Source organism: Staurois parvus, unplaced genomic scaffold, assembly GCF_062004578.1.
Source record: "Staurois parvus isolate SC_StPar_1 unplaced genomic scaffold, SC_StPar_1.0 ptg000639l, whole genome shotgun sequence".
Taxonomy (NCBI): Eukaryota; Metazoa; Chordata; class Amphibia; order Anura; family Ranidae; genus Staurois; species Staurois parvus.
The window spans coordinates 2,696,134-2,757,081 of NW_028318435.1; the positions used below are offsets into that span (position 1 = coordinate 2,696,134).

Genomic DNA, 60,948 nt, shown 5'->3' on the forward strand with positions numbered 1-60,948 from the left:
AGTAAAACACTTCTCTCCTGAACGCAGAAAAATCGCTTTCAGGAGAGGAACGTTTTGGAAAAAAGCCACCAAACGTGGCAAAAATGAGTGCAAACGTGCTAGCCTTGTTTAGCGCCTTGGCAGTTATTCATTTCAGTTGCAAATACTCTGGCCAATGAAATGAATAAATATCCCAGCACTAAACGCAGAAAAAACGTTCTGCTTTTAGGGGTGTTCCAGTGTACAGTACATGTAGCCTAATACTGCTTTCAATGTGTCACTGGTCATATTCTTATTACTGGTGGTATGCTATAATAAATGTACAGAATATATGTGCTGCAATAGCAGTGGTGTTAAGGAAATGTACCGGTAGTGCAGAAAACAAGGTGTTTTCCTTGCTGCTATCAGTCATTACAGGTTTAAAGAAGTGATCTCTGTACCGGGCAGGTTACTGATTAAGAAAGTTGTTTTTTTGGCCTGGGCGCCCATCGCGTCACACACCCCTGTACTGTCTCATCAGAAAGACTTTAGGGTCATCCCAGGGAGATTGTCAATGACTGATTGGAGCAAACGCACAAGCCTCTTCTTTCATTGGCTGACACAGACGAGCCTCTACTGAGAGATAGAAGCTGGTTTTCTGAATGTCTAGGTGGCAGGAGACCATGGACTGTGAGCTAAGAGAAAACTAGATGGAAAAGATGACTAATGTATATAGGACATCACATACCGGAGTATGTAAAATAACGTGACCTTTTCTTTTATATTTTGTGATCAGCCAAGATTATAGGATACAGACCTATAACATGAGTGTTAATCATAAGGATGTTAGTCAATGCAGTATCCAGAATCTTTAAGACATGTATGTATTTTATTTTCTTTAACATTTTCTGCCTTGGAATTCATTCTTCTTATAGTGTACAGTAGTTTGAATTGATAGAGCATAAATGATTTGTGATGTATATATTATGTGTGCTAAGATAGACAGATAGATAGAAAGTTACAGCATACACACACACACACACACACACACATATATATATATATATATATATATATATATATATATCAAAGATGAAGATACTGTGAACTGCTAAAGTTTTTAACCACCTTTTATTAAAAGAGAATTTGTCAATGTGGGATTAAAAAAAGGGCCAGTCCATTAAAGTATACACTGCTCAAAAAAGTTACAGGCACACTTTGAAAACACATCACATCTCAATGGGGAAAAATATCATGCTGGATATCTATACTGATATGGACTGGGTAATGCGTTAGGAACGTAAGGATGCCCCATTGTTTGATGGATATGAAAATTATCAACCTACAGAGGACTGAATTCAAAGAGAAAAAATGATGCAGCAGGCTAGTCCATTTTTCTGAAATCTTATTGTAGCAACTCAAAATGGTACTCAGTAGTTTGTATTTCCCCCACGTGTTTGTATGCATGTCTGAAAATATTGGGGTATGCTCCTAATGAGATGACAGATGGTGTCCTGGGGTATTTCCTCCCAGATGTGGACCAGGGCATCATTGAGCTCCTGGACAGTCTGAGGGGCAACCTGGCAGTATCGACTGGACCAAAACATGATATCCCAGAGGTGTTCTATTGGATTTAGGTCAGGCGAGCGTGGGGGCAATACAATTGTATCTATTCCTTCATCTTCCAAGAACTGCCTGCATACTCTCACCACATGAGGCCGGGCATTGTCGTGCACCAGGAGGAACCCAGGACTGCACCAGCGTAGGGTCTGACAATAGGTCCAACGATTTCATCCCGATACCTAATGGCAGTCAGGGTGCCATTGTCTAGCCTGTAGAGGTTTGTGTGTCCCTCCATGGATATGCCTCCCAAGACCATCACTGACCCACCATCAAAACGGTCATGCTGAATGATGTAACAAGCAGCATAACGTTACTCCATAGCTTTTCCAGACACTTTCATGTCTGTCATGTGCTCAGGATGAACCTGCTCTCATCTGTGAAAAGCACAGGGTGCCAGTGGCGGACCTGCCAATTCTGGTGTTCAATGGCAAATGCCAATTGAGCTCTATGGTGCCGGACAGTGAGCGCAGGGCCCACTAGAGGACGTCAGACTCTCAGGCCACCCTCATGAAGTCTGTTTCTGATTGCTTGGTCAGAGACATTCACACCAGTGGCCTGCTGAAGGTCAATTTGTAGGGCTCTGGCAGTGCTCATCCTGTTCCTCCTTGCACAAAGGAGCAGATACCGGTCCCACTGATGGGTTAAGGACCTTTTACGGCCCTGTCCAGCTCTCCTAGAGTAACTGCTTGTCTCCTGGAATCTCCTCCATGCTCTTGGGACTATGCTTGGAGACACAGCAAACCTTCTGGCAATGGCACGTATTGCTGTGCCATCCTGGAGGAGTTGGACTGCCTGTCCAACCTCTGTAGAGTCCAGGTATCTCCTCATGCTACCAGTAGTGATACTGACCCTAGCCAAATGCAAAACTAGTGAAAAACAGTCAGAAAAGATGAGTAGGAAAACATGTCATTGGGCTCCACCTGTAAAACCATTTCTGTTTTGTGGATCATCTCATTGTTGTCCATCTAGTGCACCTGTTGTTAATTTCATTAACACCAAAGCAGCTGAAGCTGATTAACAACCCCCTTGGCTACTCAACTGACCAAATCAATATCCCAGGAGTTTCATTGACTTGATGCTATACTCTGATTAAAATGTGTTCCTTTAGTTTTTTTGAGCAGTGTATATACAGTGTCAGTTACAGCTGGAGCTTGACCTCTCATATAACTTGGATATTTCCAATAGCCATATCTCCTTGCCATAATTCCTGTCCATCTGGGAATCCCTAAGAGTCTATCTTCCTAATGCAATCTTAAAGTGGTTCTAGAGCCTCAAGTTTTTTGAATGCATTAAGGTAAAAAAAACCCTCTGTGGAAAAGACCCCCCTTATACCTAACTGAGCCCCATTGCGATCCAGTGCTATGCATGAGAGCTCCTGCTCTCCTGGCTTTGTCCCTCCTCACTGAGCAGATTGATAGCAGCAGGAGCCATTGGCTGATGAGGGATAGCACAGTCTCACGGTCTATGTCAATGGATGCATAGCAGTCGGCTTCCTATTCGGGGCACCAGCAAGAGCTGAGGAGCGCTGGTGGGAAACCTGAGAAGAGGAGGATTGGGGTCGCTCTGTTGCAATTCTATTGCACAGAGCAGTTAGGTACATGTTTGTTATTTTATTTATTTTTTTGTTTTTCCTTTACAACCACATTAATAATATATATTGCTTAAAGATCAAGCAGAGAGAGCATAATTCCTTCATAATGACCATATATTGTGCACAGACCCCAAAATTCAGCAGGGGTAGATAAACCTCTGTACAACCAGCCTGCCCGTACATGGATCGAAGTTCAGCCAGTCCCTGGTGAACCAGCCGAATTTCGATCGATGTATAGCCGACTTTAGGCAAAATTAGCTTGAAATAAAAACCAATCTACTCTCTATTTTTTAAAACTTTTTTTATGGTTGAAGATGTTTCTGTATCCCGTTTAGGAGCTATTGTAAACCCACTGCACCCTTGAAGGCCAATTCCAGGAAATATGAAAATCCTCCTTTGCAGTCAGGCTGCTTAGTAAAAGCATTTTACTTACCTGATCCTCCACTCCCCGAGAGATGAAGGTTTCTACGCTCTGTCAATGGAATGACTTAGCATCATCACGTCCAATGCAGGGCTATGGACTCTGATTAGGTCTTGACATCAGGGCCTTAAACCGGCAGAGCATGGGGCAGAAGACACTGCGGGGACCGATCTAGTATCCCAGAGGATCAGTTAAGTAGACCTTCTTTTCTATATCTTCTAGACTTAAACAAGCAATTAACCCTTGCAGTATGGGCACTGCCCCACTGCAAATCTTTAGAATAAAATGTATCAACACTAAAGAGTTTAACAGAATAACTTTTTTTTGTGGACTTTAAAACAATGACCTTCACCTTAATTAATGGGGTTTGTTTGTGCCTTATTATATCCTATGTGGTACATAACATGTAACTGGAATTGTTGGGTCAAAGGAATGTTGCTTTCTTGAGGGCTGAGCCCAGTAGAGGGGTGTGTACACCTGTCACAGGTAATGCCTCCTCCTGAGCTGCTCCCATTGGATGACATCACAGCTGGCTGCCAGGATATAAGGAGCCCTCTTCTATGGATAGTCCCAGGGAAGCCCAGAAGCAGCTGGAAGACCAAGCAGACATTCTTCCCAGTTTGAAAAGTAAGTAGCAGCATTATACTGCTAAATCCTCTATGAATATAACCTGCATGTAATCCATTACCTCTTCTAAACCTGCTTAGAAGAAACCTCATTATGCAAAGTAAATGTCTGACTTTTCGTCTGTAATTTTTGTTTCTGACTTCAAGTGGTGATTGCAACTGGTGAATCAAGGGCTGCATGCTACCTAAGAAATCATAAATATAGTTATTGCTAAGTAATGGCAGTCTAAATACTCAAAATGAGCTCTGCAGGAGTATTGATTATTATTTCATATTCTGTTCCTGTGCAGCTTTGAATAAATAAATCCAAAATGGTTGGACTGAGACCCTCTGACATCCCCCCAACACCAGCTGTCAAATTCATTGGTGCAGGCACAGCTGCATGTATAGCTGATCTCTTTACCTTCCCATTGGACACAGCCAAAGTCAGACTGCAGGTAAGAGCGGTTCAGGTGTATTCAATGGCTTTTGGTGAACTATGTAAAGAACATAATGGGGGAGATTTACTAAAACTGGAAAGTGCAAAATTTGGTGCAGCTGTGCATAGAAACCAATCAGCTTCCAGGTCTTATTGCCGAAGGTTAAATGAAAAAGCTGAATTTAAAATCTGAATGGGTACCATGCACAGCTGCAACAGATTCTTAGTGCGTCAGTTATAGTAAATCCACCCCAATGCATGTCTGTATTGAGCTACCTGTATGAAGTATGGGCTTATTAGTCCAGCTCTAACCAGACATGTGTATTTTTTTTTATTACATGTATGATGAATTTTAGAGTAAAGCAAATGGTCATGTCTTTATTACATTCCTATTTAAGATCCAAGGAGAGTCAGCAATGACTGGAGTAATGAATGGCATCCGCTACAAAGGAGTATTTGGAACCATCAGCACCATCATCAAGACAGAAGGTCCAAAGAGCCTATACAATGGGTTAGTGGCTGGACTGCAGAGACAAATGAGCTTCGCCTCCATTCGAATTGGTCTTTATGATACAGTGAAACTCTTCTACACCAACGGGAAAGAGAGTAAGTCTATAACTAGTAACAAAAGCCATGTATTATGAATGTATCACTCCTGCTTTTCTCATAATAATTTATTGTAGGGCCATTTGTAAGCACTGTGTATTTCTCTATTTGCAGAAGCAAGCATCATCCACAGGATAATGGCTGGATGTACAACAGGGGCACTGGCAGTTACCATTGCCCAACCAACAGATGTGGTGAAAGTCAGATTTCAAGCGCAGGTCAACCTTCATGGAGTGAAGAAGAGATACAGCGGTACTCTGAATGCCTACAAAACCATTGCCAGGGGAGAAGGAATGAGAGGTCTTTGGAAAGGTACATATGCAAAATGTATACATAAAAAGCTATACAAAAATATCCTATCTCTTTCATATAGAATTTCATTAAAGAGGTCAGAGGTGTAATCATTTCCAAGACATATTTAGGTAATAACATCAGGGATAGCTGATCCAGGGATTATCTGATTGCTTCCTGGGGGGTGTCAGAAAGGAATTTTTTCACCTGCTAGAGCAAATTGGATCATGTTTTATGAGGGTTTTGCTTTCCTCTGGATCAACTGTGCGTATGATTTTTATTTGTTTGCTTTATTGTATTGGTTTAACTAAATGGACATTTTTGGTGTAGTTATTGCAACCTATTTATGTAACTATTTTTAGAAAATAAATCTGGCATTACTAGAAAAGGGCTCAGTTTATAATCAGATTAAAATAATGGATACACAGAAGTGTCGTGAAAGAGAGATGGGTAGAGCTATAATTATTTTGTTAGAAAATGTGATCGAAGGCTGACTAAATTTAAAGAGACCACTGGAGCAGTGGGCTGCCCAGTCATATGTCAGATCCTTTTCCTCTAATAGCATAATATGATATACAATGTACTTCAGGCAAATCTAAAATGAATCAATCAATTTGTGTCTTGCAGGAACTCTTCCAAATGTGACAAGGAACGCAATCGTCAACTGCACCGAGCTTGTGACCTATGACCTGATAAAGGAAGCTTTACTGAACCACAAATTAATGACAGGTAATAATAGTTCCACATGTATATATATTTTCCCAAAAAGTGAGTTATTGATTTTAATATGGCATTCATATGTTTTTTATTTATTTAGATAACCTTCCTTGCCATTTTGTGTCTGCATTTGGAGCTGGCTTCTGCACAACTGTCATCGCTTCCCCAGTGGATGTGGTAAAAACCCGATACATGAACTCTCCACCTGGACAGTACAAGTCAGCCCTGAACTGTTCATGGACCATGCTCACCAAAGAGGGACCAACAGCCTTTTATAAAGGGTAATTTCTTCATAACTGTTAAAACCATGTTGGTTATTATGGATAGCAGAAAAACTTTCCACCTAGAATTCTGACCTGTAGTCAGTGCCAGCAATTGTCAATCATTGTAACTGGGGTTATCTGTGAGTGGGCTGTCATGAGATATTAAGATGGAGCGGCACAAAGGTGTGTCTGGTTGCATAGGAAGAGACAATATGACTGCTACTGAGACATCATTTTAGAACAAATTAGAATTTGAGAATGGTCGCAGCATCAGATGGTATTTATCTGAACCCTAAGTGGATGTGCCATGGTCTATCACAGTGGTCTCCAGAGGCCCACAGGCCAGATGTGGTCCTTTGCTTACCTTTATCCATCCCTTGGAACACCATTCCTTCCACTGACAAGAGTGGGGCCCTATTCCTGAAACTTGACAATGGGGCACTATTCCTCCCACTTACATAGACGATGAGGCATAATTCCTCCCAATAATACCAATGATGGGTCACTATTCTTCCCACTGATATAGACGACATGGCATAATTTCTCATACTGATATTAATGATGGGGCACATTCCTCCCACTGATACCATTGATGGGGCACTATTCCTCCTTCTACTGACCACAGGTGCCTTGTAGTTTTTTACTCCGACTGACCGCCCAGCCTGAGACAATGTGTATACCCACTGGTGCTGGGGCATTTTCTACTGGCCACAGTCCAGCCTCACATGAAGTCTGAAGGACAATAAACTGGCCCTTTGTTTTGAAAGTTTGGACACCCCTGGTCCATCATATGTGCAGCCTGAAAAGTTCATCCTGAGAATTGAAAATAGTAACCTAGCTTCAGTATAATGACTGCAATATTTGCATATTGATGTCTGTTTTAATGTTCACTAAAGGCTCAGCTGATATTATGGTAGTTGTATTTTACCCTATTAAAATCCAATACATACTATTTGGATAACAGTATAGAATTAACACTATAAAAAAGAACAATGATTGATTTTGCATTGTCTCTCTACAGGTTCGTTCCCTCTTTCTTACGACTGGGCTCATGGAACATCGTAATGTTTGTATCTTATGAACAGATAAAAAGAGCAATGATGATGTCCAGACAAAGAGTAGAGTACGCAGTGTGACATTCACGAATGAAGAACTGCAAAACAGTAGAAAATCCAGATCATATCCTGAGATCTGCCATTCACTGACAGGGAAATACATATATAGATGATGTATGAAGGTCCCTTTCCTGTACGTCATATATGTATGTTCTAGGAGTTGAAGGAAGTGGCTGCAAACAAAAGCTTACAGCTCCATATGTACTACAAACATACTTGTTTTAAATGCATATCCATCTTCTGTTGACTTTGTCTACTTGCATGTGAAATGTATTGTGATGTTAGTACTCAAAGCAGGTGTACCATGAGCAGAACTGAGTGTTAGTAAGCTATAATTGTCTAAAAGACAGGACATAGATATTTATTAGTGAAGAGCAGCTGGTTTATCATTCTAAAATATCTCCAAGAGCACTTGGACATTCACTAAATGGACAAGTAGCATAGTTTTGTAGTGTCCAGATGAGTGATACAAAGTAACAAAAAATTCAATCTGAGCATCACCACGTTTAAAGCACTCAGAGGTCATGCTCCTTTGCAGCTTCTATGTGTTCTTATGATAATGAGGCTAAAAAGCACAGATTTTTCCACAGCTGGGTACTAGACAATGGCAGCAGGAACTTCATATAAGTTTTACAGTATATTGGCTGTCCTACAACTTTGTAATCTTGCCTCACCTATGACAGATTCACTATATCTTAAAGTGAAACCGTCAGGAGAGAAACCTAGGGGGCAATTTTGCTTACCTGCTAGAAAATGTTGTTGCCTGGATGTCTCTAGTTTCAGTACATTTTAGATTACTGATGGGGAAGAAATATGCATATCAGATAATTCAGAGAAAAGTCCTTTTCAGTATTTTTTTTTTTACCATAGTCAGTGACTTAAACTAATAAAGTTAGAGGGTCAACATGACAGCCAGGCATCTGGTATATTGAGAAGAGGATGGCAGAAACAGCAGCCTTCATGTTTCTCATGCCAGATTTCCTTTTAAATGGGAATTGTGATAACTTAAAATCATTGATGCAATGGCGTATTAATACATTTCTGTATGTAGAGTGTATTGGCCTTTGGCTGCATTGTAAGAGGCTGAAAATAATAAAATACATTCTATGTACTTCTGGATTATTTCCATGGAAAAATGACTGCATGAATGTTTATTTTTCTAATAAAATATCAAAAACTTTACATACCTGTATGTATATTGAGCTGTTTCATGTGTCAATAGCCAGAAAATCACTTTAAGAAGATTTCTCTGACAGCCTTTTCTTTGTGACATTTCATTCTTTAAAGTGTTACTAAACCCCGGACCCTGCATTCACTATATCTGGTTTCCCACAGTACACAGAACATGGAAGTGCAATTATTTTAGTAAATATAAACTGCTAAATACCTTTTCTCATCAGCATTTAGAACAGTCTTGTGACTTCTATCAGTGTCCAGCCGAGCACATTTTAAAGCTTGTAAGAGTTTTCATTCTGCCACAGGAAGATGCAGGACCACTCACCTCGGTCTGGATAGTGCTGATAACATGCACTATCCCAAGAAAAAAACCTCTCTAGCAATGCACACCAAACTGAGCATGTGCAGAGTGACTCCACATGATATGTCTTATCAGGAAATAAGAGGGGGACACTGGAAGAAGAAGGGGGGGGGGAAATCAGAGTAGTCAGGATCAAACAATGTTTTTATATAATGCAGAGGATTAACCCCTTAGGTTCCACAGTGAGTATAACAAGCATGCTTTACTGCATATACAGACTGATTTTTACTGTTGTGGGTTTAGTAACACTTTAAGTATATTTGAAGCGAAAAATCTTTTTTTTTTTCATGTTGGATAGAGGGTGGAAGGGTAAGAATTGGTGTTAGGGTTTTTATTGCTGTCCATGTCCCTGTTGGGGAAATAAACTCTCACCCCATGTGCTGATGACCACCGTCATCAGGACAGAAAGTGAAATTAAATCCAGCATCTTTAGTTGTAACGGAAACAGGAATGGAAATGTCAGTGGGGAACTTGGTTGGTGAAAACTGAGATAATTTCCCTTACTTTGGAGAGGTTTCTTTTTTTCTTTTATAAGGAACTTTATTGTAGAATAGATAATATCAGAGAAACAGTCAGAAACAGAAGCACTGACCAACAGAAATAAACCGTACAAGTTTTCTGATGAATAATACAGTGAATGCACTGATATATAGACAAGGAAACAAACTTAGTACACAAGCACAATATATGAAGAGGGAAAATAAAACAATAAGTTGCAAAAATGGTAGACAATTAGAGACCAATGAGTTAATAAACTAAGAGCAAAGATTATCACAAAATCTGCATACAGAAGGCAGGAAAGAGAACACAGAGCCTCGCTGGATGCACATTGGTACTCTATACTCAGGACTCCCAAGGAAGTCCAACAGGTAGATATAGTATTGCTGCTACGGTACTTAAAACAAAAATTACAATCAGCGCAAATATCATGAAAACAGACTGAGCAGAAAAGAGAGAGAGGAACGAAGTAAAAAAGAGACAAAAGACAAAGAAGAAAGGGCTCCAGGGGATTGCGATGGAAGAAGAAAAAAAAAAAAAAAAATCTAATAAAATCGACAAAAGGTCTGATCAAATCTCGACGGTTGGGCTATATCAAGCCAGGGATGACAGGTCTGCAGAAACTTTGTGTTGGTGTCTAACAGTATAGCCGTCAGTTTCACATTAACCATTATAAAATTCATCCGATTTTTGACTGCTTCAAAGCTGAGGAGGGGGGGGTCTTCCAAGCCCTCGCGATCGTCAGTTTGGTGGCCATAAATAGATGCGATGCCAGCTGCTGCTCAGGACGAAGTAGGCCCACTAATGGTTTCAATAATAGCGCCTCATTCGGGGTGTGCTTAATGTTTGTGTGAAACATAGTGCAGAGAAGAGCATAAACCCTGATCTACAGTCCACAAACCGTGGGGCAAGTACACCAAATATGGGCCATGGTGCCTAATTGTTGACAACGCCGAAAGCAAGTGGGGGAGTATGCGGGGATAAAACGAGGCAGATGGGCAGGTGTGTAATACCATCTATAAAGAACCTTATAGGCATTTTCTAAAAGAGTAACATTCCTTAAACATTTAGACAATGCTTGGGTCATGATAAGCCAGTCTTGCTGATCCAGAGTTCCCCCAAGTTCCGACTGCCAATGCTGACGATAAGAACGAACCATGGGCGTTCTATACAAAATAATAGCAGGGTAGACAAGAGAGATTAAGCCCGGAGCATGGGGTCTATGTCTGCACTGACTTTCAAAGGGGGTCAACCTGTAGGGTCCCAAATGCACCTGCATTAATGTATTGATAAAGTGGCGGAGTTGAAGGTAGCCAAAGTGCTCCTGCACTGAGATATCATAAGAGAAACGCAGAGTCTCAAAGGTGAGTATCCGAGTGGGAGAGAGCAAAGAATGTACATCGTGGAAGCCTTGGGCTAGCCACCATGCAAACTGTCCAGGATTGTCACAACCCGGGGGAAATAATGGATTATGGAGCAAACGTAGCAAAGGCAGATGGGCGGAAATTAGACCAGCGGAATATTTAATAGAATCCCAAAGTCGAAGCGTATGCGTCAACGTCAGATTAAGAAATGAGGGGTGATGAATAGGGGGAAGCTACGGCAAAGAAGAGAGTGGTATCAAGTGGGAGTCCATCAGGTCTACAGTAGCCCACAAGGGAATATAGCGAGATGCATGAAGATGGGCTAAGGGAGCAATATTAGCCGCTAAATAGTAAGCCTGAAGATTCGGGACAGACAACCGTCCTTCAGTCTTGCGGGCAAATAAAATCTGTTTGTTAATTCTGGGTCGAGTGGAGCCCCAGATAGGAGAGGTTTCCTTTTTTCTGTTGTGTCTCCAAGAGAAGTGAAGGAAAATCTCCCCAGAGAGTCAACTAAAAATGGAAAAAACCTTACAGGGGCTTTAAGCATTACCTTTTTTATTATTCTGAGTGCTCAGTTTGGCTTCCATAGCTGGGTAGTGTAGTGAAAAAATATACTAGATAGAAATTGTTTTAAAAGCTGAATTGACTTGACCATCAGTAAACAGATAGGGCACAATCTGTAATTTTATGGTGTATCATCACAGAGTAGTTGAATTGCCTTGCAGCTTCTCCACCAGCCCCAGCATGCCCTGTGCAGGTATGATCTATAAAACTGTTATTGTGATAAAAAGGCTACCAGCTGATGCTGTATGGGTAGCAGAAGGTACAAATTTGCCCCTGAGGAAAGTAATACACTGCTCAAAAATATTAAAGGAACACTTTTCAATCAGAGTATAGCATCAAGTAAACTCCTGGGATATTGATCTGGTCAGTTAAGTAGCAGAGGGGGTTGTTAATCAGTTTCAGCTGCTTTGGTGTGAATAAAATTAACAACAGGTGCACTAGATTGGCAACAATGCGTTGACCCCCAAAACAGGAATGGTTTTGCAGGTGGAGGCCACTGACATTTTTTTTCCTTACTCATCTTTTCTGTTTTTCACTAGTTTTGCATTTGGCTAGGGTCAGTATCACTACTGGTAGCATGAGGCAATACCTGGACCCTACAGAGGTTGCACAGACAGTCCAACTCCTCCAGGATGGAACATCAATATATGCTATTGCCAGAAGGTTTGCGGTGTCTCCTAGCAGAGGCTCAAGAGCATGGAGGAGATTTCAGGAGAAAGCCAGTTATTCTAGGAGAGCTGGACAGGGCCGTGGAATGTCCTTAACCCATCACAGGACTGGTATCTGCTCCTTTGTGCAAGGAGCAACAGGATTAGCACTGCCAGAGTCCTACAAAATGACCTCTAGCAGGCCACTGGTGTGAATGTCTCTGACCAAACAATCAGAAACAGACTTCATGAGGGTTGTCTGAGGGCCCAACATCCTCTAGTGGGCCCTGTGCTCACTGCCTGGCACCATAGAGCTTAATTGGCATTTTGCCATTGAACACCAGAATTGGCAGGTGTGCCACTGGCGCCCTGTGTTTTTCCCAGATGAGAATGTTATGCTGCCTGTAACATCGTTCAGCATGACTGTTTTGATAGTGGGTCAGTGATGGTCTGGAGAGGCATATCCATGGAGGGACACACAAACCTCTACAGGCTAGACAATGACACCCTGACTGCCATTAGATATCGTAATTAAATAATTGGACCTATTGTCAGACCCTACACTGGTGCAGTGGGTCCTGGGTTCCTCCTAGTGCATGACAATGCCCAGCCTCATGTGGCGAGAGTACGCATGCAGTTCCTGGAGGATGAAGGAATTGATAACATTGAATGGCCCCCACATTCGCCTGACCTAAATCCAATAGAACACCTCTGGGATATCATGTTTCGGTCCATTCGCTGGCGGCCGCCGCCAGGTTGCACCTCAGACTGTCCAGGAGCTCAGTGATGCCCTGGCACAGAGCTAGAAGGAAATACCCCAGGACACCATCTGTCGTCTTAATAGGAGCATGCCTCGACATTTATTTTAAAAAAAAAAAGAAAAGAAAATCTGAACCTTTACAAATGCTTTAAGATTAACTACCTTCATCCTTAGTGTTGTTGCAAGGGGCAGAAATAAGTGAGGATATGAGGACAGAAATATGGGAGCAATCAAAGAGGTTCATGGAAGTCTACCACTCTATCAGTGAATGCCTGTTTACCAGGGTTTCTGAATGCAGCACTTCCTGGCAATCTGACCCAAGCTATGCTTTGTGGATGATGTTCTGTTATTCCTCTCTTTGGTCTTTCTTGCACTAACTGCTCCTGGGCATCTGGCTATCCATTATTGACCTTGGCTTACCTCTCTAATTCTGTTTTCAATTTGGTACCATGCTCCCTGTCTGATGAAAACACCTGACCTGTTCCATGACTCTGCTTCTGTCTTCAATTTGATACAATACATTGCTGTCCACCTGCTGACTACGGTCAGCTCTGCGTCACTCCTCTGCGCTTAATGAGTACTTGAAGTAAGTCTAAAGGTTTGATTTTTTTTTTTTTATAGCAAACATGTCATACTTACCTGCTCTGTGCAATAGTTTTGAACAGAACAGCCCCGATCCTCTTCTTTTCGGTTCCCCTACCGGCGCTCCTTCCCCTTGATCAGTGCCCCCAATAGCAAGCCACTTGCTATGAGGGCACTGGTGCATACTCACGCTCAAGCCCCGCTCTCTGCGTCCATGAGACACATAGAGCTGCAGCTGGGCCCCACCTCCTGCTCTCTCCTCATTGGTTCACTGGCTGTGACTGACATTGGCTCCTTGCTGCTGTCTCAACCAATGAGGAGAGATATCCAGCACAGCCAAGGGGGCTCATCTATAAAAGGTAGAGGCTGGGGGTCTGCAGCAAACAGAAGATTTTTTACCTTCATGCAGAGAATGTATGAAGGTAATGAACCTTTTGCCTTTACAACCATTTTAAAAGTGTTACTAAACCCACAACAGTAAAATCAGTCTGTGTGTGATATATATATATATATATAAATATATATATATAAAGCATGCTTGTTATATTCACTGTGGAACCTAGGGGGTTAATCCTCCGCATTGTGTAAAAAGGCCATTTGATCCTGACTTCTCTGCCCCCCCCCCCCCCTTCAGATGTCCACCTGATAAGACAGACTGAACCTGTAGCCATATGCACATGCTCAGTTTAATGTGTATTGCTTGAGAGGGTTTTTTTTTTTTCTTGGGAGAGTGCATGTGATAAGCACTGTCCAGAGAGAGGTCAGGGGTTTTACATCCTCCTAGAGCAGAAAGAACACTCCTCCTACAAACTTTAACCAGTGCTCTGCTAAAGTCACAAGACTGCTCTAACTGCTGATGAGAAAAAGGTATTTAGCAGTTTATATTTACTAAAATAATTGCATTTCCATGTTCTGTGTACTGTGGGAGACCAGATGTAGTGAATGCAGGATTCTGGGTTTAGTAACACTTTAAGTTGCCCAAGTGCACTCATTATCACGTGCTTGTTAATTTTTTTATTGTCCAACCTTTTCTCTTTCTAAACGTCAATCTGTACATGCCCAGTGTAATCCTTTCAAATGGCCAAATAGCTGAAATTAACTGTTCTGGATTAATTGGAAGAAAAGAAGGAAAAATAGGATTCAAATAAAAAAAAACAAAAACAAAACAAAAACACAACAATTTGTGAAGATTGTTTACTAGAAGTATAAAAGTATTTGAGGTGAATTTTAAGCATAACAGTCTTAGGTGTTTCAAGTGAGCAACAAGAAGTACATACTGCACAAACAGAATGAAGCAACATTGAAACTAATTTAAACACAAACACAGTTACTTTGTATAAAGGTTATTTAACAGGGAAGTATCTTAAACCTGAACATGAGCTGGGGCCAAGGGTAAGGAACAAATCCATCCAAATTTTAAATATATAGTATTGACCAGAGCAGATAACCGATGCTTAACTTATACATACAAAAAACATGCAGTGCTAGAGTAAAAAGATCTGTCTCACGATCAAGTGTGACCACCTAATTAGGTATAAACGCAGCTAGCATAAAGGTAATGGTCTAAGCAACCAATACTACAACATTCTCATGGTTAAAAAGGTGTAAATGGTGATATAGGTGTCAAAGTCAATATCTCATAGGAGTGACGTAAATAAATCTGTGACATCTGTGGTAGGAAGTGTGGCTGTAGAATGCACTAACCAGATAGCGCAGATAGTAGCGCATTGGAGTAAAATGACCTACTCCTGGTCAATGGATCAGGGAACCTGCCGGAGTGGTGGTCGTCTCTGCTGTGGTCACCAGAATCATCTGCATCCTCTCCAATTATGGAATTACCAGGTGTCCAGTGGTATAAACGCTCATCCGGTATGTAGTGGAATCCTTATGTCAGCGACCTCCAGGGGTGCGGTGTGCGCTCAAGGAACAGGAATCACCTTCAGGGCTCAGAAATAAACCCAAAAGAGAGGCTTCCGATAGTGTGATAACTTTTATTAAGGAGTAATAGACAAATAAAGCACTTACATGGTGCAATACACAATTCCAAAGATGGCCGCCCGTATCAAGGTGTGGACCATGTGGGTAGTAGTGGTAGGTAAAGTAGCAACTCCCTAACGCGTTTCGTGGCAATTGCACATTGTCAAAGGGCCCTTTGCAATTTCCACGAAACGCGTTAGGGAGATGCTACTTTACCTACCACTACTACCCACATGGTCCACACCTTGATACGGGCGGCCATCTTTGGAATTGTGTATTGCACCATGTAAGTGCTTTATTTGTCTATTACTCCTTAATAAAAGTTATCACACTATCGGAAGCCTCTCTTTTGTGTTTATTTCTGAGCCCTGAAGGTGATTCCTGTTCCTTGAGCGCACACCGCACCCCTGGAGGTCGCTGACATAAGGATTCCACTACATACCGGATGAGCGTTTATTCCACTGGACACCTGGTAATTCCATAATTGGAGAGGATGCAGATGATTCTGGTGACCACAGCAGAGACGACCACCACTCCGGCAGGTTCCCTGATCCATTGACCAGGAGTAGGTCATTTTACTCCAATGCGCTACTATCTGCACTATCCGGTTAGTGCATTCTACAGCCACACTTCCTACCACAGATGTCACAGATTTATTTACGTCACTCCTATGAGATATTGACTTTGACACCTATATCACCATTTACACCTTCTTAACCATGAGAATGTTGTAGTATTGGTTGCTTAGACCATTACCTTTATGCTAGCTGCGTTTATACCTAATTAGGTGGTCACACTTTATCGTGAGACAGATCTTTTTACTCTAGCGCTGCATGTTTTTTGTATGTGTCTGTTATACGAGGCGTTTTGGAGGCTTGCCTTTCATGCCAGCTGCTTTTATATTTTGCTCTAAAACTATCCAGCGCTCGTTACACCCCTTTTTTATCTATTTAAATGATGCTTAACTTATGCCCACCAATTATGCAGTTCCCTAGGCTGCAAATTAGTTAATAGAACATCTGCAAGAACAATGCCCTATAGGGCCTCTCAGGCCAAAACTGGGCAAAAACCTGGATGACAAATCCAATAAGAGATTCTGAATATCACAGGGGCATGAATAACATTTCTAATAATGCCTCAAGTACTGCCCAGTACTATATTTCCAGTTGTCAATGAAGCTCCTGCAACGATGCATACATACTGTAAATTCAGAGTTCTGTAGAATTTTAAAGCCAGTCAAATCAGTCTAGGAAGCAAAAGACTCTTTAAAGGAGCCAGTGGACATGTTCTTCTGATAACAACAGCTTGGCAGTTTAGTTCTCTACATCCTAGGCATTCGTTATCACCTTCGTTAATGAGTAACTCCAATTCCTAGGTTCGTGCCTTAAGCCTATATATAGGAACTGACAAAGCATCAGTACAGGAATACACAAATGTTTTGATCTCATCCCTACTTTGCCATGTGGCTGCATAACATGAAGATAATATTTCAGCCTACAGTCCAGCAGTTATGTGACTTTCCCGTGTCTTATCTGCTGTTTGATGGCCACCCAAAAATCTCTTTTGCCTAAAATAAATCACCTAAGAAACTCTCCCTCCTCCCTGCAATTCAGCTTACAGAGCAGGCTCTTTTACTACAAGCCTGATTCAGCTTTCAGCTGGTATTGTGTACAACTCCGTATAAAAAAATAATTTTAGGTAATTACATCAACTGAACTTTGATTTCATGGCTTTTTAATGTAAGCAGAATCCCAACTTGTTCTCAATGTGTACATATGGCTCATGGTCCTCCAGCAGGGCTCTTAAATACACTTAAATTATAATACACATAATAAACACGTACAAAAGAAAAAACATAACATACAAAAACACTATACAGTTTCTGGATGTGGTATGGCCAAGATAGAACTCCCCTCCTTTCCCTAGAACTACAGTGCCTTGAAAAAGTATTTATACCCCTTGATATTTTCCACATTTTCTCATGTTACAACCAAAAATGTAAATCTATTTTATTGGAATTTTAAGAGATAGACCAAACACAAAGTAGGACATAATTGTGAAGTGGAAGGAAAATGATAAATGGTTTTCAAAATTTTTTCCAAATAAATATCTGAAAAGTGTGGTGTACATTTGTATTTAGCCCCCTTTACTCTGATACCCCTAACTAAAATCTAGTGGAACCTATTGCCTTCAGAAGCCACCTAATTTAGAAATAGAGTCCACCTGTGTGTAATTTAATCTCAGTCTAAAATACAGCTGTTCTGTGAAGCCCGCAGAGGTTTGTTAGAGAACATTAGTGAACAAACAGCACCATGAAGGCCATAGAAAACACACCAGACAGGTCAGGGCTACAGTTGTGGAGACGTTTAAAGCATGGTTAGGTTATAAAAAAATATCCCAAGCTCTGAACATCTCACAGACCACTGTTCAATCCATCATCTGAAAATGGAAAGAATATGGTACAACTGCAAGCCTACCAAGACATGGTCATCCACCTAAACTGACAGGCAGGGAAAGGAGAGCATTAATAAGAGAAGCAGCCAAAAAGTCCATGGTAACTCTGGAGGAGCAGAAGAGATCCACATCTCAGGTGGGAGAATCTGTCCACAGGATAACTATTAGTCGTGCACTCCCCAAATCTGGCCTTTATGGAAGAGTGGCAAGAAGAAAGCCATTGTTGAAAGAAAGCTATAAGAAATCCCATCTGCAGTTTGCGAGAAGCCATGTGGGGGGACACAGCAAACATGTGGAAGAAGGTGCTTTTGTCCGATGAGACCAAAATTGAACTTTTTGGCCAAAAAGCAAAACGCTATATATGGCAGAAAATGAACACTACATATGACCCTGAACACACCATCCCCACCATGAAACATGCTGGTGGCAGCATCATGTTGTGGGATTGCTGTTCTTCAGCAGGGACAGGGAAGCTGGTCAGAGTTGATGGGAAGATGGATGGAGCCAAATACTGGGCAATCTTACAAGAAAACCTGTTAAGAGTCTTCAAAAGACTTGAGACTGGGACAGAAGTTCACCTTCCAGCAGGACAACAACACGAAACATACAGCCAGAGCTACAATGGAATGGTTTAGATCAAAGCATATTCATGTGTTAGAATGGCCCAGTCAAAGTCCAGACCTAAATCCAATTAAGAATCTGTGGCAAGATTTGAAAATTGCTGTTCACAGATGCCTTCCATCCAATCTGGCAGAGCTTGAGCTATTTTGCAAAGAAGAATGGGCAAAAATGTCACTCTCTGGCTGTGCAAAACTGGTAGAGACATACCTAAAAAGACTTGCAGCTGTAATTGCAGCAAAAGGTGGTTCTACAAAGTATTGACTCAGGGGGGCTGACACAAATGCACGCCACACTTTTCAGATATTTATTTGTAAAAAAGTTTGAAAACCATTTATCATTTTCCTTCCGCTTCATAATTATGTGCAACTTTGTGTTGGTCTATCACATAAAATACATTTATGTTTTTGGTTGCAACATGACAAAATGTGGAAAATTTCAAGGGGTATGAATACTTTTTCAAAGGCACTGTATAAATGCCTTCACGCCAACAATGTACAATTTAATATAGGTATGATAAAAGGGAATTTTCAAAGATATGGTTTAGCTCATAAAACATTTTCTTTCGTCTGTGTTTGATAGCTTTTAAAAAGGGTTTTCTGCTTTCAGAGAAAATAGGAAAAAACATTTTAGTGTGTTAGTGACTCTCAGAAGTGATCAGCCAAACCAACCCCACCATTGACGTAAAGAATGCCCTGTTGGCCCAAACTTAGCTCTGGTCAGCTTTTTCACAGTGGCACAACAGCTGCAAAGGGCACAAATGACTTCTCAGAATGGTGGGGTGAGGACTAATTGTTCCCACAAAATGAATATCACCACACCCCCTCCAGAAGCAAGCCAACTAGTCATGTAAATAAGCAATCAGATATTTAAAGGAAATGAAGTAGAACGCCTAAAGTCTTACATTAAAGTAAAAAAAAAAAAAAAGTCTAAAAATTAATACAAACCGTTTTCTCTTCCATGGTCTCCTTAAATGCTGTAGGAACGTAAGACGTATGAACATACATTGAGAACATGCTAAACGCTAAATCAAATATTTATCCTGAAATCTGTTTTGGTTACCACAAAAATACACAAATTTATAAAACACATCAATGGTAAGCATGAAGTGCAATACAGTAAACATTGGATCTGTCCCCAGTATATACAGTCCCAAAGCTGAAGTATGGATAGTACCAATATGCTAAACATTAGAATCCACTGCCAGCAATGGATGTGTACCAAATAATAGAATTTGATTTGAGCTAGAGATCTAAATCAATATTTTCTCTTAAACACTTTAAAATATATATATATACTTTTTAAATATAAGTGTAGTATTTTCATTACAATTGTATGTGAAGGATGGTCTCTGCTTTTGTTAGTTCCAGTAAAAGTGAAATGTTTCTCAGAATTTTGTGAACCCAGTCACACATAAGAAGTAATGCAGAACAATATACTATGCTTTGATTGATAGGACAGTGACACTTTCAGTATTAGATGTAGGGTGCTGAAACACACACTGCAGATTCCCTATAATGCATGAGCTGTATAGAGATGAAGTGCGAAACAGTAAGAGTAAGAAGTGCGGAATAGTAGGTGTAAATAGTGCATTACTAGCAAGCCTTCCAGCTCTAAAAACCTAAGGCTTGCCATATATCTTATGAACAATAACATCATTACATGAATTGCTTCCAGGTGTGATATGAAGTGACTGACTGCACAAATTATTCAGTTCTAGTAAATAACAAACAGCAAGATTATCAAAAGCGGTGCTCAAAATTAGTATTATATGGCTTGTTGTTTGATTGGTCCGCTTACAGCCATCCCTATGCAGAATTCTCTAGTAGGCCAGAATTAAATAATATCGCCTGGAAGTATGATTAGAAAGGACAGTGAGTGGCAAGTGTAAAAGGGTTAATCACACTCAATTCCATGCCGTCTTCTACATCTCCAATAACTATGCAGAGAGCATATCGAGATTGCTAGATCAATGCTTCAGTTCCCATGTGTTCTATAAAGAAATTAGTTGCTGCAAATAGTGATTTCTTACAGGGAGTAATTCATTCATAAAACACCAGTGAGAAGGTAGAGTGCACAAACCAACAGTATAGCTGAACTGTCCGCACAGTTTTCAACGTTCCCATTGAAAAGACAGCACAGAGGTAAGTGTAATGAACACTTTACATCTACCTCTCACTGTCCTTTCTAGTTATGCTTCCTATAGATATCCTTTAACAGTGTCTCTAGACCACTTTTGGATTCTCTGTAAGCATAGACAGAAAGCAGTCCAGCTTATCACTAGTTTTTGGCACCATAATGTTTCTACTTGGTGCGATTGGTATGTTTCAGCTGCTGATAGTTCTGCCATCCAAAAGGGAAGTCTAACCATCAGTGGGTAACCAGTGTTGGAGTCAAGTTTAGGGTTTAGGGAGTATATTAATACTAAGTGATAGGTTATGATTTAGAGTTCAGATTAAGTGTTAAATTGAGCGTTAGGGTGGTGACTATATCAAATTGTTAGGGTCAGGTTATGGATAAGGGACATCCTAGGACACATTTTAGCACTTGTTTTCAATGAAAGAACTGAGCTCTTGCTCTGAAAACGAATGTGCCAGCACTGTTCATGGTCTATGCCAGTAAATTCTAGACAAGAGATCACTGGGTTGCAAATCACTTTAAATTTTTTTTTTTTTTACTTCAAAAACTAATTAAAAAAGGAATAAAAAGGTATTTGCCAATGTACAGGGTAAAGCCCCAGTGACTCACATACATATACATACATGGCCTTGTGGAAAGCAGCTGCATATGTTAGAGCATATCCCCTGATTGAAATACACAAAGAAAAGACATCTGGGTAAAGGGTGCCCTTAGTCTCTTGGAAAAACAGAAAACATTATGTGGCACCTTCAATTAAGCTTAAAAGGCAAACCTCACTTTTATGAAAAAAGAAAATAAATGTACATATTTTTGCAGATTAAAAAAATGTGCATTTGTTATTTTTTTCACAGGAACCTGGAGAGCAGTGCAGCCGTGATCAGTGGATTCTGGGTGCAATGTCAGGCTCCTGCAGACACTGCCTACAGCTCTGTGCTTATACCTCTGTACAGGCTAGGCTGTCAGTTTCAGAGCTGTAGGAAGTGTCAATTGAACACGAGCATGCTAATCGGCACATCTGCTGTGGTGGCATACGGGACTTAAAGTTTCTTCATTCATAGATCGCATTCACAGATACCTGTGAATGAATGATGCAGCTATGCAGGAGGAGTCAATTTCAAATGTGACAGCAGCTGTGGGGGAGAGAAATCCATACCTGCAGTCATAGAGAGGGGGAGGCCAAGTAGGAGAGAGGAGTCTGCTTGAACAGCTTACCTGTAACCCTCTAAATATGGGTGTAACATGTAACATGTTCAAAAGGTGAACCAATCCTCTAAAGTAAATACCACCAAACAGACCCACTGTAGCAATGCCACATGACAACATGAAACATTAGCAGAACTTTTCTATTCATTTTTAGTTTGGGACTGTTCAGTGCAGTAAAAGAAAAGATTCATTTTCTGTAACGTATAGATTTTCTTGGGACAAAAAAAATTGCAATTACAGCTTTAACTTGCAGCACTATCTGCTGGTATAATCTGGTACTGCAGCATAACCAAAAATACAGAGACACTTTATAAAATCCACTCTATACCACTAGATGGATTTCAGCCTGCCAAGTACTTTAAACAGCAAGGATTAACCTTCAGCTGTAGACTATAAACATGCAGAGGGAATCCCTCTACTTTACTGCACGAGCCCTAAAAAAGTAGTCGAATTCCATTTTTAAATCATCTATGACTGATAAATTCAGAAGGTGCCCAACTTAAACAGAAAATCAAGTTAAAAGCCAGATGCCTCTCCAATTAACAGTGTAAAAGTGTCTACAGATGTTGGAGAATGTTCAACTGATCCAGCTGTTTGCAGTTAGATCAGGGAACTTTCATATTTTGGTAGGTAGGCTTATATTCTATCTAATGCTCCCTGGCCAAGCTTGCTCTAAAGAAAAGAGAATCAACCAGAAATGATTTTCCTGGTAAATCACTACCATTTCCCCACCAAAAACTAGTGTTGGGAGCATCTTCCTCCTTCCTTCCCCATTTATAAGCACAAACACACAAGTTTGCCCTTTGTAATACTGGCATACTACTAGAGTGAACTTCCATTGGACAGGTAATTGGGTGGCCAAGTCATGCATACACAGCCAGCTGAGATCTAAAGTTTATAGAAGGCTTTGCTATGGGATTGCATTGTTGTTATAAGTGTGGGTTTTGATAATGCCACTGAACAGCGCTCCAGTTGAAGAACACAACTACTGTGAATGAATTGACTTCAGCTGGAGTATAAACACTTAGATTATTTTCATTTATGAACAAAAATAATCTATCAGATCTCCCCATCCATGCTGCTATGCAGTTCAGATGGAGGAATCTCCTGCTGTGGGCTACCGTATTCTGACAGTCACAGTCAGCACCTGTCAGAATACCGGAACATCAGACTGAATGTATCTGCTTTTTGGATGACAAATTTCTGCCCAACTCCTAAGGTTTTTCAATCAAAGGGTGTCAGGCGGAAGGCAGCCGACAAGGCCACCCACTTAGCGAATTTGTTCCGTTTGCTCAGGAACCAAAATTCATATAGTGTGTACGCAGCCATAGATGGCTATAATATAGATTTTGTTTTCTCTGTATGAACCTATGAAAATATTGATTGTCCATTAGCTTTAGTAAAACAAAAAAGACAAAATGACAAAACTACATACATGAAATATGCTTGTGGATTCTTTTTAAATAAGACAGTAACAAGTGCCTAGAATTCATAACTTATGGACAGTCTGATTCTGTTAAAGTGTGAGAATGATTTCAGGATTGCTGAGGAGATGCTTGACCTGGTCGTGAAACTTTTCTCTGTATTGGTTGAAATGCATTATGCTCTCAGGCTCTTCGTTAAACCAAAACTTGTCAAATTCATACAAAAGATAACCTGGAATAAAAGTACACAGTGATTCAAATAGAATAAATGTACACATTATATGGGAAGTTAGTTTTCTCGTAAATAGCACTGTGTAAATTGAAAGTGCTATATAATAATAATAATAATTATTATTATAATAATGTCACAGTGCTCTAAAAATCAAAATCAGAAGCCAAGAAGTCAATATATGACTTGCACATTTTCCCAGAGATATTATGATGTAATTCAGAAATACTTACAGAAAAACTGATGGAAGCACTTAATCTCAGGAAAGCCAGGAACCATATTATAGAAGTGAGACTTCAGGGCCCCACTCTTGAGTAAACTGTAAGCCATTTCTGTTAGGTTGATCCCAACTATTGCATACGAGTACCTGAAACAGATGCAAAGTGATGAGGCACTATAGCTTTTGAAATATGTGTCTTTGGACGAATGGTTACGAGAGAAAAGGATAAATTCTAGACATGTAAAGATTTGGATGTTCCTTGGATTGTAGACTAGAAGATTCAGCATCCTCGCTATTTTTGTGGTGTCCTAGAAAGTTAACATTGACAGGATCTTAACAGCACCATTTATCTAAACAGAGTATATATACATACACAGACAGAGATCTATCTATATCACACAAAACTGTGCAAAAGTTTTAGGCACCTGTAAGGTTAAAAGAGACTTTTTAAATCAAAAGAGTGTAGGAGGAATAAAATTGGGTAAGGAAAAGCAATGTTCTACTAACAAGTTGAAGTGGCTGAAGACAATGCATTATAAACAAACAATCTTTCACACAATGGCAAGACTAAGCACAGCACGGGGAGTTCTTACTCTATCAACAAGGTCTCTCTTAGGCACCAATTTTAAGGAAGACAGTGTTTCCAGATGTTCTGTTTAAGCTCCTCTGCAGAAGCATAGAGTTGAGGACCAAAAGCGCAATGGCTGGCCAATGAAACTTAGTGCAGCAGATGAAAGACAAATCATGCCGATTTCCCTTCGCTTATGGTGGCACTGGACATTTTCCAATTGCAAAGACTTAGGAGAAACCAGCAGGACCTTGGTACTCCCATCTACAGTCTGTTGAAGTCTGCTCAGATGTGGTCTTCATGGAAGTCTTGTGGATAGAAAGCCGTATCTCTGATGTGGACACAAGGTCAAATGACTCACCCATGCACAAAAACACAAGAACTTCTGAACATGGCAGAAGATGCTCTGGAGCGATAAGTCCAAAATGACTAACATAAGGCAGTTTGTTTGAAGAATGCCTGGAAAGCGCTCCAAAAGAGGAGTGTCTGCAGACAGCGGTGAAGGTTCCTTGTAAGTTCTGGGCTACATTTCTGCACATGGAGCTGGGTATTTGGTCAGAATTCATGGTCTCCTTAATGCTGAAAATTACAGGCAGATACTTATCCTTTATGTAATACTATCAGTGAGGCATCTGATCAGTCCCAAACTCGATCTAGGGAAAGATAATGACCTCAAACATTCAGCCAAAGTCTTAAACTATCCTCAGCAAAAAAAAGAACAACAGAGTTCTTAAAAGAGAAGGCATGGTCCCCACATAGCCCTGATCTCAATATCATTCAGCTTTTCTCTGGTTACATTAAGATACAGAAACTACTGAGACAGCCTAAATGCACAGAAGAACTGCAGTTAGTTCTCAGGAGATGTTTGGAACAACCTACCTATCAGGATCCTTAAAAAAACTGTATGCATGTTTACCTAGGAGAATTGATGCTGCTTTAAAGGCAAAGGGTGAACATACCAAATATTGCATATGCACTTGGTAGGTTGTCAGTTGATACATAAAAACTATCCATTGCATGATTTGTAAATAGCATAAATTTACCACATTTTTTCAAAAGCTTTTGCACAGTACTGTTTTCAATTTTATATATAACATTACCGGGAAAAAAATACATCCCTACAAGATCCCGGCATGTTATCAGTCATATTGGTGATTACTACTGCCATCTAGTGAAATCACTAAGGTGCTACAGTAGGTGACAGCTGTTCCAGCATTACAATATGCAATGAAGCAACACAACAGTTTGAATCTGTGATTTGTTGGCTTTTCCCTTCTTATATAGGACTACAATCATTTACCCCTCTTCCTTTCCCCCACTATTAGTTATCTATATTCGATAATGTGTGTATTTTTAATACTGTATTGTAATACTTGAGGAATGAAAAGGATACAACATAAAAAAATCATGCAGATAAAAATCAGCCAGCTAAAAAAAAGAAAAAAAAAAAAAAAAAAAAAGGTATGCAGTTACAAGGAAGCATAGTATATATCTATTTTTCCAACACAATGTGGGAGATTTACTAAAACCGGAGCACTCCGACTACCATGCACAGCTATACCAGATTCTATCAGCTTCTAACTTCAGCTTGTTCAACTAAGCTTGAGCAAAAAAACCTGGAAGCTGATTGGTTTCTCTGCAGAGCTGCACCAGATTTTGCATGCTCTAGTTTTAGTAAATCTCCCCCAATATGTCAATCTGTATTTATAGCTTTAAGCACCATGACTGTGAACCAATCTCTACTAAGTTAGTCAATGACCCAAAAAGCAAGTAAGCAGTTCAGGAGTTCACTGCTTGGATTTTTAAATTGCATCTGTGGCTAGATCAAAAATTTGTACCAGCAAAAGCAATTGCATCTATCATATTCATTTTATTTTCAGTTTCTCTAGTTATTAAAAACAGGCAAAACACACAATTATTCAGAAACAACTTTCAGCAACCCAATAAACAAATGAGTATAACAAACGAAGTCCTTGTAATATAAGTCCATGTCAGTGATGTGATGCTGAAAACCACAGCAGAACGTGTCCAGTTCCACACAGTGCTCTGAGGTCCAGTGAATGTTCCACCACCACTATGCCCTCACCAGAATGCTACTTGTAAAGCAGCAATAATACGAGATCTATATATTCCATTCTCCATAGGACAGGTAACGTCCTAGGAGGAAAAGCTCACCACACGGAGCCCAAAAGACTATTTATAGTGTAGTATTTATTAAAATTATATAAAGGCATTCCACGTGGAAACATCAATACATAGAAGAAGCTTACCACATACCAAAATGGGCGCGGTTTCAGAGAGTGGATACAGTGGCGTGACATCAGCATGTTGGCTCCATCCAACGCGTTTCGTGCACACGCACGTCTTCAGGTTACCTGTCCTACGGATACTGGAGAGTGGAATATACAGTGAGGAACAGAAGTATTTGAACACCCTGCGATTTTGCAAGTTTTCCCACTTAGAAATCATGAAGGTCTGAAATTCACATTGTAGGTGCATTCCCACTCCGAGAGACAGAATTAAAAAAAAAAAAAAATTCAGGAAATCACATTGTATTATTTTTAAAGAATTTATTTGTCTTGCACTGCTGAACATAAGTATTTGAACACCTGAGAAAATCAGTGTTAATATTTGGTACAGAAGCCTTTGTTTGCAATTACAGAGGTCAAACCTTTCCTGTACTTCTTGACCAGGTTTGCATACATTGCAACAGGGATTTTGGCCCACTCCTCCACACAGATCTCCTCTAGAATTGTCAGGTTTCGGGGCTGTCGCTGAGCAACATGGAGTTTCAGCTCCCTCCAAAGATGTTCTATTGGATTTAAGTCTGGAGACTGGCTAGGCCACTCCAGAACCTTGATATGCTTCTTACAAAGCCACTCCTTGGTTATCCTGTGTGCTTTGGGTCGTTGTCATGTTGGAAGACCCAGCCACGACCCATCTTCAATGCTCTGACTGAGGGAAGGAGGTTGTTGCTCAAAATCTCACAATAAATGGCCCCATTCATCCTCTCCTTAATACAGTACAGTCATCCTGTCCCCTTTGCAGAAAAGTACCCCCAAAGCATGATGTTACCACCCCCATGCTTCACAGTAGGGATGGTGTTCTTGGGATGCAACTCATCCTTTTTCCTCCAAACACGACGAGTGAAGTTTAGACCAAAAAGTTCTACTTTGGTCTCATCTGACCACATAACTTTCTCCCATGCCTCCTCTGGACCATCCAGATGGTCATTGGCAAACTTCAGACGGGCCTGGACATGTGATGACTTGAGCAGGGGAACCTTCCGTGCAATGCATGATTTGAAACCATGACGGTGTAATGTTCTACCGACAGTGACCTTTAAAACTGTGGTCCCAGCTCTCTTCATGTCATTGACCAGCTCCTCCCTTGTAGTTCTGGGCTGATTCCTCACCTTTCTTATCATCAGCGATACCCCACGAGGTGAGATCTTGCATGGAACCCCAGTCTGAGGGAGACTGACAGTCGTCTTTAGCCTCTTCCGTTTTCTAACAATTGCTCCAACAGTTGATCTATTTTCACCAAGCTGCTTGGCAATTGCCCCATAGCCCTTTCCAGCCTTGTGGAGGTCCACAATTCTGTCTCTGGTGTCTTTTGACAGCTCTCTGGTCTTGCCCATGGTAGTAGTTGGCGTTTGACTGACTGTGGGGTGGACAGATGTCTTTAAAGGGCTCAGACAGGTGCTACTAAGTTAGATTAATGAGTGGAGTAGAGGTGGACTTTTTAAAGGCACAGTAACAGGTCTTTGAGAGCCAGAATTCTTGCTGTTTCTTATGTGTTCAAATACTTATGTTCAGCAGTGCAAGACAAATAAATTCTTTAAAAATCATACAATGTGATTTCCTGAATTTTTTTTTTTTAATTCTGTCTCTCAGAGTGGGAATGCACCTACAATGTGAATTTCAGACCCCTCCATGATTTCTAAGTGGAGAACTTGCAAAATCACAGGGTGTTCAAATACTTCTGTTCCTCACTGTATAGATCTCCTGTTATTGCTACTTTACAAGTAGCATTCTGGTGAGGGCATAGTGGTGGTGGAACATTCACTGGACCGCAGAGCACTGTGTGGAACTGGACACGTTATGTTGTGGTTTTCAGCATCGCATCACTGACACACTGACTTATACCGGAAGGACTTTTTTGTTTGTTATACTCATTTGTTTATATATTGCTTCATTGATTGCACTAATTTGTACACACATACTTTTTACACCGTATTCATTTGTTGTATGCGCTGCACTAATTATATATATATATATTTTTTTTTTTTTTTTGAGATTTATGGTCACTATCTCTGGCCATATGCATGTTACAGAAGAAGTTCTTTGCCACACATTCTTACCCAATTTTTGGATGATTGGAATGAGAAAGAATTGAACGGGATTCTTCTTTGTAATGTCTGCTAAAATACCTGCAACATAAAACAATTTAATGACTAAAAAGGGAATGTAGGAGATATATATATTATTATACACATACATACATACGCACACACATACATGTTTTTTTATTCCATAAGTTCATTTACAAGATTTAGATTTGTTCTGGCCCTCATTTTCTTCTTTACATGTGCTTTTAACAAAAACAAATATATCTTGACAAACTTTATTTTACTACAAAACATGAAAGTAACCTTATCTGATTATATTTTCTAAAAGAGGACACATTATTAAAAACCACACTTCCAAACGTCGGGGCAACTGGCTTGATATACAGAATCATTTTCCCAGGTCATTGGTAGCTCATAGAGCTGTGTTCATAATATAGAATTCCAGGCCTTTTTGGGGACTAGACATAGCTAACGGTCCTCCTAACATAGGAGGGATCCACCTCCACCCCGACGCTCCAGGACATCAGGTACTCCACCAGGGGCACCCACTACCCATCAGGGAGCCCAACCACCATCCCACCGCCAGCCACCAGGGATCCCACCACCCACCAGAAACCCTAACCACCAGGGACCCCTAACCACTATCCCTCCAGGGATCGCTACTAACCCACCAGGGATAGCACGGCCACCATCCCACCAGGGATCCCCTGCCCTCCACCCCACCTGGGACTATCAGCCACCTCCCACTGCGTTTCGGACACTGCTTCGCCATCCCTGACCAGCACCCCCTCACCCACCCTGACCCTTCCTGCACCCCGCTCACCCCAACATGCCGCCCGCGCTCCTCCTCCTTGTCCTCCTCTCCTCCATCCCTAAAACCGCCTTCCTCTACCCACCCACCCCCGCTAAGCAGCTCTATATCGCCCCCTCACTTCTCCCCTCTCCCCACTACGGCACCCACCACCTCCTCCTGCTACTCCACTTCCCCGCTGACCCACTTGCCACCACTTTCAGACCCAAGCGCTCCTACACCTCCCGTTCCCACGCCACCTTCCTCACCCTCCTCCTTCTCATATCAGCTGGGGACATCTCCCCAAACCCTGGCCCCTCACCACCTCACACCCCCCCTAGAGCCCCCCCTGCTCACGCCAGCCGACGCGACCCCCTCAACCTCATACATGTACCCCTCCTCCCCATATCTATCCCCCCTCTCTCGGTTGCACTCCTGAATGCTCGTTCGGTTTGCAATAAGCTTACCGCCATCCATGACCTCTTCATCTCTCGCTCCCTCAACCTCCTAGCAATCACCGAAACTTGGGTACAGGCCACCGACTCCACCTCCCCTGCGGCACTCACTCATGGAGGTCTCATCTGGACCCATTCACCAAGACTGAGCGATCGCAGAGGTGGTGGTGTCGGCCTGCTCCTGTCACCGCTTAGCACCTTCCAGGTCCTCCCTAACCCACCCTCTCTTTCCTTCCCCTCCTTTGAGGCGCACTGCATCCGACTCTTCTCACCCACCCCCCTAAGGATCGCAGTGATCTACAGGCCTCCCGGACCCATAGCCCGCTTCCTGGATGACTTCGCCGCCTGGCTTCCCTTCTTCCTCTCCTCTGAGCTCCCCACCATCATCCTCGGGGACTTCAACATCCCCATCAACGACAACACCCCGGCTACTTCCCAATTCCTCCACCTAACCTCCTCTTTCGCGCTCACACAGCACACTCAATCCTCCACCCACCTCGGAGGGAACACCCTGGACCTCGTCTTTTCCCACCTCTGTACCCTCAACCAGTTCGCGAACACCCCCTTCCCTCTCTCCGACCACCACCTCATCACCTTCTCCATCTCCCCTTCCCCCAACTCCCCCCCTCAAAAACGCCAAACCATCACCAGCCGCAACCTCCGCAACCTGAACCCGGCCCCCCTCCACTCTGCCGCCGACTGCCTACACGACAGCATCCTCTCACTGTCATGTCCTGACCTAGCCACCACCTTGTACAATGACTCACTGTCAGCTGCCCTAGACTCTCTGGCACCCCTTACCACACGCATCATCAAACCCAGACCGCTTCAACCCTGGCAGACCGACAGCACTAAACGCCTCAAACGTCGCAGTCGCGCACTGGAGAGACTGTGGCGCAAAACCAGGTCCCCTCATACTTTCTCCCTCTACAAATCTGCATTTCTTATCTACACCTCCTCCCTCCACGCCACCAAGCAGGCCTACTTTGTTAACCTAATAAACACCCTCTCCTCCTGCCCCCGCCGACTCTTCTCCACCTTCAACTCCCTGCTCTCCCCCCCCCCTCCTCCACTCAGTACCTCTCTCACCGCCCACGAAATTGCCACCCATTTCCACAACAAGATTGACGCTATCCGTAAGGACATCGTCAACTTGCAATCTACCTCCCCACCTAGCCTCCTCGCCCCCGTCACCCCTTCATCTCCCCCCTCCTCTGCCCTCACAACCGCACTGCCCCCCTCCTCTCCCAATGCCCCGCCCACCATAACCCCCCCCGCACTGCACTCCCTCAGCCCTGTCACTACTGAGGAAGTCGCCAAAGTCCTCTCAAAAGCCCGCCTCACTACCTGCCCCCTGGACCCTATCCCCTCTCAACTCCTCCGGTCACCCCCCTCTTCCCTCATCCGCTCCCTCACCCACATCTTCAATCTCTCCCTCTCTACTGGCGTATTCCCCTCCCCCCTAAAGCACGCGCATATCACCCCCATCCTCAAAAAGCCCTCCCTGGATCCCGCGGACCCCAACAACCTCAGACCCATCTCCCTGCTGCCACTCACCTCCAAGCTCCTTGAACGCTTAGTCTACGATCGCCTAAGCTCCCACCTTACTGACAATAACCTCCTTGACCCTCTACAGTCCGGCTTCCGTCCCCTACACTCCACTGAAACCGCCCTCCTCAAAATCACTAACGACCTACTCAACGCCAAAGCCAAGGGCGACTACTCTGTCCTCCTTCTCCTGGACCTCTCTGCGGCCTTCGACACAGTTGACCACCCCCTCCTTCTTAATAAACTACTCTCCCTTGGCATCGGAGATGCTGCTCTCTCTTGGTTCTCATCCTACCTATCCCGACGCTCCTTCAGTGTCACCTACAATGGTGCCACCTCCCCCTCCCTCCCCCTCTCTGTTGGGGTCCCCCAAGGCTCTGTCCTTGGACCCCTTCTCTTCTCCATCTACACCTCCTCCCTGGGCAAACTCATACAATCTCACGGCTTCAACTATCACCTCTATGCTGACGACACCCAAATCTACCTCTCCACCCCTCACCTCACCCCCACTATCTCCGCCCGCATCACTCACCTCCTAAATGACATCTCAGACTGGATGTCGCTACATTTCCTCAAGATTAACCTCTCCAAAACCGAGCTTCTCGTCTTTCCCCCTGCCCACACCCCCCCCCCCATCCTATCCATCATCACCAACAACTCCACTATCACTTCCGCCCCGCAAGCCAAAGTCCTTGGCGTCATTCTTGACGCGAACCTCTCCCTCCAACCGCATGTCAAATCACTCACAAACACATGCAGGCTCCATCTTCGCAACATTGCCAAGATCCGCTCCTTCCTCACCCCAGACACCACCAAACTTCTAGTACACTCCCTCATCATCTCAGCCTTGACTACTGCAACTCCCTCCTCACTGGCCTACCCAAGTGCAGGCTCTCCCCGCTCCAGACCATCCTGAACTCAGCTGCCAGACTCATCCACCTTACCACCCGCTCCACCTCTGCCACCCCCCTCTGCCTCTCCCTCCACTGGCTCCCGATTGCCCAACGCATCAAATTTAAACTCCTTACCCTGACCTACAAAGCCGTTCACAACACTGCCCCTGACTACCTCACCAATCTGATCACCAGGTACCACCCTACCCGTACCCTTCGCTCCTCACAGGACCTCCTTCTATCCTGCTCCCTGGTCTCCTCCTCCCATGCACGACTGCAGGACTTCTCCAGGTCCTCCCTTATCCTCTGGAACTCACTGCCCCAATCCATCAGACTGTCGCCTTCTCTATTCACACTCAGGCGCTCCCTCAAAACCCATCTCTTCAGGGAAGCCTACCCCACCCTCACCTAACGGCCATCCTCCCTCATTCCTCCTACCACTTCATCCCCCCCAGCCACTTCCTACTGTACCTTTACCCCCTCCCTCCTAGATTGTAAGCTCGTAAGAGTAGGGCCCTCTTACCCCTCGTACGCTGTCTGTCTTTGTTGTACTGTGCCATGTATTGTCCCCCCCTATTGTACAGCGCTGAGCAAACCCTTTGGCGCTATATAAACTCGTAGTAATAATAATAATAATAATAATAATAGCTAGATGGTTCTCTGGTGAAAAAAAAATACACTTTCCCAGAATGAAGGGTATATACTAGCATTGTTAAATGACAGCATTATAAATACAAATAGTCTCTCTAGCCATGAACAAAAAATGGAGCCTCCTGAAACAGACAAAATTACATGGCCACTGTGGGTGTCTCACACATGGGTACTGTGGAGTCTATTGGTGTCAGTCAGACATACCCAGTCTGGTAGATACTCTGTAATAAAGGATGATCAGAAATGCACAACTAGGAAGCAGAGCATGTTCATATATGGAACAAATATGACCGTCAGCATGTACACCATGTACTATACACACAAACAAGGTTTTAAAAATTTTAAAAATTGATAGTAATATTTACATTAAGCTGATCTTTCACATGTACAGTATATCTAAAAAATACATTAGAATTCTATAGTTCCTCTAGAAGTAAGAATAATAAAGTTTTCTAAAAAAAAAAAATGTTGAATTTTGATAACTGTGTGAGACACTTACAGTAAGTTTGCCAGTCCTAGAATGCCCATGCCACGAAAATCTGTTTTTGGATCATCACCTTGAAAGCCAATGTCACCCCACTGTTTAGTTATTCTAGACTTCAACTTCTCATGCGGCATAAGCAAGTCCCAAAGCTGTAAAGAAAAATGACAAGTGTAGCATGTTTAATGCATTGTGTTATTTTCCTATTGGACTCCTAAGGAAGAATGTACACTACATTCTAGGTAAGTGTTAATTAAAAATGATTAAGGTGTATGTAAACCTATGTTTACTGGGTTTACATACTGGGTTACTACTGAGCAAGGGATCAGCAGAGCTGGGGGTACTACTGAGCAAGGGATCAGCAGAGCTGGGGGTACTAATCAGCTGTGGATCTGCAGAGCAGGAGTACTAAGGAGCCGGGGGGTTCTACTGGGCCCTTTTAAAACAAACAGAAAATCAACACACACGGGGCATTTGCCAAGCTTTGTTAAAGCTTCAAAAAAGCATCACAGAAGTCTTAAAAACAGCATCAAAAACCTACGCTGAAGTGGTAGGCACTTTAATGTGTGTTAAAATCAAAACAAGTGTAAACGAGCCCTAATATTATACAGCCATTTACTCCACACTGCATACACTTGTTTCAGCAGTGTTCTTAAAAACAATGCTTGTTTATAATGAAACAAGCAGGCAGGTGACACAGTGGTGATGTCACCATCCTTGCTATGCTGTGCTAGCTGTACAGAATCACAAGACTGGATGAACAGAGTTAAATGACTTTTAGATGAGACAAGTGATTGGGCCTGCTTACACTGTCAAAATTTGGGAACACTTCTTGTGATGGTGTGATGCGATGTCAGTAGACGTGCTACACCGTGAGGAAACGCATTGTGCGGTGCAATGCAGTGTGCCATCAAAAAAAGGTGCAGGTCCAGTTTATGGACTGCAAAGCTGCATGAGAGCCCATTAATTTTGAATGTATGTGTGTTTTTAACATACTGCACATCAATAGTAATGCGTGAACCTAGCCTTATTCTCACAGAGACACATGGTTGCCAACATTTATAGAAGGAGCATTAAAGAGTATGTACACCCAACATTTCATATTCCTGATATGTGCCTGCTGTACCATTTACTTGTATGAAAAAGAGTATCCTGTTCTCTTTGTATTGCTTCCTTTGTATGAAATCCCTTCTGTGCCTGTCAGTCCCTCTGCTTTCCTAATAAAAAACTGACCACACTAGGCAGGAGAACACACCTTGGTCAATTCTCTAGCTGTGCTAGGAACTCAGTGTGCTATCCTCAAATGATATGGGATCACTTATAAAACAGGCAAAAAGAAAAATTATACACACACACACACACACACACACACACACACACACACACTTTTTTTACCTGTTTTATAATTTTTTTTATCTCTATACACAAATAATTTGCCTTTCATTTTTATTTTAAACTGAATGAGTTGTTTTACAAGGTGAGGGTTTACATATACTTTAAATAAGTTTGGGATATAACATTGTGTATGCAATTGTCTAGTTTCACAATTGCTCATGCCAGAACTGCTTTTCTCCCCATAGAAGTTAGTTGGCATGCGAAACAAACTTAATGAAGCTTTGAAGGGCCTCTGCGTTTCTTTGTACTTCCTTCAAACTCATGTTAAATTACAATCTGAATAGACCTTAAAGCATGTGTTACATTTGCCCATCTACTAAATTCCTCAAAGTGGCCTTTAATGACCTTATCAGAACATAGTTAAGCCAATGTAGTGTAATGTTGTTTAGAAGTGGGGCATTAACAAGTGTTTCAGAACATGGAAGCATTTCCTTTTTTATGGATAAAGAATAAGGCTGTTATTGTGCATGTATTACATTCACCACTCTACCAAATCAGGAAGAATATCATGGGCCGGTCACAATGGCACAGTGATATGATTGAGGATGGAAGGATATTCTACTGTCAGTTGTCTTTAACCAGCCTTGCCAATCAGTATTGCTGAAACAGAAAGATAATCTCACATTTATGGAAAGGATGTGTATTTCATCCACTGAGTCATACAACTAAATAGCTACCGTTCACCTCCATAAGCTGCTGCTCGTGCTCAGGGTTGTCAGAGTTGTATGGCTGTTTTCTCACATCTTCAACCTCTAAAAAAAGTTTCTTGTACCCAGAGATCTGCAACAGGCATATCCTCAAGTTTATCTGGAATCTGAAGCAGTAATAATCTAAAATGATAAACTGCACAGCACATCTACTGATAACAGAACATAAAATCCTGCACAAAGTGTCTTTGCAATAGTACTGAGCTCATTGAACAAGTACACCATTGCTATTAACAGATGCTGAAAAAATGCAACTCGTGTAAAAATGTACCAACATCACAACTAACGTTTTGTTCACTGTGTTTTTTTAATGCACCCTAAATTCATTGGTCTTCTTATATTCATCTCACACATGATGGAAAACTAAAGTGAAACTATACCTATGCCAGTAAGATGCCACAGAAAGTGTATAGCAGGCACTTATGGATACCTGATCATAGCTTTATTTTAAGGCATACCATAAGCCCCAATACCGAGCGTGCTCATTAATTTAAATCTCCAGCTTGGAAAAGAAAGTTGGCAGCTAGTTTGATGCCTCCTCTATCCTCATAACCAGTTGACAGGATTGATAGGCAGCCTCACTGGTCTGTTGCAAGATACAATGTTTCTAAGTCAACTAAAATATTTAAAAGAAGTAGCATCAGATTGTAATGTGTGGTCAGCTATATACGTTACACAGCAGTTTGATGTGCAGACAGAACAACCATCAGGGCAAAAAAAATTGCTGTGTTGCAGAGTGCTCCATAAATATGCAAGCTCAGGTCTGCAAGTTTATGTGAATGGGAAGGGGAGAAGCAATGATGCAGAGAGAGGGTGCTGCTAATGCCAGCTTATCAGGAGGGAACATTTATTTTCTTACTTTTTTTTTATTTCCCTAACAGTGATGGATTTTTGCCACTGGGACTAGATGTAAAGGAGATCGGTTTTATTTCTGTATCCCTTTTGATGGGGCATCCTTTTTTCCTGTCACAGTACAAGAAGTGAGAGAAGAACTTCCATTCCATCCAAAACAGGAAAAAAAATGACAGGAGATCCACTATAAGATATGTATTTATGCTGGTATAGGCAAGTTCTCTTAAGACATAAGTCTCATAGAGTGAATCAGATGCCAGAGATAATAAAATGGGCATATGATCCCATTGCTGGTGTGAGTGATGTTACTGAACTGACATATTTGTGTGGGCAGAATGATCATATGTTATGTATGGTTCTCCAGACACTTTAAGATAACATGATTGGTAAACTGGCTAAGAAAATATACATTCAGTAAAATAGGCAGGATATTTGTAAAGTACAGAGCAAATAATATAGTGATTCTAATTACTAACGTTAAAAAAACATCTCAAGTTGGTAAAATATTCTGCTCAACTTATTTTTCAGTCACCTGTTACTTGCTTTAAAAAATGCATCTTTCACTTAAAGTGGAAATTTACCCATAATAACCTGATAAAAAAAAAAAAAACGTTCAGCAAGGACCATATATTTCACATTAATGATTATGCTGTTAAAATTAGTGTGTACTCTAAATTGCCACCGACTTTGCTCCTTTTTCCTCTTGCTGGAGTCTGACATTTTGCTGAAGCCCAGAGCCCCTGAGCAGCAGTACATTTTTAGGCTGTCAGCAGATCGCCTCCACACTTCAGGTACAGTGCCAAAAAACAGAGAGCAACTGAGCATGTGTAGAGCCGGGTAACACAGTGTATTACTGAATTTTAAAAACAGTATAGGCACCTAATTTTAATATTTTACACAGCTATACCTGCAAAATGGGCCAGCCTGACGTGATCTAGCAGGACTTAAATTTCTGGTTTAAGCTCCACTTTAAACGAGAGGACAGAGCATAAGGTGGAAATGGTGCAGTGATGGTGCTGCCCCTTATACAGGGGTGGACAGACCTTTGGAAACTCGGGCACTGCCTGAGGGCCCGGGGTCAGTAGGGGGCCCCATGAGATGCCCCTGGTACCTTTTTGCATAGGCTTTTTTGAGTTTAGGCAAGGACAAAAGCAGCCCCATGATCCCCTATTGCCCAGGGGCCCCATGAGTTGTCAGTCCACCCCTGCCCGTATACCAATATACATACTTAGAAGGAGGTGTGGAAAGCTTATGACCTTTGGATTATGAAAACAGGGGAATAATAGATCCTGCATTGTCCTAGCACAGCAGCTGGGAGACCTTCTGGATAGGTCACAAGACACATACTGGTGAATTTATAAAAAGGGACTACAGCACTCTTTATAATTCTGTCTTGCCTGCAACAAATTTCACACTATTTGTAGTTTCAGAGCGTTTGCATTAAAACAAAAAATGTTCTGCTTTAAATTCTGCCACCGCTTTTTGATTTACCAGGCATTGACCTCTGTCACTATTCTGCAATATTAATAAATAATTATTACAGCAGTCACTGTCAGCAGAAATTGGAAACATATTCATGTACTACTTGTTGGAAGGAGATAACAGCAAACATGCTGCCCTGCTACACATCTTACATAGAAAGGCACTGCGTCTGTCTCTGTATGCCAACTTATCTACAAACTGCAGGTAATGGTTTTTCAATTTGGTGCAACCATAGTGCAATTTGGCGAAGCGGTGCTATTAAGAACTTAATAAATCATTGGCACGTAAAACTATCAAAACTGGCAGTAGGGCATTTCTAAATCTGGTGCAAGACTTTATAAAGGGACTATAATGCCAGTAAAGTGGCACAAATGTTTTGCTGAATTTTCCCTGTGGCTTTGCAAGTATGCATGCACACAAACTTGTAACTTCAGAGTGTTTGCATTAAAACAAAAAAATGTTCTGCTTTAAATTCTGTCACTGCTTTTTGATTTACCAGGCGTTGACCTCTGTCACTATTCTGCAATATTAATAAAAAACAATTAATACAGCAATCACTGTCAGCAGAAATTGGAAACATAAATCCTTTACATATATACATATTTATAATCAATATAACTGCATGTTTTAAACATTCTATAGTGACTGGCTCCACTGACCATTTTTGCTTGTAATAAAATAGATCGGAATCTAGACATGTAGATGGACAAACAAGTGAACCATTGTTATGTTAAAAAAATAATGTTTCTAAGTCAACTAAATATTTAAAAGAATTAGCATCAGATTGTAATGTGTGGTCAGCTATATACTTTACACAGCAGTTTGATGTGCAGACAGTACAACAACCATCAGGGCAAAAAAAATTGCTGTGTTGCAGAGTGCTCCATAAATATGCAAGCTCAGGTCTGCAAGTTTATGTGAATGGGAAGGGGAGAAGCAACGATGCAGAGAGAGGGTGCTGCTAATGCCAGCTTATCAGGAGGGAACATTTATTTTCTTACTTTTTTTTTTATTTATTTCCCTAACAGTGATAAGATTTTTGCTTGATCTCGCTAAATATATCCCAGTCAAACAACTATCATATTACATCTATGGGCAACTTTATAGTGCACATTTGAAAGTCCAAATAGGGTTAACGGGATAATAAATTCTTGGTTTTATTTATTTTTAAATAATGGGTCGGGTGCCCCCATAGGAAGCACGCTTCCAAGCTGCGGCTCTGCATGTCCATTCACACACAGAGCCACGGGTCAGCCCCCCCCCCCCCCCCCGCTCCTGATTGGCTCATTGGCTGTGACTGACAGCAATAGATAATTGTAGAATATAGCTCTCAGTTCAGGGAAGGAGAAATAACTGTTCACTCATGAGTAATGAACGAACAGGTGGCGAACACTTCTCCATTGTCACTAGGCTGACACAGGGTACATACCAGATAAAAACACAAACCTTTTATCCTTTTCCACATTGATCTTCTTTGCTTGTATTATATCAGCTACGTATTTGTCAACTTCATCTTCATTAATATTTACTGCACATCGCAGTATCTGTAACATTCACAAAAAATAATGAATAACAATATCTATGTTTTGCAAAACAGCAGCCATAGATTATTACAAGTACATCTATAACTATAGGCATACCTTGATAAAACCTAGTTATCACTGTTTGGATTCTGCTTTAGAGGCTACTGACAGAAGGTGAGAAATCAACAAGACGCCTCCTCACCACCTATAAATACAATGTGTATGGCTGGGGATCTGCTGCTATGGAGAAGCTCTGGCACAGTGATTTTAAGCTAGCCATAGAAAAATAAATAAAATAAATAGACAGATTCCTTGATATCCTTGTTATACAGCGTAGATTGACAAAAATTTCCCACATGGCCTTTTGACACCCAGTCCTGTCTGCTGTCAATATACCAAAAGAGCAGCTGCATCTAACTGGATGCAGCCGCTCTTCGCCCAGCCCCAGATTTGATTGATTTATCAAGGGATGGTGAACAGAAGGTAGCTGACAGGGCTATACACTGGGCAAAGTTTGAATGGTTCATTAGGAAAATATGGCCAGCTCTAGTCAGTCACAGACACAAGGAGGTAGGCAAGTAGTTTAGTAGACAGATATCTACTTTGGTCTCTAAGCTGTCTGAACCTCTCCTGCTCTTTTGGAGCTGCAATTAACAGACCCAGAGCGTGAAAATGTCATGGACCTCACACTTCAAATTTCTTGATCTGGTCCTACAGAATATCTTTACAAGCAACCTCTCTCTGTTACTCCACTGTATGAGCCAAATGATAATCATATGAGTAGGATCCTATACTCAGACATCTTGTGAAGATATGTAGCAGATACCACACAGCTGGGGTTCTAGGGAAATATTGCTTCTCTAACATGTATTGGCTTGGATAATCATGGTGTGTTTATGAAATGATACTGGTGCCAGGGATGTATGAACAGTACATGAATTTTTAAAAATATCTTCTATAAGAAAGTCCATATTTTCAATGTCCACCTTAATCATTGGTCAACCTTAAGGAGGTGAAGGTGGACCTCAGTTGGCTGAAAAAAATAAAAATAAAAAACAGACGTCTCTCTAGAGACACAGCTTTATGGTAATAAGCAACCCGGGGCTATACTGCTGCCTAAAGGAGAAATGGATAGAAAGCACATATAAACAAAGTCAACCTCCTAGAGCAGCCTCTCTCACCTTTTCCAACATAGAGGAACCCTTGAAATAACGTTCTGGTCTCAGGAAACCCCTGATAAAAATTACTATAATCTAAAACACATGATACAATAGTGTGATGGTCAGCAAGAAGAATGCTCCTTACATTTGTTGTCACTGAGAAGAATTACACCTTACAGATAGCTAAATAGATCAATGATGTCAGTGGTTATTTATCTGAGAGGCAGACATTGCTCAAGGAACCCTAGAGGAACCCTAGAATTCCATAGAACCCTGGCTGAGAAACCATGCCTAATAGGTTATAACGCCTCCCACCTCACACCTGCTCAGGTGTAGCAAGCAGACCAAAGAAGTAAAGATATTATATGAAAGGGAGGGAGCTCTGTTACTCAATGGACTCCAAGAAAAGGATTTTATGAGTATAAAAATTATTTTTTTCTCTATTGAAGGGACACAGTTTTATGGTAATAAGCAAAAACTATTATGTCCAAAGGCAGTCCACACAGAGGGGCAGATATGCCAACATAGGCAAACCAGCAAAACAAGAAGAAAACCCAAAACAAAGGAAAAGCAAGGGCAATAAAAGCCAGATACATCGACCTTGTAAAAAACTTAGAGAACAGGTGAAGAGTAGACCAGAATGTAGCCTTATAGATCCGAGACACAGAAGCCTGATGACAAAGAGCCTAAGAAGTACTCACTACTCTAGTGAAGTGGGCTTTAATGGGGAAAGGAGGCACTATATCTCGCAGCTCATAGGTCTGCACAACAACCTCTATGATCCACTTGGAAATAGTGAATCTAGACTAACAAACAGGGAATCCATCTGCCTAAAAGAAGCATTAGCCTGGCCGGAAAATAAACCCTGCATCCCTTATCACATGCAGACAAAGGAGGAATCTCCTTAGAGTGAACTCGTGTTGTACACAAGGGTAACACGATATCCTCATTAAGGTAAAATCCAGAGACCACTTGAGTTACAGAACAATTCTTTTAATTGGGAAACCCTTCTAGCTGAATTGATGCCACAAGAAAGGCTATCTCAAGGGATAGCACTGCAAGGAAATGTCATAAATCTCGAATGGAGGTTTTTGTAACATTAAGTTTCCACTCCAATCCTACGGTTAACGTGGGAGCTGAACACAAGTAGCAAAGTTTGCAACCCCTTGAATGAAAGTAAGAATTAATGAATAAGCAGCATAAGGACATTGAAAAAGAACAGAGAGGGCAGACTTCTTGCCCCTGAGGGTGCTGAACGCGAAATATTGTTGTACACCCCAGCTGGAGGAAAAAAGGACATCACAAACTGAAAAGGCACCATGTGGAAACCCCAAAGTCTCACACACTTGAAAATAAGCATTCCATGTGCAATAATAGATCATTGCTGGAAGTAAATTTAAGAATTTTATCTTTATCGGATTAACAGAACCTACAATGTCTTTGTCTCTCAGAACCTGGGTTTCAACAGCCAAGCCATTGAAGCCAGAAACCAAGAATTAGGATAAAAGATCCATCCAATGGTGAAAGATCTGGCCAGTTTGGGAGAGGTCACATGGCATTGACCAACATATGAACCAGGTCAGTGTACCGCACTCTGGAAGTCCAGTCTGAGTTATGAGAAAGATTGTTATGCACTCAGCCTCCATCCATGATTCTTCAAAGCAGGCACAGTATAGTTTTGGCTCTGAGTCCCACAGCATCTGCTGTCAGCCCTGCTTACTTCTTTTCTGATGCATTGCAACAAACCTCTTTTTAGGAGACCTTTCCTCGTAAACCCCCATCTACTCATCAGCATAACTATTCCTTGGGCACAGACAGCACAGGAACTTATCAGCTCACAACATTTCAGAGAAAATCAACAGGTATTTTTTGTGCTCCTCAAACAGATATAACAAAACACTTTTAATGGTATTGTATATTAAACAGACCAAAAAGGATCAAATAACTGAAGTCCATTGTTAAGTTTTGCATACACTTCAACATATACTGAAACTTATACTAGAAATTTTACCTTGTTTTTTGAATGCTCCAAAGAGTATTCTAAAAAAATAAATAAAAAGCCGGTTATATTTTTCCTTTTTTTAAAAGAGTTTTTTAGCAGAAGCATAAAACAAATTTACATCCATTGTACATTAAAAACGGATCATCAGAAATAAACAGATCAAGCTGTACAAAAGGTATAGTCAGGTTAGCACAAAGATCAACAACCAATGAATACCTAAACGAGGAGAGCATAATTGAGACATGAACACTTATACAGCATAGGAGGTTTGTAAAACTTTGTGTAGTCTATAGTGTTGGTCCATATGGTAAGACTATATAAGGACATTTCAGTGACCATCAAGTACAGGAAGAAATACAACCTACAAAACCTTAAAGCAGATGGGAAATGGGGTGAAGAAAGGAAAAAGACAGGAGGGGAAAAGGCTCTATTATCCAGCTTAATCATATAGATAGGAGAGAGATTAAATCCCTCTGGCTGTAAAGATATCCAGGGTTGCCAAATCTGAACAATTTTGGGGTAAGTCTCACGGTGGGTTTTTCATTAATCATAATCTGCAAGTCTATTTTTGACTGCCTCAAAGCATAACATGGGGGTTTTCCAGGCTGTGGCTATAGTTAATCTAGTTAATATAGTTAAGCTACAAATATAAAGTATGGTTAACCAGCAATAATTTTGAATTAAACATTTATGGATCTGGTTTGTTCAGTAACGCTTCATAGAGATTTTTGTGGAGATTTGTGTGTTCACTACTGGACAAGTCTGTCATATCTGGGTCATAGTGCGTTCTGAACTGCAATTCCAAAATCAAGTGAAACAGTAATTTGGAAGGAATTAGGCTATACATGCTGGGGTATGGTACCATCTGTATGGCTCGTTATAGGAATTTTCCGAAAATAATACATTCCTAAAGCTTTTCATTACAGCTTGCAAATCTTCCGGATCCAGCGTTAAGTTCAACTCTGTCATCCATTGCATCTGGTCTGATCTTACACATTGCTCAGCATAAATGAGTACACCCCTTTTGAAAATTAAGATTTTAATCAATCTCTCAATGAAGACAAGAACAATTTCCAAAATTATTAAAAAACTGAGTTTTATAGAACATTGTTACATGAAAGTAAGGTTAATAATATAACTTAGATTACAAAATCTCCAGTTTTACTCAAATTAGTTGATGCAAAAATGAATACACCCCACAACAAAAACTAATACATCTAGTATTTTGTATGATCTCCGTGATTTGTAAGGACAGCACCAAGTCTTCTAGGCATGGAATGAACAAGTTGGCGACATATTGCAACATATATCTTTTTCCATTCCTCAAGAACAACCTCTTTTAGAGCCTGGATGCTGGATGGAGAGTGATGCTCAACTTGTCTTTGCAGAATTCTCCATAGGTGTTCAATTGGGTTCAGATCAGGAGACTACTTAGTCACTGAATCACTTTCACTCTTTCCTTCAGAAATGCAAGAGTGGCCTTAGATGTGTGTTTTGGATCATTGTCATGTTGGAAAGGTGCACAATGACCAAGAGCACGGAGTGATGGTAGCATCTTCTCTTTCAATATAGAGCAGTACATCTGTGAATTCATGATACCATCAATGAAATGCAGCTCCCCAACACCAGCAGCACTCATGCAGCTCCATAGAAGGACACTTCCACCACCATTTTGCACTGTAGGAACCATACATTTTTCTTTATACTCCTCACCTTTGCAACGCCATACAGTTTTGAAGCCATCAGTTCCAAAAACATTTATCCTGGTCTCATAACTCCAGAGTACAGAGTCCCAGTAGTCTTCTTTTTCAGCATGGACCCTGGCAAACTCTAGGTGGGCTTTTTGTGCATGGGCTTTAGGAGAGGCTTTCATCGTGGACGACACACATGCTTGCAATTCCTCTGCAGTGTACGCCATATTGTGTCATGGGAAACAATCACCCTAGTTTGACTTTCTACTTCTTTAGCTAACTGCAGTGAACTTGCATGGTGATTTTTTTCAACCCTTCTCATAAGAAGACACTTCTGTTGAAGTGTTAACGTCCGTGGATGGCCTGTGAGATGATTGCAGTTCCGGCTTTGTTAAATTATGTGTATCACTTTGCTATAGTATTCTAACTGATAATTAAAGCTTTGCTGCTCTTCTTGTAGAATCCAACTTTTTTTTTTTTTTTAAAGAAATTATTTTCTCTTTCTCAGGCCTTGTAACATTTCTCTTCCATGTGGTGCCATTGCTGACAGCATGAAATGGGAAGGGGTTTTCTTTGTTAAGTAACACCATTTTATAATCTTCTGCTGGACACCTGTTTAATGAATAATTAGACTCACCTGTAGTTGAATTCTTGTTAATTAGGATTTTGCTATCTTATGCAGGCCATAGATGGGTCGAAAATCGGCCGATTTTTCGGCCGAAAATAAAATCGGCCGATTTTCGGATCGTTAGTGGGCGATTTGGTCAGCCGTTTTTCGGTGTTTTGGCCGGTTTTTTTTTCGGTAAAGTTGGAAAAAAATCGGCCGATTTTCGCGGCAATAATGGGCAAATCGGCCGATTTTTTACCGATAAAAAAATCTGCGCATGAGCAGTGACCTGCAAGAGGAAGACAAAAAGAAGAAAAAGAAGAAGAGGATGATGAGGATGAAGAGGAAGAAGAAGTAGAAGAGGATGAAGAGGAAGAGGAAGAAGAAGAGGACGATGATGAAGAGGAAGAAGAAGTAGAAGAAGAAGAGAACGATGATGAAGAGGAAGAAGAAGTAGAAGAAGAAGAGAACGATGATGAAGAGGAAGAAGAAGTAGAAGAAGAAGAGAACGATGATGAAGAGGAAGAAGTAGAAGAAGTAGAAGTAGAAGTAGAAGTAGAAGAAGAGGATGAAGAAGTAGAAGTAGAAGTAGAAGAAGAAGAGGATGATGATGATGAAGAGGAAGAAGTAGAAGAAGAGGAGGATGATGATGATGAAGAGGAAGAAGAAGTAGAAGAAGAAGAGGAGGATGAAGATGATGAAGAGGAAGAAGAAGTAGAAGAAGAGGAGGATGATGATGATGAAGAGGAAGAAGTAGAAGAAGAGGATGATGATGATGAAGAGGAAGAAGAAGTAGTAGAAGAAGAGGATGATGATGATGATGATGAAGAGGAAGAAGAAGTAGTAGAAGAAGAGGATGATGATGATGATGATGAAGAGGAAGAAGAAGTAGTAGAAGAAGAGGATGATGATGATGATGATGAAGAGGAAGAAGAAGTAGTAGAAGAAGAGGATGATGATGATGATGATGATGAAGAGGAAGAAGAAGTAGAAGAAGAAGAGGATGAAAATGATGAAGAGGAGGAAGAAGATGATGAAGAGGAGGAAGAAGATGAAGAGGAAGAAGATGATGATGAAGAGGAAGAAGGAGGAGGAGGAAGAAGATGATGATGAAGAGGAAGAAGGAGGAGGAGGAAGAAGAGGAAGAAGAAGGAGGAGGAGGAAGAAGAGGAAGGGGAAGAAGAGGAAGGGGAAGAAGAGGAAGGGGAAGAAGAGGAAGGGGAAGAAGAGGAAGGGGAAGAAGAGGAAGGGGAAGAAGAGGAAGGGGAAGAAGAGGAAGGGGAAGAAGAGGAAGGGGAAGAAGAGGAAGGGGAAGAAGAGGAAGGGGAAGAAGAGGAAGGGGAAGAAGAGGAAGGGGAAGAAGAGGAAGGGGAAGAAGAGGAAGGGGAAGAAGAGGAAGGGGAAGAAGAAGGGGGAAGAAGAAGAAGAGGACGATGATGAAGAGGAAGAAGTAGAAGAATAAGAGGACGATGAAGAGGAAGAAGTAGAAGAAGAAGAGGACGCTGATGAAGAGGAAGAAGTAGTAGAAGAAGAGGACGCTGATGAAGAGGAAGAAGAAGTAGAAGAAGAGGATGATGAAGAGGAAGTAGAAGAAGAAGAAGAAGAGGAGGATGAAGATGATGAAGAGGAAGAAGTAGTAGAAGAAGAGGATGATGATGATGAAGAGGAAGAAGAGGAAGAAGAGGATGAAGAGGAAGTAGAAGTAGAAGAAGAGGACGATGATGAAGAGGAAGAAGAAGTAGAAGAAGAAGAGGACGATGATGAAGAGGAAGAAGAAGTAGAAGAAGAGGATGATGATGATGAAGAGGAAGAAGTAGAAGAAGACGATGATGATGAAGAGGAAGAAGTAGAAGAAGAAGAGGACGATGATGAAGAGGAAGAATAAGTAGAAGAAGGGGATGATGATGATGAAGAGGAAGAAGAAGTAGAAGAAGAAGAAGAGGAGGATGAAGGTGATGAAGAGGAAGAAGAAGTAGAAGAAGTAGAAGAGGATGATGATGATGATGAAGAGGAAGAAGTAGAAGAAGAAGAGGACGATGATGAAGAGGAAGAATAAGTAGAAGAAGGGGATGATGATGATGAAGAGGAAGAAGAAGTAGAAGAAGAAGAAGAGGAGGATGAAGGTGATGAAGAGGAAGAAGAAGTAGAAGAAGTAGAAGAGGATGATGATGATGATGAAGAGGAAGAAGTAGAAGAAGAAGAGGATGATGATGATGAAGAGGAAGAAGTAGAAGAAGAAGAGGATGATGATGATGAAGAGGAAGAAGTAGAAGAAGAAGAGGATGATGATGATGAAGAGGAAGAAGAAGGGGAAGAGGAAGGGGAAGAGGAAGGGGAAGAGGAAGGGGAAGAGGAAGGGGAAGAGGAAGGGGAAGAGGAAGGGGAAGAGGAAGGGGAAGAGGAAGGGGAAGAGGAAGGGGAAGAGGAAGGGGAAGAGGAAGGGGAAGAGGAAGAAGAAGGGGAAGAAGAAGGGGAAGGGGAAGAAGAAGAGGAAGAAGAAGAGGAAGAAGAAGAGGAAGAAGAAGAGGAAGAAGAAGAAGAGGACGATGATGATGAAGAGGAAGAAGTAGAAGAAGACGATGATGAAGAGGAAGAATAAGTAGAAGAAGAGGATGATGATGAAGAGGAAGAAGAAGTAGAAGTAGAAGAAGAGGAGGATGAAGATGATGAAGAAGTAGAAGAAGAAGAAGAGGATGATGATGAAGAGGAAGAAGTAGAAGAAGAGGATGATGAAGAGGAAGAAGAAGTAGAAGAAGAAGAAGAGGAGGATGAAGATGATGAAGAAGTAGAAGAAGAGGATGATGATGAAGAGGAAGAAGTAGAAGAAGAAGAGGATGATGATGAAGAGGAAGAAGTAGAAGAGGATGATGATGATGATGAAGAGGAAGAAGTAGAAGAAGAAGAGGATGATGATGATGATGAAGAGGAAGAAGAAGAAGAGGATGATGATGATGAAGAGGAAGAAGAAGTAGTAGAAGAAGAAGAGGATGATGATGATGCTGAAGAGGAAGAAGAAGTAGTAGAAGAAGAAGATGAAGATGATGAAGAGGAGGAAGAAGAAGTAGAAGAAGAAGAGGATGAAGATGAAGAGGAGGAAGAAGAAGTAGAAGAAGAAGAGGATGAAGATGATGAAGAGGAAGAAGAAATAGAAGAAGAAGAAGAAGAAGAAGAAGAAGAAGAAGAAGAAGAAGAAGAAGAAGAAGAAGAAGAGGATGAAGATGATGAAGAGGAAGAAGAAGTAGTAGAAGAAGAAGAAGAGGATGATGATGATGAAGAGGAAGAAGAAGAGGATGATGATGAAGAGGATGATGATGAAGAAAAAGAAGAAGAAGAAGAGGATGATGATGAAGAAGAAGAAGGATGATGATGAAGCAGGAGAAGAAGAAGAAGAATGAAAAATTAGAGGAATTCCAGTATGGCAAAAAGTGTCCCTGCAGAGAGCTCTGCTATTTCTTTGACAGTTCTCTGACAGTTCCTTGACATTTACAGCGGTTGCAACATTGTATTTATTTGTTTCCGAATAAAAACATCTGTATCCTAAATGGAAACAAATAGATACAATGTTGCAACCTCTGTAAATGTCAAGGAACTGTCAGAGAACTGTCAAAGAAATAGCAGAGCTCTCTGCAGGGACACTTTTTGCCGGCTCTAGACGGGATGAAAATCGGCCGATTTTTTTTACCATTGATGGTAACGTCGGCTGCTTGAACGACCGATTTTTCATTTTTTAAAAGAAAAATCTGCCGTTTTTCTCCCCATCTATGGCCTGCATAAGCTTTAGCTTTGCTCCTAAGACTTTCATTGGGGTTTATTCATTTTTGCAACATGGTCTTGAATGAATTTGTTAGAAAAAATACTTTTTTCTGTGTGCAAATTAGCAAATCTTGTTTGCAATCAATGACCTGCATTTGTGGGAGTATTTTGTAGTATAGTGTCCCATATAAAATGTTGATTCTGAAAGGAAAGTAAAAGTTTTCTGACAAATCTGTTGAGGTGTACTCATATATGCTGAGCACTGTAGGTGGTCTTTTGGCATTGACAATAGAAGAATACATTAAAGAAATTAAACCTATGGAGAAAAGGTCGGATTGGTATTTCATTTCAAATTTCGTTCATGGAAAGAGTGGTTCTGTATCAGTGTAAACAGGATATGTCTAATCTGTGTATACTGAATCAATTAAGTACAGTCTGTGATACTTTTTTTATTTGCACTAACATACAATTTTCAGGACCAGCTTTCGGAGTATGTCCCCTTCTTCAAGGTCCAAGCAGTACCTGTGTATACTGGAAATGTTCCCACAACGGAATGTTATGGTTCGAACAATGAATTGCAAACAGGATAACTGACTGCATAAAAAGAAGCCTATTATATTAACATCATATCTTTCCTAAAATACAAATTTATGTTCTTAAATGCATGCATGCATTTTGGTGCAGTGCTTTTTTTTTTAAAGGATAGGTTCACCTTTTGCAACATGTTACATTTTACACCCATATTTAGGGTGTAACATGTTACTATGGACCACTTCTTGCACCCCCTGATCTCCCCCTGACAGGGGGAAGGGGTTCTTCTCCCCGCACTTGCTGCCACAATTTAAAAACTGTGCGGCCGTGTAAGCTGTGAATGAATGAACTCCAAATACCGTCTGCCACTGTGACAGACAACATGTAGTTCTCAATGAACTGCGAGGGTGCTGGGCAGTGCTATCATAGTTTATTGACCCTTCATACAGCTTTCAAACAGAAAGCCCATACAGAGGTATTGCCCAGTTGTACAGGATCCTCTCCTGTACTGAAATTGCTTACTCTGATTTCACTGCACACTGTGAGCTTTTCATAGTTTGCATTAGAAGCTGCAGCAAGTCAGCTAGAGCCCACCTCATTTCCTGGCTAGAGGATGTCCAGCATTATCTAACAGTTTCCTCCCCAGCATGATTGTCCCTAGCCCTCCCCATTCAATCACTAAAATTCAAAGAGGCTCAGCATCACATGTAGGGTGGTCTGCATGCAAATACAGTCTGCCTTTAAATACCAACTCCTCCAGACTGGCCTCCACCCATCAAGGGATCATGATATTTGCATGATTCCTGCCAGGATGCAACTGCTTGCATCAGGGCTGAGGGCTCTTGAGAGGAGTACTTAAGTACGGCATTATGATGTTTTCAGGAAGTTATGTACAGAACCTAGTCGGTTCCTCCCACTAGCCATGATCTGCCTGCTTTGTATATAGTAGCACAGAGACCCATTGATGAGATCCCTGGGTCTAAAATGAGGTATGTGATGAAAACAGAAAAGTTTTAGTTTATTGGAATGCTGATGAAGTGAAAGGGAAGAGACAAAGAAAGTAAAATATTATCAGATTAAATTTCAGCTGTAATGACTATTACCTATCCTGTGAGTTCTAAAAGCTCCATCCTTGGATCCGTCACAAATCCGCTGCAACTCACATTTACCATGAATTTGTCTTAGAAACCATTTGAACCAAAACCTGAAGTAGTTGCTGTAGAGATACTGCCAGAAGTATAGAAGCATCCTAAAAAAGGGAAATATAATCAAACAATGAAAATCCTACATTTTTGCTCATAAATGTTTCTTCATTGATTTTTTTGTACATCTCTGGAATACATGCATATGTTCATGTTTTAATCTTTCCATGCTTTAATCCTACAAGTACAGAAAAATGCCTGTTGATGTGTCCAAAACATAGTGTGTTCCTACCTTCTATTTTAACATGACAACACAGCTTTGAATTCCTAAGCAAGTGGTGTCAGCCCTGCCTATTTAATTTTTAATGGATTAAAAAGAACCTCACCCCTCCTCCCATCTCTGTAACTACTTTATTGTGCCCAGAAGCAAAATCCTGATACCAAAACGCAGAGACCTAAAGCGACCAGTCATACAGGAGATATTCTTCAGTGCAGCTCACAGTAAGTGACAAGGACACTGCATTTCTGGCAAGGTCAACAGGTATTTTCTGTATTTGCTGACTATAAGCAAGGACCTCAAGCTGCAATATATTGCATTTTTGTTCTTTAGTTTAGTTATTTAAAGCTGAACTACGGGAATCTAAAAGCCCTCCCATGTAGTGTGACTGTGTCCACACTGAAAGGGTAAACTACTCCTTTAGTCTATGGAACCTGAAATGCACTATTACTTACCCAATTCTCTGCTAATGTATCCTCAGGCAATGTCCCTCAGAACCCTCATGTCCAAAGCATAGCGTTGATGATGTCAGAGGACCTGGCACAACTAGAATGTAGGGGAGGCTGCAGGTTACGGTCTAACAGAGCAGAGGAGCCTGCAGGAACGGATGATCGGGGAAGTAAAACTCCTTTACCCGATCCTCTAGGGATAAACCAGTGTTTAACCCAGAGTTTAGCTTTAATGATCAAATTGTATGTTGTCATTAATTACCATGCTTCCTTCTACATTCTCTGCACCTGGGATCTCCAAACTTTTCAATACGTAGGTCGCATTGTGTATTTGAGAGAGGTTCAGGCAAAAAAAAAAAAAAATCAGATTTATAGAAGAACAAATCAAATTTAAATGAATGAATAAGGCTGACCATACATTAAACATAGTTAGTCTGGCTGAAACAAAGACAAAAGTACATCCAGTTCAACCATTTAAAAAAAAAAAAAAAAAAAAAAAAGTTATAATCCTACACCCACAGTTGATCCAGAGGAAGGCAAAGCATGATCCAATTTGCTCCTGCAGTGGAAAAAAATTCCTTCCTGATCTCCCGAGAGGCAATCAGATATTCCCTGGATCAACTTTTCCTATAAATGTTAGTATCCAGTTATATTCTGTATATCTAGGAAAGAATCCAGGCCTTTTTTAAAGCAATCCACTGAGCTGGCCAGAACCAACTCTTGAGGGAGTCTATTCCACATTTTCACAGCTCTCACTGTGAAGAAACCTTTCCGTGTTTGGAGATTAAATTTCTTTTCCTCCAGATGTAAACAGTGCCCCCTTGTCCTCTGTGATGACCTCAAGGTGAATAACTCTACACCGAGTTCACTATATGAACCACTGATGTATTTATACATGTTGATCATATCCCCCCTTAATCTCCTCTTCTCAAGAGAGAATAAATTCAGTTCCTCTAATCTTTCCTCATAGCTGAGCTCCTCCATGCCTCTTATCAGTTTGGTTGCCCTTCTCTGTACTTTCTCCAGTTCCCCAATGTTCTTTTTGTGAATTGGTGCCCAAAACTGAACTGCATATTCCATAAACAATTTTCTGTACATTTTCATTTAGATTTACCTTCAACTATGTAGTACAATGGCTTCCTAATTGAAACAATTTTAAGTGTTGTTTAGGTTAGACCTCATATTATATGTTCTTCGATAAATCTAAAAGACAAGTGTACAAGAAAATTGTATAATGTATGGCCAGGTTTACTTGCAGTTTTTTTGTAATCCACATAATGATATTTAGAACACAGGAAAAAAAAAAAAAAAAAAAAACAACTTCATTAAACAAAGCAAATACATTTCAACTAACCTTGAGACCGTCAGAGTCCACATTTATCTAAGACTCTTACATGAAAGCCCCCCCCCCCCCCCCAGTGTCACCTCTCTTATAGGAGTCACCTCCAGAGTTTCTTACCAGAGTCACTTCTCTTAAAGTGTTACTAAACCCAGGACCCTGCATTCACTATATCTGCTCTCCCACAGTACACAGAACATGGAAATGCAATAATTTTAGTAAATATAAACTGCTAAATATCTTTTCTCATCAGCAGTTAGAGCAGTCTTGTGACTTCTATCAGTGTCCAGCAGAGCACTAGTTAAAGCTTGTAGGAGGGGTTTTCATTTTGCTTTAGGAGGATGCAGAACCCCTGGCCTCTGTCTGGATAGTGCTGATTGGCCCTGTGCTGATCACATGCACCCTCTCTAGAAAAAAAAAACCTCTCTAGCAATGCACACCAAACTGAGCATGTGCAGAGTGACTCCACACAATATGTCTTATCAGGAAATAAGAGGGGGACACTGGAAGAAGGGGAGGATCAGAGAAGTCAGGATCAAACAGCATTTTTACACAATGCAGAGGATTAACCCCTTAGGTTCCACAGTGAGTATAACCAGCATGCTTTACTGCATATACAGACTGATTTTACTGTTGTGGGTTTAGTAACCCTTTAAATGAGGGTCCCCACTTACACAAGAGTCCCCATCAGGGTCCTCCTTTACATAGAGTCCTCACCAGAGTCACCTCCCTCACACGAGAGTACCTACCAGAGTTACCTTTCTTAAACGAGAGTCCCCATCAAAGATCCCTTACATGGAATCCCCAGCAGAGTCCTCCTTTACAAGGGGTCTTCAGTAGAGTCACTTCCCTTACACAAAAGACCCACCAGAGTCACCTCTCTTAAACCCCAACCAGAGTCACCTCACTTAAACCCCAACCAGAGTCACCTCTCTTAAACCCCAACCAGTCACCTCTCTTAAACCCCAACCAGTCACCTCTCTTAAACCCCAACAGAGTTCTCCCACTTATGCAAAAGACCCCATCAAAGCCCCCCCCCCTTACATGGAAATCCCATTAGAGTCCCCCCTTACATGAGAAGGCCAGTTACCATCTTGAAGTCTGTAGTTTGGAGACCCCATATCCACACCATGACACCATTCAGAGAACTCCTGACACACTCCATGAATAATCGGAGTCTGTGGATAGACCTGCACAGTCCATACTCAAGCAGATGTTCAGCCAACAACTCATCACACTGAATAAACACCAAACAATGGCAAGAGTGAGTAATAAACCTAGAATGTGGACGCACTCCAAAGCCTTAGTAGACATAAGAGAGCACTTCTTGGAAATACAGGCGATCATTTATAAGAACACAGCAATGTTATATATCTCATCAACATGCCAGGCACGTTATTGAGGAAGGACACACATTGGTCTCTGCATGGCCATATACTGAGCACGTATGTACCATCACAAATCCGATCCCCCATCCTCACCTTATCCCGTGCGATCAATCCTGACCCCTGACGATCAGCAATACACACAGAGCCTGTCAGTCCACGTCACAGATCCACTAGAGCGACACCTACTAATTATAGGAGCCATTTTATTGAGGTCAATGTTCAGCCTCGTTCACTTATCCCACCAAACATGGCCTCCGCGCTGCAACCTACAACAGCTGACTGGAGACATTTCCTTCTACAATGACTGGTGCTCTAGTGTTTTTTACCTCAGAAGAAAGCGACTAAACGGCCGTCTCCATAGAGATACAAACAGTTTATAGGAGTCACGGGCTTAACCGCAAAACTGCAATGGAATTTGGAAATTTAAATTCCTAAAACATTAACAGCATCTGAGGGAAATGTTATTGTCTGTACAGAATAGAAAGGAGGTTGACAGGGACGATATTTCTGGAGGCCACTTTTTCAAATCTAAGACTAGCAATAGTCCAAACGTTTGAATCCTTTGAGATGTACACTATATTGCTAGAAGTATTGGGACTAGGGTCACCACCTCATCCATTTAAAAGCAAACACATGCATTACACAGGTTCTGAGGCTAATTTATTGCTGAGAAGTCACTGAGGTTAATTACCACCTTAATCAGCCACAGAACCTGTGTGATTAATATGTGTTTGGTTTTAAAGGGATGAGGTGACAACTCTAATTGGGTCGCATGCCTTTACATGCACTTGAACTATAATGGCATCCCAGTCTTAGTCCGTAGGGTTCAATATTGAGTTGGCCCACCTTTTGCAGCTATAACAGCTTCAACTCTTCTGGGAAGGCTGTCCACAAGGTTTAGGAGTGTGTCTATGGGAATGTTTAACCATTTTTCCAGAAGTGCATTTGTGAGGTCAGGCACTGATGTTGGACGAGAAGGCCTGGCTCGCAGTCTCCAGTCTAATTCATCCCAAAGGTGTTCCATCTGGTTGAGGTCAGGACTCTATGCAGGCCAGTCAAGTTCCTCCACCCCAAACTCACTCATCCATGTCTTTATGGACCTTGCTTTGTGCACTGGTGCGCAGTCATATTGGAAAAGGAAGGGGCCATCCCCAAACTGTTACCACAAAGTTGGGAGCATGAAATTGTCCAAAATGTCTTGGTATGTTGGTGCTTTAAGAGTTCCCTTCACTGGAATTAAAAGGCCAAGCCCAACCCCTGAAAAACAACCCCATACCATAATCCCCCCTCCACCAAACGTTACACTTCGCACAATGCAGTCAGCCAAGTACCGTTCTCCTGGCAACCGCCAAACCCAGACACGTCCATCAGATTGCCAGACAGAGAAGCGCGATTCGTCACTCTAGAGAACTTATCTCCACTGCTCTAGAGTCCAGGGGCGGCGTGCTTTACACCACTGTATCTGCCACTCTGCATTGCACTTGGTGACGCAAGGCTTGGATGCAGCTGCTTGGCCATGGAAGCCCATTCCATGAAGCTCTCTAGGCACTGTTGTTGTGATAATCTGAAGGCCACACAAAGTTTGGAGGTCTTTAGCTATTGACTCTACAGACAGTTGGCGACTTCTGCACCCTCTCTGTCATTTTACATGGCCTACCACTTCATGGCTGAGTTGTTGTTCCCAGTTGATTCCACTTTGTTATAATAACACTAACAGATGCCCGTGGAATATTTAGTAGCAAGAAAATTTTGACTTAGAGCACAGGTGACAACCTATCACAGTACCATATTTGTATTCACTGAGCTCCTGAGAGCGACCCATTCTTTCACAAATGTTTGTAGAAGCAGTCTGCATGCCCACAGTAGGTGCTTGATTTTTTTTACACCTGTGGCCATGGAGGTGATTGGAAAACCTGAATCCAATGATTTGAAGGGGCGTCCTAATACTTTTGGAAATATAGCGCGTGTGTGTGTATATATATATACTGCGTATACACTCACTTTTCTTTTCTTTTTTTTTTTGCACACACATAGTAATATGCACTTTTTTTACATAAAATACTTATAACTTTACACAATTAGTCATATCTGATAGTTAGTCTTTTAAGCTTTTCTTTTTGTTCTATAGTTCATGTTCTTGTTTACGAAACTAGAGGAAACAAACAAACCAATCCAGCATACTGCAAGTTTCCAACTCTCCAATTAAATCTTTTTGATGAGTAGATCAGGATACTGGGTCATGCAATGAAAAATCATGCAGATGTCCGCATAGATCCCAAAAGATTGAGGGAAACTCAAAGACAACAGTGGCAACAGTGCAAAACCTCCATCAGCATTTATACACGTTTATTGGAAATAAAAACATAGCACACTTACACCCTGGTCGCATTGGGTGTGACTTGGCATGCGATTTGCATGCCATGCGACTTGCAAATCGTATGTCAAATAGCACCATATTGTCTGCAATTACATACCGGTCTGGTCCTGACTTGGTCGGAGCAGCACCAATTTCTAAAGTAGTACATGCACTGCTTTTGGTACGATTTGCATAGACATCTGTGTCAGATGTCTTGCAAATTGCACCTGAAATCGGCATGTCCCCTGACTTCGAAATTGTATGACTTAACTGTAAGTTACACGATTTCAAAGTCGGGCTTGATGTGACCGGGGTGTTAGTACCTGGTCACACTGGTGTCATTTGCAAATTGAAATCGCACCTGAAATCGCATCTAATGAATGTAAATGTCAGTTTCTTAATGTGTGATTTGCTGCATTGCGATTTCTAAAGTACTTCTTGCATAACTTTTTCTGCAGTTTATTGCGATTTCACATACATAGAATACAATAGAAATCACAATGCAAATAGCAAGAAATTGATGAAAATCTTCAGAAATCGCACTGGAAATCATGCTGCAATCACACACAAATCGCACGATTTTAAATCGCTTCGGTTTGACCGGTGACTAACACATTAAACACAGGGGTCCAGCACAAGAGAAGCACAGAGACATCATCAGCAGATGGAGAGAAGCCGCAGACAAAGTTCCTCTCATATCTGCAGGGAGAGGGTGTGTTTGATCTGACAGCTGTCAAGGACTGTCAAGAGCTTGGTGTCCTGGAATGTTGTAGTTAGCCTCCTGTTGACTCCCATGTGTGCCTGGGAGAGGTGGGCGGTGTAGGGGGGCGCGCTTCAAAAGGAAATGCTCCTTTGTCATAACCTGCCCCAGTGTGTGGAAATTGGGTGTAACTGAAAGGATCAGTAAGTGATTGACACTGTGGGGGACCACTCCAGATACTCAAGTAATGCTTTGCTATGGCTGCTGTACCAGAAGCAATTCTGACACAACAAGCTACATTCAAAAATCAAAGTTGCAATTACTGATACACATTATACTGTGCTGGGGAATAGTAAAAAAAAATAAAATAAAAGAAGCAGCTATATTAACTCTTAATGAGTCTCATATATTACAAGCCTATGACTGTCATTTCTAAAGAAGAACCTAAATTATAAACAGAGAGTCTAATGTTATATATGTATACATACATGTGCCTCCTGTTTTGCAGGTGCCCTGTTCTGCGAAAGATGCTTATGAAAAGAGATAAATTAATGGATCGCTTTTCATAGGGCAGAAGTGGAATTAGAAAAATGATATATCTAATAATTGAATAAGGGCCAAATTAATATTGTCTAGCCTAGGACTGCCATTTCTAAAGACACCTGTGTTTTAATGTGTAAATGTGCTGTTTTTATTTCCAATAAATGTGTATAACTGGTGATGGAGGTTTTGCGCTGTTGCCACTTTTGTGTTTGTGTTTATGAAACTAGGTGATAACGTTGGCAATGTATCCTGTAAGGGGAATTAACTTCTGATAAGGGCACATACTTTGGCGTAAAGCCCCGTTTCTGTGCAGAAAAGATAAAAATGGCTAGTTCTGTTTCTGCTGGTTTATGCATGAATTATGAATAGGCAAAAATATATACTCCTTGATAAACGTGTATTATTTTTATTAGTTAACCACTTCAGTACTGGGCACTTATACCACCTTCCTGCCCAGGCCTATTTTCAGCTTTCAGCGCTGTTGCACTTTGAATGACAATTGCATGATCATGCAACACTGCACCCATATGAATTTTTTATCATTTTTTTCACACAAATAGAGCTTTCTTTTGGCGGTATTTAATCACCACTGAGTTTTTTTTTTTTTACTAAATAAAACAAAAAACACCTGAAACTTTTGAAAAAAAACACTTTTCTTTGTTTCCGTTATAAAATTTTGCAAATAAATAACATTTCTTCATAAATTTAGGTAATTTCTTTGGTGAAAATAATAAAAATAATTGAATTTGTATTTTTTTTCAAATGTTCTATTATTTTTTATGAAATTTTTTTTTTTTCTATTTTATTTTTCAGCACACTGTGAACAAAGCAATACAATGTTATCATAGTTACATTGAACTACTCTGGGCAAGTGATCAGGATTTTTTTTTTAACACATTATGATTGCTAATACCAATGTATCATTGATATATGCAATCATTGTCTTTTGTTGTGATTAGCTGTGATTGGGCAAAGTTGATGACATGATACAGATGGGCTGTGATTGGCCCTGTCTGTATCATGTGACTGCCTTGACCAGTCACAGCTAACAACATAATTGTATACAATGGATGGCACGACAGGAAGCCATCCATTGTATGCAATTGACATGATCTGCTGTGGTTGGTGACAGTGGTCACATGACACTGGCAACGGGCCGGTGTAGTGATATGTTATCGGCTGTGTCCCATGAACACAGCTGGTGACAGACCGCGCAGCCCCACAGCCGCATGAGCGGCTTGTTTTGACAGGATGTCATATGATGCCCAGTCACAACAGCGAGTGTCACGCCCGGCTGTCAATCTGCTATAGGTGTTAAAGTCCATATTATATCTGCCCACCTGCTTGCACATAGGTTTGAACACAGTGAGTAAAAGTTTGAATACAATTTACAATACCTTGGTGTGTTCTGATCTTATTCCTGGATATCCGCGGTGAGCACCTCAGGTTGGACGGGAGAGTGAGAGCATCCTGGCAGAAATTAACCCTTACAATATCACAGATTGGCTCCTGTTCAGCAAAGTCTGCGACAGTTTGGCCTCATGCACACTGAGGGTGAAAAACACTGCTTTTGGCTCTAAACATCCCTGCACGTTAGTCTTTGTGTCCATGCACACATAGGCATTTAGAGGCATTTAGAGGCAGGGGCCTTTAGGGCTTGTTTATACTTGCTTCAAAATGTGGCATTGGACAGGCTTTTTTAACACACTCTGAACGCCAGTCAAAGCACCTCTCACTGAATGAAAAGGATAAGCTTACAGTCATGTTTACACGTTGTGTTTGGTTTGCTTCGCTTCAAAAATTCTCCCCAAGTCACTTTCATGGGGCTTCAAAATGTCTCCAAAGCCTCCACAGAAGTCTGTGACAAAGCTCACTTACAGCACCTGCAGCTTTCGAGAGGCTTTTATTCAGCGTTAGCCTCGCTTGGTTTTGGAGTTATTGCAGGTATGAGATTTCCCAGGATGCACTGGTAAACCAACAAGCGAACTGGAAAGACGTCATTGTGATAATTGTGCGTATAGATACGGACGCTGACAATCCTATTTGTATCATACTCTGCAACTATCATTCTCACTCCCTCCAGTCCCCCCTCCTTCTTGGAATGGAATGTGATCTGTGTGTGTGCACTGGGGTCACAAGTGCATAAGGCACAGCTGGATAGGCTTCATGGTTCTAACCCCAATTAAGCCTGGTGCCAGAAGGTCTGACAAACACTTTCATCTGCCCGGTCGTAAAACTATAACTCAGTCGTCACTTGACATGGAATATCATCTCAGAGAGCCCAAAAACGCACATCCCACTTGAATCACTTTTTCATACAAATTCATAAACTTCAACAGGAACAGGGCACAATAAAATAAAGCATATATTCAGATAGGTCATTTTGATATGAGTCACCTGACACCTTACATCCCTATGTGGCGTCTACAAGAGAGTAGAAAGCAATATATTTTTATCTTGAATGGTAAGATATGCCATATTTGGTGTCTGGACGTTCAGAATATGATTCTGCATATTAATCTGCCAGTGGCTAGGATGCTACATGTACATATTGAAGGTTATTGGCCATGGTATAAACTTGGGAGGGATTTGGCCATAGCCTGGGTCCCCTGCCTAACACCCCTCCCCAAATGAGGCGATTGGCCCTTGGCTTCAGTAGACACCCCCTGCTGGGACACTAGAAAAAGGGCTGTCATGCCTGGAGAGAAAAGAAGAGATTCTCCCTTTTAACAACAGGAACCATCTTTGGGAGAAAAGACAACCTTTTGTTTGGACACTTGGACTCTACTTAAACCAAGGACTTCTGCAGGTATCTTACCTTCTGAGACTTTTTTTCTTTTATCTCTCTGTTGTGTTATTGCTCTCTCTCTCTCTCTCTCTCTCTCTCTCTCTCTCTCTCTCTCTCTCTCTCTCTATATATATATATATTTGTTACATCTTTTCTGTAAATATTTTAATTACACCATTTTGACCTTTTTAGTAATAAATCCTATTTTCTAAAAAGTGTTGAAACTGTCTCTAACGCTTTTAATGCAAACTAAAAGAATCCCTGTCTCTGAAGAGTGCTACCATGTGTTTTAACCCTCTGCATACATCTGTCTGTGGTGGCAGTGTGTATACAGACGCTTATTCAAACATCACAGTGTTACTACTAAGATTTGTGAGTTTCCGCCTTCTCTGTAAAAAGGTGGTGGTGGCAGTGTGAAGGGTTAATTGTGTAATTAACCTGACCCAGTAACAATCGCTCTCAGGCTGCTGGCACACAGATTGTGGTCCAGCTAGCTGGAAAATCTTTGTGCAGGGCACAGCTGAGAGTGGCATTGTTACGCAAGTGGCAGCGCAGTCTTAGATTGGCTGGTCCTTCGGTCACAAGTTGGTGAGTAGGGCTGGGGTCTGACGCCAAGCCCGGCACAGTCATCAGCAGTCACTTCCAGTTCAAGTGTATATATTCTGGGAGTGTCTGGTGCAA

The 60,948-nt window shown here is 41.4% G+C and overlaps 2 protein-coding genes across 2 annotated transcripts; one reads left to right on the forward strand and one right to left on the reverse strand.

Moving 5' to 3' along the window:
• The first annotated feature begins 3,887 nt into the window (after positions 1-3,887).
• Positions 3,888-8,811, forward strand: UCP1 (uncoupling protein 1). Its single transcript, XM_089693884.1, has 7 exons — positions 3,888-4,220; positions 4,510-4,656; positions 5,036-5,243; positions 5,358-5,555; positions 6,162-6,263; positions 6,352-6,532; positions 7,536-8,811. Exons 2-7 carry the CDS (start codon positions 4,531-4,533, stop codon positions 7,648-7,650), a joined length of 930 nt encoding a protein of 309 aa, XP_089550010.1. The 5' UTR covers positions 3,888-4,220; positions 4,510-4,530; the 3' UTR covers positions 7,651-8,811.
• A 14,593-nt stretch (positions 8,812-23,404) lies between these two features.
• ELMOD2 (ELMO domain containing 2) lies at positions 23,405-54,102 on the reverse strand. The gene is made up of 9 exons (XM_089693885.1): positions 53,974-54,102; positions 50,389-50,534; positions 42,713-42,741; positions 39,465-39,562; positions 35,662-35,791; positions 33,601-33,734; positions 28,777-28,845; positions 23,859-23,992; positions 23,405-23,628 (listed from the first exon to the last, which is right to left on the reverse strand). Exons 2-9 carry the CDS (start codon positions 50,531-50,533, stop codon positions 23,489-23,491), a joined length of 879 nt encoding a protein of 292 aa, XP_089550011.1. The 5' UTR covers position 50,534; positions 53,974-54,102; the 3' UTR covers positions 23,405-23,488.
• Between the last annotated feature and the right edge of the window lie 6,846 nt (positions 54,103-60,948).

Coding starts and splice junctions, on each gene's coding strand:
- UCP1 (XM_089693884.1), top strand. CDS start 4,531: ATGGTTGGACTGAGACCCTCTGACATCCCCCCAACACCAGCTGTCAAA. Junction 4,657..5,035: donor CAGCCAAAGTCAGACTGCAG/GTAAGAGCGGTT, acceptor TTCCTATTTAAG/ATCCAAGGAGAGTCAGCAAT. Junction 6,533..7,535: donor CCAACAGCCTTTTATAAAGG/GTAATTTCTTCA, acceptor GTCTCTCTACAG/GTTCGTTCCCTCTTTCTTAC.
- ELMOD2 (XM_089693885.1), bottom strand. CDS start 50,533: ATGCTTCTATACTTCTGGCAGTATCTCTACAGCAACTACTTCAGGTTT. Junction 42,742..50,388: donor TTTTAGAACTCACAGGATAG/GTAATAGTCATT, acceptor TTATTTTTTTAG/AATACTCTTTGGAGCATTCA. Junction 35,792..39,464: donor AATGTGGAAAAGGATAAAAG/GTTTGTGTTTTT, acceptor TTACTGCTTCAG/ATTCCAGATAAACTTGAGGA.